General features: G+C 40.0%; 1 protein-coding gene and 1 long non-coding RNA gene across 3 annotated transcripts; one reads left to right on the forward strand and one right to left on the reverse strand.

The window, feature by feature from the left end:
* Positions 1-246: 246 nt before the first annotated feature.
* PRRC1 (proline rich coiled-coil 1) lies at positions 247-23,289 on the forward strand. 2 transcript variants are annotated; one of them, XM_083882928.1, is made up of 9 exons: positions 247-352; positions 6,480-6,598; positions 9,504-9,890; positions 11,049-11,206; positions 13,413-13,515; positions 16,532-16,695; positions 18,128-18,231; positions 19,683-19,785; positions 21,768-23,289. In XM_083882928.1, the coding sequence occupies exons 2-9, from the start codon at positions 6,502-6,504 to the stop codon at positions 21,975-21,977; spliced, it is 1,326 nt and encodes a 441-aa protein (XP_083739054.1). In that variant the 5' UTR covers positions 247-352; positions 6,480-6,501; the 3' UTR covers positions 21,978-23,289. The 2 variants fall into 2 exon arrangements, with proteins under 2 accessions (XP_083739054.1, XP_083739055.1); XM_083882929.1 differs by lacking the exon at positions 247-352 and adding an exon at positions 521-575.
* A 15,834-nt stretch (positions 23,290-39,123) lies between these two features.
* Positions 39,124-59,757, reverse strand: LOC310923209. The gene is made up of 4 exons (XR_014592564.1): positions 59,593-59,757; positions 57,569-57,724; positions 42,609-42,661; positions 39,124-39,337 (listed from the first exon to the last, which is right to left on the reverse strand). It is a non-coding gene; the product is annotated as an uncharacterized lncRNA (long non-coding RNA).
* Between the last annotated feature and the right edge of the window lie 12,332 nt (positions 59,758-72,089).

A 72,089-nucleotide genomic window follows, 5' to 3' on the forward strand; every position in this document is an offset into this window, starting at 1 on the left:
CCGACGGCTTATTAAGGGTGCTGCCTTGAGCCTGAGCTTTAAAAGTACGACGTAGTTCAGCCCCACACCCCCACAGGTTCCAGCTCACGCCGCCAACGTGGCACTGCCGCTTTCCCGCCCCCGCCGCCGTCATTATATGCGTGCGGAGCGAACCAAGCTGAGGACGGGGGCGTCCCCCTTCCCCAGGCGCCGTTGGATCCGGCCGTGAGCAACGTGGCATGGCGCGGCGGCGGCGGCGCGGAGCATGCTGGGAGTTGTAGTCCGAGGCAGCGCTGGCCGCGGCCTCCTTTCCTGCATCTCTCGGACGGGAAAGGCTGGGAAGAGACAGCACGGGACCGGGGGATCGGGCCCGGTGAGGGCGCTTTTGGCGGCGGGAGGAGGCGTCGCGTTGTCACCCGCCGTAGCGAGGAGGAGCGGGCGGAGGGTTGGGCTGGGCCGGGCGGTGGCGGGGCCCGGCGCGGCGGCGGGAGGCGCGGGGCTCGCCCCTCGTGTTCTGACCCGGCGCGTCCTTGCGGGGCCACAGCGGCTCCTGCGCTCACAGCGCCGCCGGCACCGCGGCCCAGGCTCGCTGCGAGGTGAGGGTCGGGGAGCGCGGAATTCCCGATGCGATTTATCCCGGTGTTCGCCGGGTCCGTCCCCGCTGCTGTCCCGCTCCTGCCGGGGCCGGGTTTCCTCCTGCCTCGGGCACCGGATTCCAGCCCTGCTGCCAGCAACGGGAGTGCTGGTCCTGGTAAAATCCCCGCGGTTTTATCCCCATCCTCGGGAATCTCTTAATACCGGATAAATATGGTGCTTCAAGAATTTTATTGCTTTATTGTAGTGTTTCTAGAGGCATAATTTGCTTTTTAAGTGATTTATTTGGTTTTATTATCATCGCGTGAAAAAAAAAAAATCTCATTATTTCTTTTGGAAGAACACCTCTGAAAGTCCTGGAGCTGTTGCATCACATCCTGGGATATCCATTCCCTGGGAAAAGGATGGGTGCAGATTGTTGGAACGGGCTGGGTCTGGCTGTGTCTCTGGTGGTGTTATTTCATGTTATTTCATGGATTGTTTTGCATTTCAAGATCAGTGTTTCTCCCTGTGAGGCCATCACTGGTGTGTGGTGTTAGTGAGGGGTTTTGTGACACTGAAATATTCAATATCAAAGGGAGGAGGGAGGGGGTGTGTGGTCTGCTGCAAGTCCTGAGAGTTGGCAATGGCATGAAAATGTGTGAAATGAAATAATTGGATTTTTATTGATTCTGATAAGGTCAGGCAGCCTTGGAAAAACGGGACTTGCTGGGATCAGGGTGTCTATGGACTCTGCCTGCACTGGTGGCAAGGGAAGGCCACCAGCCCTTCTGTCCTGCCTGCTGTTCCCAGCTCTCCTGCTCTGCCTTAGCTCTACACACCCTGCTGAAAAGGCTGGTTTGGTGTTGCTTTTTGGGGTTTTTCTTAAGATGCAAAGGTTATGCAGGTGTTGCAGTTAGCATAATTTAAGTGATGAATGTAGAGTCACAGAATGCTTTGAGTCAAACCTTCAGGGGGCTTAAAGATCATTTTGTTCCACCCCCTGCCATGTCAGGGACACCTTCCACTGTCCCAGGCTGCTCCAAGCCCCAGTGTCCAGCCTGGCTTTGGGCACTGCCAGGGATCCAGGGGCAGCCACAGCTTCTCTGGGCACCCTGTGCCAGGGCCTGCCCACCCTCCCAGTCAAGGATTTCTTCCTAATATCTGACCTAAACCTACTCTATTTTACTTTGAGTATTTTTCACTACTGATAATTCATTAAATCAGATTGTGCATTAAGCTACACTGCGAAACATGTAAACTACCACACTGTGCATTTATTTCATTTGTGGATTCTCTAGCTCATGTCACATATTTGAAGTGCCCACGTTAACTTGGAGGAAGCACAACTTAAACTGAGCCCCAGCATAAGAAGTGCACAGTACTGTTTACCTGGTGCAATCAGCGTCATTGTGAATGGGAAGAAAGTTGACTTAGCTTCAGTTTCCTACTATAAAGCCTCCATCATGAAAACTTACTGCCACCTCAGTTTCACCTCACACACAGGTGCATTGTTTGAGGTATGACATCAGTTAAGAGCCCAAAAGTCTCAGAAAACAGGTATAGGAGGGTTCAGGGGAGTTTGTTTGTTGGGTTTTTGTGTTGTTTTTTTCTCCTCTCCTGATTACCTCTCTTTAAGACTTTGGACTTTGGAACAAGTTATTCAACACCAGGTGATTAAACTGATGCTCTCTCTGTGCACTTTCTTTGGCTTCATTGAGATTTCGTGTGTCCTTTGGGACCTGCCTGCATTTTCCAGACCAGAGGCTGAAGGAAGTTTTATCCTGTAGTGCTCTGCCTTTCTAAAGTGGAAAAAAACCCCCAAAAAACCCCAAACAAACCCAAACAAAAAAAATGAGAGTCTTTTCAGATGAAAGTTTTAAATACACTCAGGGTCCCCTTCTGGTTTGGTTTCATTTTTTGAAAAGTGTTGCCATTTGTTTGGTGTTAGCTGCACTTTATTCTAATAGACACTTGTCAGCGTGTGCTTGGAAACGAGCAGTGTCTACAGCAAAACTTAATTAAAAGTTATGCCTACTGTGTTTAAAGTAAAAAAGTGTAGTGGCATTTCAATTAAGCGTTCCAGCTTAGTGGTTGTGTTTCATTTTAGGCTCTATTTAGAGAGCAGTTTCCCCTCTTAGTGTGCTTAAATATATTGTAGTTCCTTTTTGTGGGTTCCTGGGTTGGGGTTTTTGTTTGGTTTTTGTTTGTTTGGGGTTTTTGCTTTTTTTATTAGCAGGAGTGCCTGCTGAAATAGAAGAAGGCATCAATTAAAGATGAAAATATACGTCATTATAAAATCTGAAGTATAGCTGATTCTAGATAATGTGTTTTTATCCACATGATGTTTGCTAATCTCCATTTGGAGGTAATCTTACTAGCTGTGAATTTCTTGTCTTTTTGAGTAATGAACTGAAGAATGTTTTTGAAGTGTGGTCAAGTTGTTAAGATTATTGCAAAATATCAGCACAAATGAAATTACTTTCTATTAAACTAAAGTGAAAAGATGAATAATTTGTCAGGTAACCTTTCTAGTCTCTAAATCAAATTATTTACTTCCTGCTTTTAGCACAAGCCCTGTTAAAAATTTCAGTCAGAGTTTTAGCCCGGTTTTCCATTCAATATACACAGCCTAATTCCCTAGTTTGGGAATTACATTAATGGCTGAGATTTGGTGTTATCCATTAGGATGAAGTTCAGCTGGTGACAAACAGCAAAAATAATTCTAGAGACAGAGTTTGTGGGTGTACAGTATTTTCTTTGTGTAATATGAGGGATTTAGTATCATCCCTATGTGTCTTCATTGTACTGAAAAGGAGATTTTTTTTTAACCAAATAATTGATCAAACAAAATTCATGCTTCTACTTCCTAAAGGATTTGATGTAAGGATGACTGATGACTGGAAATACGTTTGCTCTCAATTTCTCTTTTCCATATCCCTTCTTTTTTATTTCCTTATAAAAACAAACCAGGATTTTTTCCTAGCGAGACGTGGCATTATCAAATTTGCAGTTTCTGGTCACGAATCACTAGATGGCAGTACTGGTTTTGTTTTCACCCAATTGCATGTGCTTCACTTTCCCTGTCTCTCGGTTTCTGCTTTGCCTCTTCAGTTTAGTAAATCAAAATGTCCTGGTTTGCAAGAAGGCACAAAAGTCACTTCCTTAAGAAGTTAGGCTGAGTTTCCAGGTGCTCCCTGTTGCAAATTATGTGTTCGTGGCTTGGATTATGAAGAGTTATTACTACAGCTTTTGGGTTTTTTCTCAAATCACTGAAAAGACAGCCCAGTTCTGCACCCAGGAGTCATTAAGGAGTTGTAGGCTGATCCTACTGGGAAACTTTTTCCGGGCATATCCCCTGAGGGAAGCTGGGAGCCCCCACTGGAATCTTTGTTGGGGACAGAACACTGCCAGTGGGTTTCTTGGGTCCTTTATCCAGGTTTTCTCCTTCCACCCATTCCTCACACACAACTGGTTTTGCATAGTCCAGTTATGTTCATAAATATCCTGTAGGCTCATTTTAATAATCTGTGATGCTGGATTATTTTGACACTGTGAGTTATTAGTTCATTTAGTTACCCATTGTACTGTCTGCTTTTCTTTTACCTATTCACATGCTTGGTATTTACCCTTAATTTTTTTTTTTCTTTTAATTATTTACTTTTTTCATAATGCAGTACCTGCAAACCACAACTGGATCATGCTGAAAAATCACTGTACAGAAAGCTGTTTGCAGGCTCCATGTTAGTCAAGACACTGTTTAAGTCAGTTCTGTGTGGGATTTTTATCATATTTCAGCAACTGGCTCGATTTTTTCCACATTTGGGATTACTGTTTCTGTTCTTAATCTTTCTTACTGCAAAGTTAATAGCAAGAAACAGCTTCAGAGTTATTTGTATTTATACTAATTCCTGATTTTCCAGATGTGAGGTGGCTTTCTGGGGGCTTGCCCCTTCTCCTTCCCCTCAGCACCACCACTGTAATAGTTTTGGAAACTTTGAAAAATCCTTGTACAGAGTTTTTGGAAAGCTGCTCTGTGGAACTTTACCAGACGTTCTCCATGGCCACAGAATTTATTTGAAGTAGTAATCACCTCTCACCAGCTTATAATCATGGCATTAGGTGAAATCAAGCAGCAGATTGGAAAGGCCTTGAAAAAAATGTTTCTAGGGTTTTGGTCAGTGAATACTTTAATTGCACAATGGAAAATTCTTCCCTGCTTTGCTGTGTATAATGGAAGAATAACTTAAGAAGTACCTCTGTGCGGAGGAATGTAAACTCCTGCAGATTGATTAAAAGACAAAAATCTGAAATTGCAAATTCTTCCCCTTAGTAAAGTTCAGTGGAAGACTCTGCATTTCTTTTTTATGGGATGATGAGATGTACTTTGGAATGACAGTGTGTTCCCCACCAGACACTTACTGACCCTTTCATCCCATCTGAAGAGAAGCCTTTAAGTGAACTAGAGATGCTCAGGACCCAAAATCCATCTCTTGTAAGAATTTCTTGAAGAGTGCTCAACATAAGCCACATTTACTTGCTTTCCATGGCTGGGCTGAAGCATTTGATCCTGAATCATGTAATGCAAATCATACTGATTTCTCAGAGGCTCTGTGGCTTCTGCTGTGTGATTCTGATGCTTTCATTTGTTTTTTAAACTCTTAGGGCACTTGTCAAGACTGACATCGATGTCCTGCTGTCAGGATTTTTCAGTTTGGTACTACCAGTAATTTTTCCTTCATTTTAAACTAAGAGTTGTGTATACCTTTAAAAACCATGAGAGAATGAGGAATTTTTATTTTTGTTTTTTAAACAGAGGAAAGCCCCTTGCATTTTTGTAAGTGGAGCTCTTTTTTATATACATGTGAGTACTTATATTCGACATATTATCTAAGCCTTTTCCTCTGTGGATTCTGAAAGGGAATAAGCTGGCAGTCCTCAATAGCTACTGATGTAATGGATATGGTGAAAAATGTTTTGATCCTATCTATTTCTTATATGTGTAATTCCTTTTTACAAGAGTTGTATTTTAGTAAAAAATGCTACCTCAGGGAGTGGTACAGGTAGTTTACCAGACTTGTGAGGAAGTGGGACGTTTTTAAGCTGCTGCTGCACTGAAGCATGAAAATCCCCTGGTGTTCATGAAAATCTTAATTTTCCCACTTCACTTCTTCTAAGACCTTTTACATGAATTGAATATTGTTAAATAAGTATATAGGTTAATGTTTTTAGAAATAGTGTATTTTAAAGATTTATTCAAATATGTCAAAAGATTCTTCTGGCCTTCAAAATAAAAAGCAAAGCCTTCAATTACTTCCACTTCTGTTAACATCACCAGAGAAGTGTGGTATATGGATTTTACAGGAATTGGCTATACTGGAAAACTTGGTGTAAATTAATGTCAGTATAATTTTAATCCTGTTGGAAATAACAGGTCCTGGTCTGCATTACTGCAGTTCAACAATGCAGCAGAATTCAACCCTCTGGCTAAAGTTTTCTTGCATTGGGATATGTATGGGCTTTGTGATGTGTAATTACTCCTCTGTTATTACTCTTCTGAGTACCACCACTAGGTATATTTTAGAAGCAATAGCAGGGCAGGCACAGTAAGATTTTTAGAAAGAGTCTTGAAGTTTGAGGTATGACCACAGTGCTAAAAATGAAGGGAAATACAGGTGACGGGGGATATACTGTGTAATTTTGTACTTGAGCTTTTTGGTTGTGTGTTTTTTTTTTTGTTGTTGTTGTTGTTTTTTTTTTTTTTTTTTTTTTTTTTTTTTTTTTTTTTCCCTGGAGTTGGCATTTGAATTACCTGCTCTTTTCAGGAATATAAATAACTGAGTTGTGGCCTTTGCATTCTTATTTAAAATCTTTTCCTTTGTTTCTCAAGATAATATATATATATATTTTATTTTATTTTCCCTCAGAGCTTTTTGTAGCTGAAGGAAGATGATGGAAGAGAGTGGGATAGAGACAACTCCACCTGGCACACCCCCTCCAAGCACAGCAGGGGAGGCTGCTGCTGCTGCTACACCTGTGACATTAGGTACAGAAACCTTTATTCATGTCTTTTGAAGCACTACAAAACCAGTCGCAATCAGCATAATTGCAGTTCTCTTCTCCAGGCTAATTGGAAGGATTTAAATTGTTTCTTAGTCATGGAAGTGGGCTCCTTATCTGTAATGCATCTGATATCACACAGAATATTTTAAACATGTCTTTTATTCTTGAGACTGTTTTAGGAAGTGATGTGGATGCACTTGTGTTTTTGAAGGATGCAGGGCCAGGGAAATAATACCTTCCACTACAGTCTACAGTTAGATGAGCAGCATAGAAGGGAGTTGAAACAGATTTACAGTCCTCTAGGGGATAGTGGTAAAACTGAATAATCACTTGTGCTTTAATACGGATAGAATTCCATAATGGTCTGGGTGGGAAAGGACCTTAAAGATCATTTTGTTCCACCCTGTGCCATGGGCAGGGACACCTTCCACTGTCCCAGGCTGCTCCAAGCCCCAGTGTCCAGCCTGGCCTTGGGCACTGCCAGGGATCCAGGGGCAGCCACAGCTTCTCTGGGCACCCTGTGCCAGGGCCTGCCCACCCTCACAGGGAAGAATTCTTCCTTATATCTGACCTAAATCTGCCCTTATCCAGTTTAAAGCCACTCCCCCTGTCTTGTCACTCCACCTCCTTATAAAAAGTCCCCTCCAGATCTCTTGTAGCCCCTTTAGGTACTGCAGGGTGCTCTGAGGTGTCACTTATGGGTGGTAATCAGAGCACTTTTTCTGATTTTTTCAAGATTCTGAACACCGTATTTGAATACCAGATACTGAATTTTTTGGCCCATTGTGGTATTGTTCAGTCAGACTTGTGCAGTCTCTCTTGTCAAATGCTAAAGGAAGAATCTACTGAGAAGATCTGCCCACAACATAAAATGAGTTCTATAATAAGAGCATTTTTAAAAAATTAAAACTGTGGAAATGTAACCTCTGATGGAGCGGTTGCTTCAATTAGGATAAAAATAGATTCTGGAGTAGGTTTGCAGAAGTGTTACCACACATGAAATGTACTCACTGTCTCATTCATACACAAACAAAGAAACCAGAGCTAGGAGTGCATGAAGTGCTACAGGATGTCATCAATAAAGTTAATTTTATAAAAATGGTTTTTGAATAATACATTTTTTGGCAGAATTTTCTAATATGGCACAGAGGTTTGCTGGCCACCAGTGGCAAGGTCTGTACAAGAGTTGTTGGAATTAATGTGGATGTGATCTTTATTTCCAACAAAAGGTCTCAGATTTGCTGGTATTTTCTGTGGTGACAAGAAGCTGTCAGGAGTGTAGTACCTAGCTGATATTTTCAAAAAATATGCACTCATAATTTGTCCCATCCAGGTAAAGGTGACATTTCAACAAGGAGCGTGATAAGGGAGTACTTTTGTAAGGAAAGTCACGTTTTTGAGAAAACATTTCCAAAACCGATATTTGGAAATAACTTCCACCATCATTCATTCCTGCAGCTAAAACCAATGCAAGTGTTGTGTAAAAACTGTCAGATCTGTAGACATCAACTCAGAAAGAGAATTTCCTGACCTGTATATGCATCTTCCAGACAGTTTCTCTGGGATTTGAACACACTTGTTAAAAGCACAGAAATGCAGGTCGTTCATCTTGCAGGGGCAATTGATAGACAACAGGGAAGATAAAGATTTTCCAGCTGAATTTCAAGGAAAACTTTGGCATGGTTTATGGATGGGAGTGGAAAATGAATAGCATGGTACAGCAAACACAGCTAAGGATCCTCCATGTGGATCTCTGTGAGATGGTCTTTCCAGCCATTAAACCCAAGCATCAGAATAGTCTGAATGTAGAACCAGACCTTTAAATTCCTGCATCATGAGGTGTTAAACCAAGATGCAAAAATTACTGAGGTTTCTTCAGTTGCTCAGCTCACCCTAAAAAGTTATTATCAATGATTGTAATATATAGTTTGTTAACTATTATTAATGAAGTATATTATTATATTGATAGTATATTATGAAAATAATTTCCAGTGGAAAGAGAAAATGTTTTGTACTCTTAAGAATTTTTTTTTTTTTTTAATTAGTCTTTATCTCATAATTTTTATTTTTTTGTAATATATATAACATACTGGTACAGTGGTGCATGTAAACAATATATAGATAAATTTTACATGGGGAAATGGATGCTCAATTTTATTTTTTTACTCCTGGGTGTGTTGTGACCAAGGTTGGAGACCATGGCATTAGTGTGATTTGCATATCATTTGACGATGGTGTTTGGGCTGAGGCCAGTGAGATGCTTAAGCTGGTTTAGCATGTTACTGCCATCAAAAATGGCAATTTCTGTTTTTCTGACTTAATTTCCTGTCTAAATTTGGTTATAGACAGGAAAATTGGCTTATGCAAGGATCAGCTGAGACAGGGAGAGCAGAGGGGTCATGAAGATGAGTGCCAGAGAAGAGAGGGCTGCCTTACGTTCAGTCCATTTTACAAGTGCCACACCTCTGAAACAACTCCCACCCTCCTGGATAGCAGGAGTGTGTGTTTTATTCCTGAAGACAAGCACTTCCTGCATCATCAGTTGATGCAGCAGTCGGGAATAACAGAGCTGGACAGAAATTTCTGAGACAGGTTTTAGCTGCTGTAAACTCAGTAGTCAAATGCTGGCTTGTCTATTTAGGCTAATGACAAGTAGGGTGATGCAGGAAGAGATTGTCTTAGAAGATACTGTCACCAAGGACTAAGTGCCATTGGTGCTGAAAACTCAAGCAGAAGTTTCAAATTCACTTTGAATGAAAAATTACCCTGACTGGTTCAAAAATTATTTGTGAAATGTCTGAACAATTATATAACCAAATCTCTGACATTAAGACTTCTAAAATTCTTTTTTCTCTCCCTTTCCTCCCCCCCCCCCCTTATTTTTGTAGCTTTGTCCAGCCCTCTTGCCACTCCAAGCATGCCATCTTCTCCTGCCTACTCACCGCCCTTGCCAGCTGGAGTGTCCCCAGTTCCTCCTGCCATGACAACCTCGGCCTCTCTTCCACTTGTGCCTTCTGCAACCGTTTCTACAATTGCACCACCCCAAAGCCCTGTCCCACCTCCTGCTGCCCCTGCAGCTTTCAGCACCCCTGTGTCCCAGTTCTCTGCTCCTCCTCCACTGAGCTCTGCTGCTGGCCCTGCTCTTCCTGCACCTCCCACTGGTCCCCCCATTTCAGGGTTTTCCATGTCTTCCACCTACGATATCACCAGAGGTCACGCTGGCCGAGCACCTCAGAGCCCACTGATGCCTTCATTTTCTGCACCTCCCGTCACAGGTAACTCTTTGGTTATTTGCTTTCCTGTTTGTGGGACAGGATGGGGGAATCTCCTGCACAGCTGCTTTCTTCTTCTGGGTATATACTTCATTATCCTTTCAGAAGAAGGGATAACAGCCTTTAAAATACACTCATGGTCCCAGACAGAGTCAACTTTAAGTTCTGCTGGCATTCAGGTTCACAGAAAAATCTTTGTTTCAGAATTTTTATTTTGTTACCAGCAAAGCCCAGCTGAACAGCTTTGCTTCAGCTCAGAGAGCCACCTTCAACCATTGTATTTCCCCAGAATGTCAATCGCAGGCTGCAAACTCATAATTTTCTCTGTTTTATTTGGAAAAATCTGTCTCTTAACAAGCTGTCTGTCACATGACACCAGCTTCTGTTTTCTTGTTTGCAGCCACTAAATTGCACTGGGATAGCTAAAAATACATGCCTTCCATGCAGGCAGTTGCTGTGGTTGCTGAACTGATGTCATTTTCAGCTTGTGGAATGGAAACTTGGTTCTTCAGCTGCAGTTGGGCCAAGCTTTTATTATTACTGATGATATCTCTTTTAAGTAGTCTGTATTAGGAAAGTGTCTGAAGAGAGCTATCAGTTTGCAGTGTAAAATAAAAATAACTCCATTAAGGCTAGAGTTGGAAAATCTATTAAAATAAGCTTGAGTAATGGGGCAAAGGGTCCCACTTTATTTTTCTAGTGTTTTAGTTTCTTTTGTTTTTCTTTAAAGTATGTAATGCTTCCTGCTTTTTCTGCTATTATTGATTTTCAGCACTTGGTGTTATAAAATTTCCTTTTCCTATTGTATGAGAATGTTCCTATATCTTTTTTCAGAGACTAACACCTATCCCTCTCTTTACTGAGAGTTTATTATGAAAATTTGGATACAATAAAAAGAACAGCTTTTAAATTAGCATGATAAGAAAAATAATAATTGTTTAACTTTGTACGTAATATGCAGGCAGTCTCAATTTTGTTAACATGTGGTTGCATTCAATAAATCTACTAGACTTAAACAAGCAGAATTGTTCTTGGGCCTTCAAGAAGTGAGCTGAATTAGTCTGGAATTGTTCTATTCTTCCTGCTGTTTTCCTGTTAAACAATTGCATCTTGCTTCTAGATAACAAATTAAACACTTGTGTTTTATTTTTCCTCTTACAGGTGTTTTGGCAGATCCCATTGTTCAACAGGCAAATTTCTCATCATCTTTGTCACCTGGGACTGGTTCTGCAATCACTTTTCCTGAGGAGCATGAAGATCCCAGAGTATCTACTGCCCAGGGTGGAGCACCTGCTGGAGGACTTTGGGGGTTTATAAAGGTATGGAGTTTGTCTGTTATCTTCATGTTATCTTCTTTATAACATGCCTGTTATCTTCAATTTGTACTGACTATAGGAAGACATTTTACACTCTTTAAGTGCATGCTACTGTAAATCATGTATTTTTTCCAGTCTCATGTGCAAGGTGGCTCTTTTCAATAGTGGTGTTTGCTGAAACTATGCTTTTACTTTTTCTCTGTAGAAGAGAGGGCACTGTACAAATGCAGGTGTTCCAGATTAATTTTTTTTCCTGTAACAGGAACTTGTGATAGAACCTGTTATATATGGATAGATTCTTAAACGAGATGAAATTCTAGAACCCTTTCAGACCTGAAAGGTATTTTTTACTTCACAAAGACTGTATGCAGAAAAAGCTAAGTCTGTTTTACTTTACCTGAATGCTTTGTGTATCCCATTTATAACTTCCTAATTAACTGAATCTGATTCCTGTGGGAATGCTTGTCCTGTAACAATCAAATTATATTTTGTCTTTTTTCAAGGACAGACAAACTACATGTTTTTTTAATCATAAAGAAATGTCTAAGGTACTTTGTAAGATTTAGCAGATTTTAGCAGATGGGTCTGCTGGAAGGCATGGAATGTATAGTGCAGAACACAGAATACTGCTTGTGATGCTATCTAACCAGACAGAGGAAATAAGCAGCAACATCAACTAGAAGAATTTCATTAGCCTGTAATCTTTCTGCAAGAGACGCTACATTTAAGTAGCATCATGAAGATTGTGGCAAGAAGATCTGAGGGCTGTACATCAACACTGAGCTGTCTTCAAGAGCAGCACCTCATTCTGTCCCATCTCACACTGAATGTGAAGGAAGAATAGATTATTGTCCCAGTGCACTGGAAGTATTTTGGTTTTCAATCCCTTTGTAACTTGGTCACAAAGTATGACTTGGCAGACCGAGCCCTCCATTACTCCAGTGATACGATCTTAAAGAGGAGGATTAATTCTCCATCAGTACAGTGGGAGCAGGGTGGTCTTGCTGCCCTTTTCAGGGAGAAATGTCTTCTCATGATTATAAAAACATATTGTCTTTCTTCCTTTAAGCAATAATGTTTTCCTTTTAGTCGTGATATTCCTCCTAATATTTGCAGTAGGTGGCAGTGTTCCAGGAGAGAACATTTTACTTGTAACATGATTCTGTAGGCCTTTTTAGTGTACTAGAGCTCTCAATTGCAAATTAATTGAAAAGCCCAGCTCATCCACATTTTAGTGCTGTCACTAGGATCCAGAAGGTGTCCTGTTTCTTTTCATGGAAGAGGTCTGTATTACTGACTCCAGTAATAAAGACTGTGGTTGAAGTATCAAGCATTCCATGTGCTCTGTGTATTCAGTAACCACTTCTTGAGAATTTCTTAAGTGAAAGATTGAATAATTATAATTATACTGAAATAATAATTATACTGAAACAGTCAAGTCTGTGATGTATGTAAACCCACATCAGTGTCTGTGCTTTTTAAAGATGAGCCAGAATCTGGAGCATAAACTGGTAATTTTTACAGAAATGGATCCTCAAGTTCCTGTTGAAGAGCTCACAGAGTAGTTGCCACAGTTATCTTTATTTCTGTTGTTGACGTAATTTGATACAAGCTCTCTCCTCTCCTATCCCTCTCATAGACCTTCCTTTCAGATTTCCTTCAGGCTCAGTAATACTGGAAACTAAGACAATCTAAAGTTGATAAATTAATGGTATGGAATCAAATAGGACTGCTTCAGTTTCTTCAATCATTCAAAGATGCCTGAGCAGTCCTTCTGCAGTTCCAAGAGTTATTTCCAGATAATTGTTGCAATGGATTATTTCACCCTATTTGTGCTATGCCGATGAACATGTAAAGGCATCTTCCACAGATAGAAGCAGTCTCAGTGTTCAGGAACCACCTGTATAATGACTTCATGTTAGTTAGGCAGCCAGGATGCTAACTGGAGAAGCACTGCCTCGCTTTGCAAGATGATGGCGCTGTTTCTGCATTAATGAGGAAGGTAGTATTTAAACTTGAGGCTGTAACAGAAAAGCCATGGACTGATGGTCACATCCTGCAGTGTTTGTGCTGGGTAATATGCACAGCAGATGTTACAGAGCAGCTTAATTTTGGTTGCTTTTATTTTTAACTGTAACATTTTGAATTTCTTGAGGGAAAAAAATAACATCCCAGAAAATAATATAGAAATTTATTTGCTTAAATTTAGGGTGTAGCTGAGAATCCCATGGTGAAGTCTGTTCTTGATAAAACCAAGCATTCAGTGGAGACCATGATCACAACGCTGGATCCTGGCATGGTTCCATATATCAGTAAGTGTTCATGATAAACCATCCAGTACTGCTTGTAAATGCTAGAGAAGCTACTGCAATAGCACATTTCTTTTACACTTGAAGTGTAAAAGCATTTCAGTTACAGCTTGAAAATTAATAGGAAAGAAAAGCTTTGTGTTACTCAGCATTTATAATTCTACTTAAGGGCACTGCATGTCACATGCAGCTGACCTGAGAGTAAAAGAAGGAAATAAGTAGCACCATTTGTCCAGAGAGTTGGTTTGGTTTTGGTTTGGCATAATTTTTTTTTTTCCCCTAGCAGCCTGATAAGGAGCCTTCCCTCCTAGGCCAGTACCAACTTTGCTCTGCCTATGAAAAGAGCTGATCAGGAAACAGCTAAGACTGAGAAGAAACCATTAAAATGATTTTTTTTATTATTTTGTTTTTGTGAGATTTTGTTTTTTTCCAGTTGAACCTATTAGGTGACCCAGCTAACTACTGCTGCACTTTTGTTCTAGTGCAGAGGACAGGGTAAGATGACCTAATTATTAAGTAGTAGTTCATTTTATTACATTTAAGGGAAAATTTCCCAGCAGCTGTCTAGTGAGGATGAGACCAGCCAGCAGTGCCTTCTAAAGGTCTATGAGAAGAGTCACAGGGTGCGGTGCAAAGCTACGGTAAATGTTGGTTTTGCACAATTTGGCAAAGGGTATTTAAAGTTTCTCTTGCAGTCTTTTTGACTGTCCCTTTTTAGAAACAGGATCTGTTGGTATCCTGGATAGTTTGACTCAATGTTTATAGACAGAGCAACTATATCTGGAGGAGGAAGTAATTCTAATAAAATGCTTTGTTTGTAGGATTTAGGTTAAGTAAACTAAGTCAATGGTTACCTCAAAGCTCTCTAAAGTCCTGTGTAAAAGGGAAGGATCTGTATATATCTTGGCCATTAATTTACTGCATTGGTTTTGTAGTTGCAGATTGTGAAAATGGGGCAAAAGTTTGTAAACTTAGCCTTGCACTTCCTTATTGAAATGTATTCTACACAAATCGTGTCCTCAACAACAGTGCCACTTCTCTCTGCTCTCCCTCCATTACTGCAATGCCAAAGGAATTTCATGTTCCTAATGCCAAAACCTGAAATTACCAAAGCTTCTGGATGAGATGGTTGAAATATTTATTTTTTTCCCCTTATCTGAGCAAATAGTATTTCTGTAATCTCTTTCTTGAAAAGAGCTGAACTGTTTCCATTGGCACATTGTGAAAATGTCATCAGTGCTGCATTCCTGGAACAGACGATTTCTCTTTAGACAGGAAATGGTCACCTCATAAGCATAAACAACAGTACTTTTACAATAGCAGACAACAGGGAATATTAAATTAAATATGGAACTGTCATTTTAGTTTATAATGCACAAGGTAAATGAAATTTCACATTCAGGTGTCAGAGCTTAACTTGATGTAACAATTCTGCCTCTCAGTTTGCCAGAGTGCATTTAGTTCTTTCATTTTAGGTTTCCATTCTACTAGATTTTGTCACAAATTGTTTATTTTAACCCATGTAATATCTTTGTTTTGGTTCTGTAGTATTTCTGATGAAAAAAGATACACTTTTGATATTTGATGATATGTAATATGGAAGAATATATTCTGTATTCTGCAACCAAACATGAGGCACAGTTGCCATTCTTAAAATTGTTAGGCAGTAATTTACTAGATATGTTATGGATTAGCTTTTAGTTTCATTAAAAGCTTTTTAACAGTATTTTTGCTCCTAAGCAGTCAGGCAAGGCTAACCTCAGTAAAAGCCTGGAGTCAATTTTAAGCACTTGTTTAATTATGTTAAATCAGTTTATATCAAGAAGGAATCAGTGAAAACAGATACTCTGAATTGTTTTTAGTCCAGTAGTTGCACAGGGTTTAAAACAACTGCTCCAAGTTCAGTGATCTGTATGCCTAATTCCATTCAGCAAAGCAATTGACAAATAAAAATGATAAAAAATTACCCTAAACCCCCAAATTAGTAGGTTTTACTACTGTTCTAGCCTATCTGGTGATTATTCATAAAAATTAGATGATTCCTGCAACTGAGGTCTGCTGAGTAATACAAGCCAAAACATTAATTGGTTTTTTCATTAACAAAGTTTTGGGTTTACCCTTTTCAGTGGGGGAACTTTTCTTGAATCAGGATAAATACTGCAAACTCTATAAGCTCGTGCGGTTGATGCAGTTTTCTTAGGCAGCCTTCTCTGATGTCATAATCCACATTTGAGACAAGATTCAGCTGTTCTTGAGAACTGGGATGGGTTTTCTGGTGTGTTTATACACAATAAAAGTGATCCAGCTGTGATAGACAGATGTGAGGTGTGATTGAGTTGTCTTTAGTCATTTTGGATTTCTTTTAATTCATGAATTGTTCTATTTCATTCTGAAAAAGTTATGTGAAAGTTCTGCTTCTTTGTAGAGATGGAACCCTATGGAAAATGTTTAGAACAGTGTACAAGTTCCACAGATACTTAATACCTAAAAAGAGTCATACGCTTATATCGAGGTTCACATTCCAAGGACAACTAAAAAGTAATGAGAGCCTTTCTTTTAAATCTGTGTAATTTGGCAACTGTTCACTGGATTTTATGACCTGCATCAGCATTCTTGATGCCATTCATAAGAGTTTGCAATATTCCTTGCTGCTTCACAGAACAACAGAACATCCTTGGAAATGGATATTTTGAGTTATTTTCCTAAATCTCTGTGAATTCTCACGTTAAATGTTGTACGATTTGTATGAGTTGTATGATTTTTTTTGGGTGCTGAACCTGAAAATAGGTGAGTTCCTGCTGCGTCTTTCATCCTTGTATCCCTTAGTTAGTCATCTGAGTTTCAGTTCCTAAGTTAAATGACTTCTGCTTCATGGAAGAGCTATTGTCCAGTGCATAAAAAAGCAAAAAGCAAATGGAGAAGGTGTAGAACTGTATTTGAACTATCCAGCAGTGGGAGGGAGGAATATTCCACACGTGGATGTATTTTTTACAGATCATTTTACAAAATTATTTTGCAGGAACTGGGGGAGAGCTGGACATAGTGGTTACTTCTAATAAAGAGGTGAAAGTTGCAGCAATTCGGGATGCCTTTCAGGAAGTCTTTGGGATGGCTGTTGTCACTGGAGAGGCTGCACAGTCCAACATTGCACCCCAGCCTGTGGGCTATGCTGCTGGCTTAAAAGTAAGTTGATATATAGTAGTAACAAACAGAAATTCATCCAGAAGGATCTCATTTTCTGTAAAGTGAAGGTCAGTTTTTGGGATAGGTAAACATTTTCTTTGGGGTTTTTTTTGCCTTTTTTGTTGTTGTTTGGCTTATTGGGTTTTTTTTGTTTGTTTGTTTGGTTTATTGTTTTGTTTTTGTTTGTTTGTTGTTTGGTTTGTTTGCTTTGCTCTGTTACGTTTTTGGGGAGTTTTGGAGTGGGTTTTTTTTGCTTGGTTTTGTTATTTTGAAGAGTTTAGGGGTTTAGGGTTTTTTGTCTTTTTTTTTTTCCTCAGTTTGAATCATTAGATCAGTCTAAAGCTCTCTGCTTGAAATATTTTTGAGGTTTTCTGCAAAGACATTCACAGGAAATGAAGAGTATTTATGTCAGTGTATTATGCCATTTATGTCAATTTCCTTACACTGTCATTGATTGCCATCACATCTTCCATATATTGTGCTGTTACTGTGGTTTTAAAGTATATTAGGCATTTTTTTGAATAGTATGTTACCATGTTGGAAATCTTAGAAATTAAAAGAGATTCTCTGGCAGTGATTTTTTCTCCCTACTAATTCTGTAGATCAAAGACAGTTTGATCAACACTTGATCTTCTTGAACACATCTGTGTTCTCTCAAAAAATAAGAATTCACTGTGCAACCTTGCAAACTACTGTGCCACCCCAGAGGAAGGCTTAGCAAAGGTTGTTTCACCAGTTTGGCCAATAACTGAAAATCCAGAAAACAGCTGTTGCGTATTCTTTTTGCTAAATACAAAGAAAAATTCATGAAAAGGGAAGCCTTTCCCCCTAACTGTTGTGGCAGTGTTTGAAGAGGAGTAAAGCCTGTCCTCATAGCAGTGTATTTATTATCTGATGCAATTTTATATTGATATAAAGCAGAATAATGTGCATCTTCCTTTACTTATTTAGCTCTTGCACTGTATTGTATATTTCTGTTACAACTTCAGAGGGATAACAGTTTTCAAGGGAATAATTCCTATGTGTTGAATATGAACCACAACGTATGGATTCTTTCCCTTGCTATTAAAGTTGGTCCAAAGCTCTTAATAGACTCTAAACCCAAAAAGCCTTAAGTTGTAAAAATGTCAAAGTAACACAAATATACACTGGTGCTTTAACTGATAGTTAAAACTCTCCCAGGTTAGGAATTCTTTGCATACTACCTTGAATGTTTTTCATGGAACATAAAAAACCTAAAAATATTTAATTAGCTTTATCATAGGTGGTGTTACTGTTTGGGATTCCTGGCCATTCACTAGTTCAGGTTGTTGGTTTTTTTCCCTATTGAGTCTTTTGAAAAGTGTGTTCAGGGTTCCTTTGGGATTGATCTGCAAGCATTGCACTAAGCTGTGGCTCAGAATGTTGTCTAACAGCTTGTGTTGCCCCTCAGGGAGCCCAGGAGAGGATAGACAGCCTGCGCCGCACGGGAGTCATCCACGAGAAGCAGCCTGCTGTGTCAGTGGAAAACTTCATTGAGGAGCTGCTTCCTGACAAGTGAGAACCTTCAGTTCATTCCAGAGGGGTGGGGACACGTTGGGAATATTCCTTGTTGACTCAAAGCCTTTGTAAGGTGCTGGACAGGGGAGGAGAGGGTTAAACAGACGAGAGGATTTGTCTGAAGTATTTTGGCAGGCTTGGTTTTGGTGATGATGTTCAGCTTACAGTCCAGGCATCTTGAGACCTTAATATCAAAAAATCCTTGTCAGGTTTTTGTAGATTCACAATGTGAAAACACAGTGAAGTGATGTGAACTGAAAAAACTAAGGAGCTGTAAAATTTGGAATTTGGCTAACAGTTTGTGGACTGTTATGTGCATCCTGCCTTCTCTCTCTGAAATTGTATCAGAAGAGATATTGGGAGATATTCTGGCCTTTAGAATTATATGGTTTTATCAAATAATGTATTTTCTGCTTTCCTTTCATTGAGAATGTACTTACTGCATCTAACTTGCACTGCCCAGACATATAAATGGTATTTCAAAATAAATTGCAACTTGATTTTGTAACATGTTGTTTGACAGCAGTTCTCAAAGCAGCTTTATAATTAAATTCCAAAACATTAGGGACAATGCTGTGTTTTTCTTAATGCAAACTGAAATAGTTTTCTTCTACTGGTTGCCATGCTTGTGCATGTCCAAAGGAGAGGAGTTTCAAGGACTCATCCACCACTACCCATAACATATGTCATAGTTACTCCTCTGAAAAGTCAGTAAAACATCTAAATCAGACTAGATGGAAGTAAATACTAAACAAAAATTAAAACTCTTCCTATTTCTATTTGCTTTAGAAAATTTCTCATTCATATTGCACTAAAAATACTAAATGTAAAAATAGAGCAAAACAAGAGTACTTGTCAAAATAAATAAATAAAAGCCCATCACATGCATAGAAGACAAGAAAATACCGCTAACTTCACTATTGGTTGGAAGCAAGTTATATTGAACCACCAGGCTTTCTCAGCAGTCTTTAATAGCTGCCAGTCAAAGCATTCCAGTGCTCTATTCTCTGCTGCAAAGATGATGGAAATGCTTCTTCCTGTCTGGCTCCACTAAACTGTTACCATGACGCTTATGTGGCCCAGACAGGCAAAAATATTTCTCTGAATGAATCGTTTAAATGATTGTTAGAGCATTAGATTTTGCAAAAAATCTTCTGAATGTAGAATGGGAACGATAAATAGACAGTTTCCCTAAAAATTGTTAGGGAAGGTTATTTGAATGAAAAATGTTCTTTGAAAGGTTGAATTAAAACTGCAGCAGAATAACTGTGGCCAAGGGATTATGTCTACCTGCACACCTGCCCCTCCAGCTTTCTTTTTTCCTTCGATTTGCAAGTTTCATGTAATTTGTATTTCTGTGTTATTTTATGTATTTTACATGCATACACATGCACTGTTATGAGAGATAGATGGATAGATGAAATAAAAAAACTTGCACCTCACTGCAGGTGGTTTGACATTGGATGTCTGATAATTGAGGATCCAATTCATGGAATTCATCTGGAAGCATTCACTCAAGCAACACCAGTGCCTTTACAATATGTTCAGCAGGTGAGTTTCCAGTTTTCTTACCAATGAATAGCTTAGACATAAAGACTGAAGCTTTAATTTTAGTTATGATATCAGTTCTTACTAGAAGTTACTACACTTAAATATTTTCATTTATGAAATGAAGATACAAAATATTTTTGCATCATGTTTATGAATTAATCTTTAGACATTCATAGTAAAGTTTTTCTTAGTCAGCAATCTCATTCTGCAATATCTGTCACTTTGGAACACAACTTTCACTCTCCTATATAAGAAGAAATACTAACCAAGCAGATAGCATGCTGTACTTTCTGAAAACTCATTCCTGAAAACAAAAGATTCCCATTTTTCAGATTAATACTTGGACTTGAGTCCCCTATAAACACACAGAGTCCCACCTAAAAGATAAGGCTGATTTCAAATGTGCTATTCTGACAAGGATGTAAAATTCTGAAGTCAAAATATTTAAATCTTGGAAATACTGTGGTTCATTTGATGGGAAATAATGGGATGAACTGCACTAGTGTGCAGTTCTGAAATACCACCAGAAGAAGATTTCATGAGCTGGTTTGTTTTCCTTTGGGCACAGACTGGGAATTACTCCAATCACACTGCATGCTGCATGACAGCAGATATCAGTCATGCTTTAGTTAACTCTAGCCTGAAAATTCTTTTAAAATAAATGTTTCTGTGAAGAATTTATAACCAAAATTGTTTGGGGTTTGATCCTCAGATGTTGTTTTGGGTGAGCAAATAGTAACGTTGGGGCTTTTTTCAGTAGCACCAATTCAATAAAGTAAACATTTGTGGTTTTAGTTCTTATTTTCTTGAGTTCTTAAAGCTTTGAAAAGTTGATGAGTAGCAAAAGGAGTAATATGGCTCTATCTCTCTGATTTTACAAAATGCATTCCAAAAACCATGGAGTAAGACAGAAAAAATCCTTGAAGGCCTCTTGCCAACCTAAACTGTTCTGCATATTTTAAAAAACTTATATGCTGTTATTGTTGCAAGACAGTAGTTTTAGGAAGGCTGGAACACACACATGAACTTGATCTGCACTGGACACAGACTAACCCAAACTAAAAGCTGTATGAAGAAGTATACCCAGGATGAGCATCAGACCAGAGAAATGCCATGGTATTTCCACCTGTGTTCCCCTTCTGGTTTCAGTTACAGACCAGGGGAAGGGCTACAGATGTCATTTATTTGGACTTCTATAAAGTCTTGGACATGCTTCCCCGGTGTGAATGGGAGATGGATTTGATGGGTGGACTATTCAGGGGATAAGGAATTGATTGGATGGTCATGGTCAATGGCTCAGTGTCCTGATAGACATCAGTGACCGGTGGGATCCCTCAGGGGAACCATATTTGGACCAGTGTGGTTTAGTATCTTCACTAATGACACAGACAGAGGGATCAAGGCACCCTCAGCAGGTTTGCAGGTGACACCAAACCGAGGGTGCAGTGGCACATCCAAGAGGTGGGGCCATCCACAGGGACATGGACAAGATTGAGAAATTGATCTGTGGGAATCTCGTGAGGTTTAACAAGGCAAGTGCTGGTGCTGCCCCTGAGAGTAGCTGCAGGATCAGTCCAGGTTGGGGATGAATGGATACTGTATAAGTATTTTACATATTTTTACAATATTTTACTTTTTTTTAATATACATTTATATAATATTTTTTTATTGATTCCATCTGTTGGCTGTTTTAGAAAACAAAACTCCTTTGTGTTAATAGCAGTATGTCTTCACTCTCTTAAATATTCTGTTTTACTTTATACTCTTCAGATGTTGCTTGGATCATGATACATAGAAATCCAAAAATTGGCTAGGCAAATTATGGGGCAGGCTGAAATTTGATTCCGACATCCTTTAATTTGCCACATAGGTCTGTTGATACAAGAATGATTCCTTGCAAAAGTTGGTTAAAGCTGAAGCCAGAAGCAAATGTACTAATTCCCAACTGTTTCAGTAATCACTTGTCACACCTTTACACACAGGCCAAGAGTCTCACCCCTCAGGACTACAGCCTGAGGTGGTCAGGGCTGCTGGTGACGGTGGGCGAGGTGCTGGAGAAGAGCGTGCTGAACGTGAACAGGACGGACTGGCACGCCGTGTTCACCGGCATGTCCCGCCGGCAGATGATCTACAGTGCGGCCAAGGCCCTGGCAGGGATGTACAAACAGCACCTGCCACCCAGGACCGTGTGACAGCAGTGACGCCCTCACACCAGGAATGCTGGGTTTGATTCTAGGATTGGAGTAAGCCGTGCGTTCCCATTCTCAGCAACACAAATTTATAATTTTAACTCTAAACTATTTCTACTTCTTGAGAAGTGAAGGTGATTCCCGGGAGTGGAAATGGGCAATTTCAGTTTTTAGCTAATGTGTGATTTCCAGTATGATTAATAAAACAAACATGTATTTATGACTGGTACAGCAGCATTGCAGTTTTATAACTGGAATGTCCTGTGGTGTGACACCTTACCAGGCATTTGCTGAGATCGTTAGTATTCTTTCTAAAGGGGATATTTGTTTAGCTATTTCTATTATATTAGTAATATAAACATGTTGACAGCATAACATGTATGTTATATATGCATTTCAATCCAGAGAGACTACCTTCTGTATTACATGTGGGTTTTGGGGCATGTGTTTAGGGGATACTTAACACCTCATTGTGTTGGTGTCTGTATATAGTTCTCAGGAGAGATGCCAAGTAGTCTCCACAGCATATAACAATGAGCTGCTGAAGAAGAGCACAAATCCATGCCCTGTTAGTTGAAGTCATTGCTAAATAATTCCTAATTCCCATTTTCTACGCTGCATCTTACAGCTTTTTATGTTACAGTAATTAAATTTGTTGCCAGCTGAAGAACCACAGACAAAATTTCAAGTCACTTCAATGGGTTTTAGATCAGGTCCTGTACTCTTCCCACATGGAATCATCTCAGCAGTTTCAATAACGTGATTTACTCCAGTGCTTCCAGACTTCATCTGTTATATGTAATTATGTGATTTTTTCTATGTAGTTACAGTTGTCAGTAATTTGATTATGGAAAATGGTGATGTGTGTATCACTTGCTTTGCTATTTTGCCTGCCCCATAATTTTCTAAACATTTGTAAGTCTAAAAGCTTTCATGATGTCATGAGTTCACTGTTTCTCATGTAAGTTTTCAGTAGTGTCTGATTTTTTTTGTGGCTATAAATATCCTCCATCCATGCTCACACAATCTTAAATCTTTACTTTGAAATATGGAAGTAATTGTGAAGAAAATATTTTGGTAATAATACTTTTTTAAGAAACAAAGAATAAACAAATACTTTTTGTTTGCCTTAAAGAAGCAGTTTTTCAGCTTATATGGCTTTACCTTTCTTAGATGCTTTCCAAGAACATTTTGTATACAATATACTGTTGAACCAGCTCATATTTGTACCCAGTGGAAGCCTATTTCCATGTAATATATTTGGCCTTAATTGGCTTACTCTGTAAAGCAGTTGAATAAATGTTTTCCCTGGAGAATTGCATCTATTTTAAAGGCTTGGTTTTTATTACAGACGGTGAACATCTTTATTGAAATTGTATTTGCATGGTCAGTTTGCAGATTTGTCACATACTAAACAAGCAAACAAAATCCAGCTCTCAATCTTAAGGTCCCTCATTGAGACTGCTTCTTTCTGTGTTAAATCAAAAGAGTCATACAGGGAGTTTTCTTTGTCATTATACAGTAAAGGCATCTGTGATTTACTGTAATTTCAGTTTGCAGTGTATAGTAAGTTGAATGCTGCTGTTCCATCCCCTGCTTGCAACATGAGGACAACAAAGGAGGACAAAATGAAGTCGTCAGTAGGTTTAGGTGCTTGGCATGACTTAAAATTAAAAACAGAAAGGAACAACTCTTTTCCTTCTCCCTTTCCTGGCCCTGGTCTTCACTTTTTAAGAGGTGAGAGGACTAGAGGAAGACAATGTGGTCAAGTGAAATGTTTTTTTTCTGGCCTAGTGAAGATGTCATTTATTTTTGACAGCTCCCAGAAGAATTAAAATGGTGTTGCTTGCAACTACCAATTAATTCTTTCCCTCTGGGGATCATTATTTGCTTGTGTTTTGAAAAATAACATCCTCACATGAACATCACGAGCTCAGCTTCTTCCCTGAGAGGCCAAGGGAAGGAAAAATGTCTGGACTATGATCTGGGAGGCTAAAAAGTTGGAGCAGTCGCAAATTGCTTCCTGAATGGAGGCTCACTTCTTCTCTCCCTGCTTCACTCTCAGAACTAGTCTTAAAGGCACAGAACTCAATGTACAACACACAGAGAACAGACAATTGGGGATACAAGTATCATAAAGTCACCCTAGGACAGAGGCCTTGCTCAGGGTCTGAGTTATGTGGATGAATTTTGAACCATGTTATGGTGACGGTTCAGCTTTTTACCACTCTCAGGCTTGTATTAATAAAAGAGAGGAAGCTCAGCAGGGGCGTTAAATTTATATACAGATCAGTTTAAGAAAGGAGAGACACTTTGGGCATTAACTTTTATTACAGCTCTCAACAGCCATACCACGGAAGGGGGTGACTTGAAGGTACAGCTGCAGAAGCCATTTCTGCTAAGTTTGCTCCAATATGAGTGTCACGAGTCAAGAAAGCTACTATGTGTATTACTACTGTACTACCCTTTTTAAACTGTGTTTCACATAAAAAACAGCCAAGCTCTTTAAGTATGTATTACATTAAGAGGATCTATGAGGTCCTTAAACTGAGATTCTTTAAAATGCTGGAAAAAGCTCTGCACTTGTTGCTGCTTTTGTTGAGAAGTTCCTGCTCTGTTCCTGGCCTCAGTTTTTCATTACAGCAGTACTCAGAACAGCATGGCTCTGTTAGAAAAAAACATGGATATAAAACTTCCCACACATTTCTGTTGAAATTAGTCTGATAGCTTTCACCCAGCTGCCCCAATCAAGATTGGCCCTAAATGTCTGTGAAGGGATGGGACGTGTGGGATCTGATGGAACAGCAATTACAGCTTGGTGGAACATCTTGGTCCAAAATCAGGTGCAAAACAGCCTCAATAACTGCTCATACACTTTCCAGAGTATTCTCCTTTAACAAAAGGTTTTTGGAAACAACACCAGTCACCTTTTTTAGACACCTGCTCAATTTGGGCAAGATAGTGATGAGTGGCAGAAGAGGGCAAAGGAAAGAATAAAGCGTGGAAGGATGTGAAAGCAATCAGGAGAGTGCCAGAGAAACAGGAGTGTCTGGTGAATCCTGAAGGCAGGAGCTGGAAGAGGGTAGTTGAGAAATCAGGAATATGGAATAACTCATGTCTGATACTCATGTAAAACCTGGCCAGCTTTAGAAGAGCACAGACACAAACATGCACATCTTGCAGCAGAGACACTTAGCACAGACATGATTCTGTATCTCTGTCTAATGGAGTTTGCAAGTTGCTTTTGATGTTTACCCCTCTATGCAGCCTAGGGAGGTTTTTCAGGGGCTGTTTTTCAAGTGGGAGATTTCTGAAGGTCTTCTGTAGGTATAAACCTGTGAAAATGAGAATTTTTGTAACCATTCTTAAGGATATTTGTAAAACTATCCCCTTTTTTTCATAACCTTTGCAGAAGAAAGTAAGATATTTTCATAGAATAGTGTTCACTCTGCAACACAGAACTCTCTGTGTTTAGTTTGCAATTACATTTAACAATTTTGACACGGCAATTAAAAAAAAATTGCAGAAACAGGAACAAGTAGTAAATTAAACATTCCCATTCATATCCCATGAAAAGTTGTTAACAGCCTTAAAAGCAAGAGTAAAATAGCTTCAAACTTGATTAATTTTCTGTTGTGGATTTTAACTTCAACACTTCTGTCTGTAACCTATCAAGAACTCATATTTTGACATCCTGAATCTTGGAGCCATTTGGCTTTGACTTTATGGCTTTGTTTCATCCACAGTTACATAATTCAGGAAAAGCTATTGCTATAAAACTAGTGGTGAATGGATCTGGAGTTCCTAAAAGAAAAAGAGGCCAGTTTGTTTGATTTATCATCTCATTGTGCAGAATTTTGTCAAAGCTTTGGATACTCCAGCCAGCTGATTCTGCAAAGTGGCCATACTATGGCCTATCAATTAAATTGGGAATACACAGTGCAGCAGAGGAATAACAGGTCCAAAAACACTCAACAGCTGCTTCTGAGCTAACACAGGAAGATTTCATGTACTGGAATAAAAGGAGATGTAACTTCAAGGTTACAGGAAAAGAAGATATCTCATGTTGAGAAAGTGATTTCCAGCTGTCTGCATTCCACATGTGTGACAAAAGGTATCTGTGGCCTCCTCTGTAAAACAGCAAAGTACCTCACAGAAGTGAGGGAGAAAGGAGATAAGTTGGTTTTCCAAGATTATGTTGGCTATTTTAATACAAAATTGTGTGGAATTCTGTGTTACATCTGGGGGTTTTGGTGTTGACCACAAAAACATGCTTCCTGTTAAAGGATGCTCCATGACATGAGTGAATGTGATTTTTTTAAAATAAAAATTTTGGTATTGGAAATTACATATCAAAACTTTCAAGCTTGTTTTAATCTTGGTTGTCAAGTCAGTGCAAACATCCTGTATTTGGTAAAGATGAAACTAAAAATTAGCTACTGCTGTAGTTTTGTTGTGAATAATGCATTGAACCACTCACTCAAGTACCTCTCTCAGCTTAGTTTTGTTCGGGAGTTCTCTGAGTTTGGAAAGTTTCCTCTTGCCTTAGCTTGAATATTTGTGTATTCAGCCTTGCAGTTGAGTTCACCACTGTGAGAAGGACCCCAATTTATTTTTACCTCAAGTATCATCTGTTTTCTCTGCTTTTACAATAAGACATTGAAAGCACAGTACCCAGGGGATTGTGTAATCTTTACATTTGCAGGAGCAACCATTGCAAAGTAAGTGCTGAATGTTCTGCGAGTTCTTGGAAGAGTGCAGTTCTGCTTAGGTGTTTTGACCAGTAGTGGGATTCTGAATAGCTCTGCCATCCAACAAGAGGTGACAGACAGTCTGTGGCTTAGAAAGAATTCCCAGGCAAACAGCAGCAGAATTCCCTAGAAAACAGCAGCAGGCTTAGAAAGAATTCCCAGGCAGACCAATTATATAATAACATTAATACCATTATATATCGTATATAATTGTTACTAATAGTATTATTACTATCAATGATTATACTAATAATAGTGGTAGACTTGAGATGCTGTTCTTGGACAACAGTTACATACATGAAAGGCAGATACTGAAATTAGTTATTTTGATAAAATACATTAAAGCTAAGAATCAACAAACTTGTGTCTGAAAAGGAAAGGGCAGGAGAATATTTTCAACCTAATGGGAGTTGCTGTAATCAATAATTGCACTATTACCTGGTTCTTTTTGTTTGTGATTCTTAGAGTATTTGCAAAAGCGAATATCACAATATTTAGAAGGTTGTAATTGTGATAAAATAAGCATTGTAAGATTTGTTCCATTATCTGATGCACATGAAGCAGTATTGGCAAAGTCCACATATTAATTGCATAAAGTCATGGGTTTGAATGCATTCTTTTAGACAAAGGAAGGAGGAGTGCTGCCTTTTCTTAGATTCATTTCTAGTAGTGAAGTTTCTTGTGCTATAGAAGAGGAAGTTTTATCAGTTTACCCACAAAAGACCTCTGTTGCATTTTTGAATTACCTGTTTAATTTATTCTGCTAATATCAGTTTCCTTTCACTGTGAGCTGTCTGTATTCTGTATACACAACTTGCTATCTTGTTTTCTTCATAAGGAAGCCCACCTCTCACTTTTTTGTTGAATGAAACATGATGATTTTAGTCAGTCTCAGTCCTCTGCTAGTTTAAATCAGTGTTGTTTTATTAACATAAGTGAAAACAGCAATTCATATGGGATGTTAAGGTAGCTCCACATTTTCATGATTTTATTTCATTTATAGACAGCAGGTCACGAGAGGATTTTTTTTTTTTGTCTGTCTAACAGCAAAGCACTGCTCCTGTACACCTAATTGAACAGAAAAAAACCCTGTTTTCTTCACAGTTTGTTTTGACTTTTGAGTCATGGCAAAACAAACTATCTGGGTTTGAATCCACATCTAAAAAAAGCTTAATAAAGCCTGCTGAAACCTAAGATTGCAGATTTCTCTTAGTTTTGAGAGTTCAGATGCTGCCCAAAATTTCCCCAGAAATTAGTCTGTCCACTCATTGGCTGTGACCAAACCCACCCTTCTTCTTAGTGCTGGATGAGCTCATCCAGAGGTGAAAGAGCTGAATAAACCCTATTCTGTGAGAGCAGATCCTTCCAGTCAGTGTTGACACACGTTTTCAAAATACATGTGAACAGAATGTCCTGCCTCTTCTGCATCCTTCCCACTGTGGAGTAGCCTAATTATCTTTAAATTTGGTTTTTTAATGAAAGGTATGCTGTTGCTGAAGGTTTTTAAAAACCTTTCAAAGTACCTACTGAGAAAAGTCCAGCTTGTATGGGGAAATTCTAGCAAAATTTAATAATCTGGTGTGAATAAAACAGATAAAGTAATGATTTTTAGTGCATGTCTTTTCCTGAAATTTACTATAGTAGGAGGAAAATGTTTCTAGTTAAATGTAACTGTGTCGTCTACACATCTTCCTTCTGTGCTCGCACTTAGCACTATTCATAATCAGCTTTAGTGCTGTAATTCTGTATTAATTTTATGAGTTGCATATGCCATGTTCTGGGCTGAAAGCATTTTGGCATTCTGAATGTGTAATCCTTGAGTGTGTATTCTCTTCTGGGTACTTCTCTGAAAGGAAGATGAGCTACCCTGAAAGCCATCCTGTAATTACCCACTTGAGGGATACTGAGGTCGAAAAACAAGAAAGGGAGATCACAAGAGGTGCCAGACTCTTGTGTAAGCTCTGCAGATAGAACAGCTGGGTCTATCTGGTGTGTCTCTCTGCTGAGCACAAACACCTGCATAAATCTGCTGTGTCCTGCTTCAGCCAAAGCCAAGGGCAGTTCTTTTGCCATTGCACAAGCAGAACTGTCGAAAATTAAAAAAAAAAAAAAAAAAATAAACCACAAGGCATGTGATATATGTAGATATTAGGTGAACATAGTCTTGGTGACTTAAAACTTCCTTGCACTGTGGGTGGTGGATCCAAGACTTCCCTAGGAAGTCTTTTCCAATGCCCAACAACCACTGAAGAAGTTTTCCCTAATATCCAAAACCTCCCAAAGCTCTCCTGGCCCAGCCCAAGACCATTCCCTCTCCTCCTGTCCCTGTTCCCTGGGAGCAGAGCCCAACCCCCCCGGCTGTCCCCTCCTGTCAGGGAGTTGTGCAGAGCCACAAGGTCCCTCCTGAGCCTCCTTTTCTCCAGGCTGAGCCCCTTTCCAGCTCCCTCAGCTGCTCCTGGGACTCCAGACCCTTCCCCAGCTCTGTTCCCTTCTCTGGACACGCTCCAGCCCCTCAGTTCCCTGTTGTGAGGGGCCCAGAGCAGCCCCCAGGATTGGAGGTGGTCCCCCAGCAGTGCCAGCACAGGGACAGTCACTGCCCTGCTCCTGCTGCCACACCATGGCTGGGACAGCCCAGGGGCCATTGGCCTTCTTGGCCACCTGGGCACCCCTGGGCTCGTGTCCAGCTGCTGCCACCAGCACCCCCAGGGCCTCTTCCAGCTTTCCAGCCACTTTTCCCCAGCCTGGAGCTGGAGGGGGCCGTTGTGACCCAAGGGCAGGACCCAACACCTCCTGCTGTTGTACATCACCCCACTGGCCTCTGCTTCCCCAGATCCTTCAGCTGAGGCTCTTGGAGGAGGGTGTCACATTTGCCAACTTCCAGTCACCTGGGGCCTTCCTGGGTTTCCAGGACTACTGGTAAAAGTACAAAAGTGGCTCAGTGAGGCCTTCCACCAGCTCCTTCAGTATCCTGGAGTGGATCCCATCCAGCTCCACATATCTGTGGTGTCACAAGTTAAACACAAGTCACATAGCACCTTACTGACCCCTTCTCCATGGTTATGGAGGTTTCATCCTTTATTCTGTTTCATGAGGGAGGGTACCCCACCTCAGCCTTTTCCTGCTCCTTTGTCACTGTGTTTCCCCCTGCATCTAACAGCAATTCTCCTTGTCCCTCCTTTGGATGCTGATGTATTTGTAAAAATATTTTTGTTTGTTACAGAAGTAGCCATAATAATACCTGATTTTGTTCCTGGCCCCTCTGAATCATGAGGCAGAGCAGCACAGGATGGCATAAACCAGTGACACCTCTCAGTATGCTGTGCTTGCACCTCTTCCTCAGTTCTGCTTGTTCACTGATTTAAGTGCTGCCCAGAGACTAGTTTACTGATGCTTCTTTAACAAAGAATCCCCCTGGTTTATTCATCATGGACACAATCCTGAGCACCTGGTAATAAATGGCCTGGTTTAAACTGGCACTTTTTAAACTGGCCTGCCAAATGAAGAGGTTATAGTTGCCCTCCCTATAGAAGCTTAGGCAAAACAGGGCAGGAATTTTACTCTCATCAAGAATCCTGGCAGTTTCTATTACTTTGATCACACACATATACATATATGACCTTATGTATACATCATTATTAATTTTAATGTATTTTCTATAGTATATTAAAAAGTGTATGTATAAAGAAGGCAAATCATCCTCCTCATTTGAATGCTTTGCCTTTTCTTCCCCTTCTAAAACTATAAGAGCTGTGTAGAAGAGACTGTGTTGCAAGAACAGTTCTAAACTGAGACACACAACCATTCATGTTGCCCTGGGCTTCAAGATGATAAGTTTCTGCAAAAGGGAAGGAAGGCTGGTTTTGCTGTGCTTTTCTTTTGGTAATCCAGATTAGTATAAAGGTTTTTGGCACAGCAAGTCCTTAGAAGTGTCAGAGTGGTTTGTTTAGGACTTTGCTATATGGGGTGATAACCTCTTTGCTCCAGACATGAGAGATGCTGTCAGCGCTTCCATGTCTGAAGCAGAGTAAGACAAATGTAGAATTCTTGCTTCTCTGCTTGTTTCTGTGCCTGTTTTGCATCATGGTTGTATGCATTTGGGGGAGCATTTCAAAATTTCATTTCAGATTTCATTTCTCCCTCCATACAGACCAGATCCTAATTCATTACCTGTTTAATTAATAGAGTGCCTGATGAAGTCACACGGCAAATTGTGGTTCCTTCCTGGGTTCTTAATGCTTGGTGAAACATGACCACTTGTTTCCTTTGGTCTATATCTCCACATTGGATGTTTGGGCTGTGGCAGTGAGACAGACCACAGGGTTTCATTTTGAATAAAGTTAATGTGCTGTTGCTATCCTCAGTAATGGATTCTGATAAGCATCATGGACCTGCTTTAAAGAAACACCGATACTCTGCTTGTTTGAAGGTCATTTTGACCTCCCTAGAAAACTTGATAATATGTTTGTTCTCTGGAAGGAAACACTTAGAGCAAAAGGAGTCAGTGCATTGCCGCACCTTGTATTTGCTAAGAGGACACACACCTGTCACATGTATTTTTTTTTTTTTTTTTGTCCAGATGTAGAGTTTCTGACAATTTGGAAGTGAGCACAAACTGTTCTACTGCTTTATTTCTGCTTCTTCACATGGATTTGCCTTCAGGCCACCACTCAGTGTGAAACCTACCAGGGTGGAGCTCCCATCTCAAGGGGGTCAAAATGTCTGGTCACCACAAGGAGACCATCATCTCCTCCATATTCTATCTCAAGGTTAAATATTTTATGTTTTTTTGTGTATGTGCATGTATGAATATGTGTCTCTGTTATGTGTGTGCATATATTTGTACATGAATGAAAGATAAAACTGATTTCTTTTTTTCCTCTCAAGGAAGGACTCTGCTGCTTTGTCCTTGAGGAAAGACAGTGAAAATTTTAGTATCAAACTACAGTGGATGATGAGTTCACACCATTTTAGAATATTAGAGCAAAAGAGATTCTGTCTGTGTTTTAGAAAACGTTCTTTTATTTTAACACAGGGAGAAGTCACAGCAGCTAGCAGTACAGATCTGAGGTATTAAAGAGGTTCTTAACAGCCAAGGAAATTTTAACTGCCAAACACCTTATTAATGTGATTTTTTTTTCCAAAAATATTGGTTTCATTATTGCAAATACAAGGTTTTTAGTGAATGTAGTTGTTTGTCCCTAGAAAAAGCTCCTTGCAGGAATCCAGAGAGTAACTGTTTGTCTCCACATGATGGCACTGGATGTCAGAGGACTTGAGTCCAGCCCTGTAAGGAAAAAATAACTTTAATGACCCAGCAGTAGGGCGATAATGTGCCTGTCATGTGACACACAAATGTTAGGGATTGTGTGAAAATCTGAGCTCTCCTGGTCAGTCATGAATCTGAATGGAAGAGCTCAGCAATTGTAATAAAAACGTACTTTTAGCTGTTTTCAGCATTACCAGTGCAGTAACTTCTGCTTAAAAGATTTTGGTGTGTCCCAAAAATTGTTTCCCACTGGCAGTGTTGCCCTTAAGACAATACCTCAGACATAACTCAGGTGTCTGCTTCCTGTACCTTGGTCAACTCCTTGTAAAAAGTGCTCTTGGAATTTGATGGGTCCGTAGTTAGATCCTATTTAATGTTTCTCTTAAATTGATAGGAAATGGTCAAAAAGTAAGTTTTGGACAAAAGAGACATGAAAATACTGGAAGTATTTGGACAGATAATTTTAATCTGACTATGGAGGTATAAGTAAAATTGGCTTAGTCAGTTTTGTTTTATAACTAAACAAACGAAAAAAACTCTAATAAAAATCAAAAGAATCATTACTCTGAGATTATGCACCTTCCCATCTGCAAGAAATGTCTCAATCTCTTATCTTTCCTCCTGTTTCTGAAGATATTTCTATAATTGAAACAGTCATTTCTTTTCAAAGCCTCAGAAATATCTTGCTCCTTTTTTCTTTTTTTTTGTCTTGGATTTTTTTCTTCTTGAGTGGATTTTTTAGCACATGTAGTTCCAAAGAAAGGAAAACTCACTACATCAACTGTGGTAGACAGGTATTTTTAAACTGCAGAAATTAATTAAAACCAAAGTCCTCTGTATTTGGCATTTAACTCACTCCTTGGAGATCCTTAGATAGTTTAAACACACATAAAAATTGGGGGAAGCATAATTAATTCCAGCAGTATTTAGCCAATTGCTTCAGTCCGCTGGAGAAAATGCTGGAAATAATGCTTGTTTAATAAAAGGTGTTCAATAGAAGCTGTGACAGATAAAATTCATGCCCATAACTTCCACCAGCCACATTTATCAGTATCATTTCTCTGTTCCAACTAGGACTCCATGTCATTGCTGCATTAAGAGTGCTTCTTCTGTAAGTTAAATAATTTGAAGAACTTTTCTCCCTCTAATACAGCAGAGACCTCCTTTTCTTGCTCTCTCTCTGTTGTGTTAAGCCAGCAAGGAAACAGACAGAACAAGTGTCTCTGTTGTGTTAAGCTCCAGAGTCCATTTATCTCCCCCTCCAGCCGGGGAGGGAGGAGAAGGTGAAGGAGAGGCCCCAGGGGCAGAGTGGTGGAGTTTTATTGGGAACTTCAGGGGAGGAGTCTAGGGTTTGGGTCAAGGGAAGAGATAATACAAGGAGAGTAAGATCAGATTGCAACTCCTCAAAACGGAGGATTCAAAAATACAGTTTTCCAGCATTTTTAAAAAGAAATATACATGAGAGAAGACCAGCCTGTTAAGTATCTCAGTGTTGTGGATCTTTGCAAAGACATTTATATAACAGTGTACATTTGGCCTGAATGTTTCACTTGAGGAGATGTAGGTGGTGATATTTTTCAGAGCTCAGTCATCAGCCCTGGCTAGTTATTTCTCCGCTAATAAAAAAGCAAACATCAGGTTTCTTTCTGTCCCTATTCACCCCACCCCTGTTCCTGTTCAGGAATCCATCTAACAAATCCATCTACAAAACCTCCACTTCCTCCAGAGTGCACTGGAACTCTTGGGAAACAACACACAAAAAACCTCCAAGCAAAAACCAAAACAAAACCTAACCAACTCAAACAGAAAACAACAAGAAAAAGTTTTCAAAGTGCCATTTACTCCCATCCTGTCCCTGCTGTGGAAATACAAGTTGTGGTTCACAATCAGCCACTGTGCAGCCACTGAAACAAGAGGAAGCACCTGGGTCCCAGCACAGATGTCAAGGAAACGAGTGCCTCATGTCCGTCCACTCCAGTGAATGCTGAGAGGCTGCCTGACCTCAGGGTGAGGAAACCTTGCTCCTATTGATGCCTTAAGTTTTAGTTTCACTGTTTCAGGTCAGCCTTCCTGGCAAAATGTGAATGATCACTCATTTGGGAACAAATTTCCCCAGAGGGAGCACCCATGCCCACCAATCCAGCATGTTCACAGTATCAAGTTTTCATCTCTCCTTCACTAACTGCTGTAAGGAGTTATAAAATTAGAGTAATACACTATCCTGCATCCTAAATTTTATGTTGTCTTACTTTTTACATATTACTATCAAACAATATGAATTTCAACCAATTTCGTAGGTAAAAGCTGGGAAAATCAGACTAAGTGATGTATTCAGCAGAGGCACCTAAGATAGACTGTGGGAACTAGAGAGGATGGTTCTCTTCTGCTGCTAAAGTTGTGCTTGCACTTCTTTATTAAATTAAAGGCATGTAGAGCCATGTTTACACTCAGTCATCTTGTGTTTTCCCAAGGCTGCTGTGGAAGTAGCAAATAAGGAAAAATAAGAGCAACATCTGACAAGACTTAGTAGTGCACAGCTTTTTCTGGTTGCTTGTTTAATGTCTTTTTCCCCACAGAAATGAGTAAGGAATTAGTTGGTTAATGTTATTGTTCACATAAATATTTGAACTATCTTTTATTGCTGGGCCCACCCATTACCAACACGGGCTTACAAGACTCAGGGTTTCCTCTGTGAATCCATCTCTAAAGGAATAGTTTCCTCTCTTACTTTAGAGATGGATAGCAATATGAAGGCACATCTAATTAATCTAAGTGCTCCAAGTCATTATCTGGAGTACTTGTACTCATCTCCTGGTCAGATGCATACTTCCATTCACTTTTTAGTGAATTCTCAGCTTGAAACAGAAGTTTTCCATTTAACCCTGTGTGCATAGTGGGTGTCTCTATTCTAAAATTAAATCAAGTTTCAGTTATTTGTGTCCTCAAGTTTACTCACTTCTTATATGACAAGTTGTTCTCTCTTCACAAATATCTTTGTGATTTACCTCTCCTATTTTATTTTGTAAGTGTATTAAGACTTCTGTATCTTCACTGTTTCTCTTCTATATACAGAATGGAGAAAAAAGTATCAGCATGCTCAAGTTATTCCTAGGGCTAATGTTCAGATTTATTCTTTACTAAACACTATGACATCAGGCACTGTACTTGCACTTGTCTTTAGTAAGGGCACAAGCTGAAAACAGAAAACCACTTCAGGTTTTTTCTGGGTTCTTCCTCCAGATCTTTCAGCTAAGTTTAAGAGCCTTAAGGACTCAGGTATTCTCACCCATTGAGAAGATAAAGCTTACCACCAGCTATATCTCATTCTGTTGTGCTACTTCTGCTCTTTTACCTCCAGGGAGAAAATTCCTTCCCTTGGAGATAATCTTCTTTGTCAGTCCTCCACAACACACTTAGGCTTGGCACATTCTTCTGTAGCACGAGGGCTTTCAAGTCCTTTTTTGTTAAGAGGCCATTTAGTGTTGTGGTCTCTCTTAAACCTTTTCCTGCTCAGTTCCTCTTTTCTTGAGTCCTAATCTCCATTTTGTCAAAATCATAGGATTGTAGAGTGGAAGGATCATGGAATGGTTTGGGTTGGGAGGAACCTTAAAGCTCATCTCATTCCACTCCCTGCCATGGGCAGGGACACCTTCCACTATCCCAGGTTGCTCCAAGTCCCATCCATTCTTACCATGGACACTTCCAGGGATCCAGGGGCAGCCACAGCTTCTCTGGGCACCCTGTGCCAGGGCCTGCCCACCCTCCCAGGGAACTGCCCAAGATCCCATCTAACCCTGACCTCTGGCATGGGGATGCACTTCCCCTTTGGGCTGTTACTACCTCTTCTTATAAAAAAATCTCTCTCCAGCTGTCCTGGAGTCCTTTTAGACCCTGGAAGGGGCTCTGAGGTCTCCCTGGAGCCTTCTCATCTCCAGGTGAACACCAACATCTCTGGAGCCTGGCTCCAGCCCTCAGAGCATCTCTGTAGCCTCCTCTGGACCTATTCCAGTAGCTCCACATCTTCCTTGCACTGAGGACCCCAAACCTGGATGCAGTTGAGTTTCATAATTTTCTCCATAACACTTTCAAGCCCATATCTCATTTGCTGCTGTCTCCAGTTCTATTTGTGGTCACACCTGAGCTTGTGATAGTATTTTAGCTTATTCAATATGCTTATGTGGAAAATCAGTTTTATCAGGTACCTGATGAAGTTGACATATATCCTGCTAGATCTGCATCCAATTAACCTCTTTGTCTTGTGCTGCCCAGCCCTTACTGGGTGTTTTTTGCCCAAGTTCCCAAAAACTTATGGCATTTTCTTCAAGGATAATACATTTTCAACATCATAGTTATTTTCTTCTGTAATTGTGTAGTTTTATTCATAAGGACACTAGAAGAACAGATAACATATCCATAAATGTGGATATTTTAGCAGGGAAAACACAGACTTTTTCATCACAGCATTACAATGCACCTTAAAGTCAGGTAGTCACAGATGTAGTGATTTGTGGTCAGTTGTGCACAGTTCTTGTTTAAACATTTCTGTGAAGCTTTTGTTTGTACTATGGGGGACATTTGATGTGGAGTTCAAAGCATTTCCAAACAAACCTGTGTCAGAAGAAGGGGTGTAAGAAAGTTGCTCAACATGGTGCCTGTTTTTCTTGGTGGCTAGGGACAGAAATGACAGTGATTTATGACGCTACTCTTCTGAAAACCAGCTAAGCCCCAGGACTGCCAAATTAGAATAATGTGCACAGAGAAGCTCTCAAAACAATGTCGTGTGTTTTCCTTCTGTGTGAGTCAGAGCTCCACTTGAGAGCCTCCAGCTACTCAAAAACTCGCCTGCTTTTCTCTCTCAGCAAGTTCAGGCAGTGCTGCCAGCTCCAGAAATTCAATTATGGCAGTTTGATGTTTTACTTAAAACCCAGTTCCTACTGGCTTGTGACCACGTGAGAACTTCAGCTTCCATTTAGAGAAAAATGAGGATTCTGGAGATCAAAAGGCAGGATTTAAGGGCAAGTGGGACCTAAGCATACACAACCATCTCACAAAATGAAGGAGGAGGAGAAGGCGAACCATTCTTTTTTGGATGTCAGACAAACATCTACCAGAGTAATTCTGCTGTAATTGGTTTTGCCCTGGGAAAAACTTACGTTGGCTTCAAATAATGCACTGAAAAAACATCGATTTCAAGTTTTGTTTGTAATGACAAGAATAGGCTGTGAATGGGACAATGAGATTTTCGTCCCAATTTTTGATTAAAAGAAGACATCACTTTGGTATTTTTAGTTGTTTAATATGAAACTTTTCAAGAATTCTCAGAGAATTGCCTTTCATTGGAAAATGCAGTATCTGCAGGATCAAAATCCTCTACAGAGGACCAAATTTTTCTGAAGTGAAAGCAAACTCAGAGAATTTTTTACACAATTAGGAGCTTATAAATATCTATCAAAAGAGTGTGTCTTTTCTTGGTGAAGTAGTCCTCTATGCTTAACATTTTGGTAAGATGTTGTGCAGAAAAATGAAACTGACTGAGTCTACCAGCACAGCACGTTCTTCTGAACTGGAACAGGAAAAAAATCAAAGGGAGGGTGATAATATGCCCCTCAGTTGTGATGAAGAACCAGGTGAATGCTGAAAAGTTAATTTAAGCTGAAATATTCATGTGACCATTTAGAATTCTCTGAAATGAAATAGGCAATTGGCATAGCAGGATGAACAGGAGAAATAGCTGATTTTGCAGCTGTCCCTAATATTACTGCAGCAATGACAAAGCAAGGCTGTGTCTTGTGGTGTAAGGGCATTGCCTTGCTGAAAACACCAGCACCTTTGCATTCCAGGCACCCTCAGTGCCTTGCAGATGTGGATGCAGCAGGGACTGATAAATTGTTTATAGGCTGGCTGCTCTGCATTAAGCCAGGGTGACTTGAACAAGTGACTCGAGTGCAGCTCTTTGACACAGGTCCTTATTAGATGCCCAGATAAGAGGATGCTGAGGTGTCTCTGCTGACAGCAGGTGTAATTTCAAGTGGTGAAAGCCTTGCAGAGGGTGACAGCTTCTGACAAGACCTGTGCCAGGTGGGGCCTCTGAGGCTGCAGGGGAGGTGGGACAGCAGGGTGAAACAGGGAGGGCTGTACATCAAGATTTTCAGAATGGCTTGGCATGGAGAGGAAGTAGAGAGCAAGGTCAATATATGTATTGTTTTGAATGAGCAATTGCCAAATCCTTGGAGGGTTGATCACAGAGCAGGTTGACTGAAGAGGGGGGAAGCTCTGCCCGTTCATATGCTGGGAGCACAGGAGATGAGGATGTGACCCTGCTGGCTGTGAGTTTTTATTGCTCACCCCTTCAAAAGGAAGTATTTCAAATAGTGTCTGTCAATAGGAAAAAAGTAAACTGGATTTGTTAAATAAACTCTCTGACCAGTGCTAACAGCAGTATTGGCTTGCTGTGTGTTGCTCTGCAGTATATACCCCAATTAATAAAACATTAATTAAATAAATAAATTAAATAAATTAAAAAACCTGAGGTCTCTATTTGAAGTCAAATGAGGATTTTGAACAATATCTCTTTCGTCTTACAGTTGATTGCCAATAAAGGAGTGAATTAGAGTTAATTATCAATATTAGCTCCCCCAAAACAGAGCAAAGTTACCTAGGCAGGCAAAAGGGAAAAGATCTGTCATACCACTGAAAAGTCTGAAAAACAAAAATGAGGAATCTCTAGTTCTGATAAGCCACCTTCTCTCTTAAATTTCACAAGTGTTCCAATGTTATTTTATATCTTATTTTTATATGAATTTCATGTGAAATGTGGTTTCATAATGTGGAAAGTCGTAAGGGCTACTAAGATCTAACATCATCAGAAAGGTTTATTGATAAATAACCTTATGCTTGTGAAAGCAATGACACCCTAATTTAGTAACATTTTCTGGGTTCATTGCTGCAGCCTTTAGTTAGAAATCACCCCAGTATGTTTCCTGAACCTGTCTTCAACAAGACTGAGTGTCAAGATACTGGAAGGAGGTTTGAAAACCAGTGGTGAGATTAATCAGAACAATTTAAGAGTAATGAAAACATTTTTTCATCTTTATGATGTTTAACAAGATCTCCCAGAACAATGCTCCGTGTTTCTCTTTTTTATTCCTCTTTTTAAATTTTGACAGACCAGATATATCAAATGAGTCATAGAATCACAGGATAGATCAGTCTGGAAGATCCCTTTTGTAGGAAAGCAGCTTCAAGGAGATTATCCAGCACCTTGTCCAATCCCATTTCGAAAAGCTTCAGAGATGGAGACCTCACCACATCTGCAGGGAGTTTGTTCCAGTGTTTGATTGTTCTTTCTGTGAAAAAAATATGTCTTATTTCAAGATTAAATGGTTCCCATTTCTTATTAAAATAATTTAAGAAGGATAGAGAACACAAGGAAGACTTTTAGATATTCCCTTTTATTTTCTTTAAGTGGTTAAACCATCAAAGTGGCTAACCATTTAAAGCTTTAGCTTTATCACATTAAACTTAAAAACACTACAAGCACCCTCTTCAACATGCAAGTATGTGATAGATAAACAACACCCCAAATTTTGGGCCCTGGAGTTTTCTCCTTGTTTTGTCTCATGGTCTCACAGTGAGAACAAAAGAAAGGTGTCTGCTGGTGGTGTCAGGGGGTGTACAAAGAGTGTAGAGAAGTGTGGGTAGGGGTGGCTGAGATTCTTGCATTTTGCCATTAATAATCTGCTCCTTTACCAGATATGGCTTTGGTTTAGGGTGTGATTACAATCTTAGCACCTTAATATGTGTCTCCAAGTATCACACATCCTCTGAGCTGGTATGTTCTTGTGGTTTCTTCCTGGTTGTTTTGATATGCAGAAAACTTCTGCCTCTTCCTTTCAGCATTTACACTTTTCTCTTGCTCTCATGTGCACTTAAATGAAACCATGGTTTTGCAATTCTCTGTCCCCCAAGTCTTCTCTGCCTTCAGACTTTTTCCTACAGCTTCTCCCTCTCCCCACCCACAGCTGCTTTTCCCCTCTCTCCACGCTCACAGACTGCTGAAATCACTGCATCCATCTGCTTCCTTTTACCCTGGGTCTGTGTCCATCCTGCTGCTGGTCTGGTACCCACCATCTGCCACACCCATGTCCCCCCCTCTCTTCTAACCTCTTTGTTTCTAAGAAGAGGTGACTGTACGGTCATTTTCCTCCCCAGCTCTGCACCAAGGCTTAAGATGCACTTTAAATCTGCAGCCTAAAGCCAATTTAATAATCAGCTGCTGCTGGAAGAGAGCCCTGCTCCTCTGTCTTCAGTTTCCTCTTTCTGTGCCCATCTCTTGAGATGCTAACTGGTCTGATGATAATGTCTTTGTTTTGCTTCATTTTTAATTCCTCATGTAAATTTTCCACACCTGATTTATGCTGCAGTTGCACAACAGCTCTGTCTGATGCAAAGGGAGTGGTGGCAGCCTTTGGGGCTGGAAGGTGGAGTGGGGGTGGGACTGCCCCTTTTTGTGACACACACTGACTCTGTTGGACTGTGGAAAGCCTCTCTCAAAGCAAGAAACAGAGAGATGAATGGCTGGGTGCAGATTTTTCTAGCAGAAAACGTCCTCAGTTCCTTGGTGAAGTACCAAAATATGGATAACCTGGAGGAGGTTGGAGGAGGGAGTGGAAACGGAGTGGAATTTCTCACTGCTGCTTGTCCAAAAGCATTCTACAGTAGCTTAGGTTCTATTTATTGGCTTGGTGGTTTTTCATTAATGCTTCAAAGCAAAAGAAAAAAGGCAGAAAAAACAATGTAATTTGAGATCATTGCTGATTTTTGAAATATCAGCCTAAACAAGGTGAGGTCTGTATAATCAATTTCTTTTCAAAATAGGAATGTACATGGGCTTTATTGACCTATTAGCAGTTATAATATTGTTATAGTTATACATTTGTAGTGTATTTCTATTAGTAAATAAAAGATTTTTTAACATGGAAGAATGTAGTAGTATGCAGTGAAGCTTTGCTTCTTTTGAAATATCTTTTTCAGCGTACCATACTTTTCCCTTATTTGTGACAAGAGCATGCTCCCTTTAGTACAGAATCCTTCAGATTTATCTTAATTAATGTGTTATGGGCCTATCAAAGAGAAGCCATTACATTATTACTACCTTTTAAAACAGAATTAAGTCAGTTGTCCCAGTCATGGAAAATGTGAGCTTATCTTGAATGTAAATTAACTGCAGTAGTAAATAGCTCTGTTTCCTTATGTGGGCTCACATGCTTTTAGCTTTAATTCAGGGCACTAATTTTACTTTTGGAGAATTACAAATTCCATGAGTCAGGGCATTAAGTGGTTAGCATTAAGATATGCTAGTTACTATTCTATTTGGAAAAGAGAATTGCGTAACTGATCTTTTGCCATGTGAAATGTTTATACTCCCAGCTGAAATGTTTGCAGCCTTTGTTCAGGTAGTATTCTTGACACTGAATAACTGCTTTTATGACTATTTTCCTAAATTAACTTGTATTATATTCAGTTATTTCCTGCTCTGAATGTAGTGTATGACATTAGATCAGTGACAACAGCTGTGGGGGGAAAAGTCCCAATCTGGCTGTGTCAGTGTGAGCTATTGTGTTGCTGGGTGTGCAAAACATTCATCATGGAATTTCCATGGGTTCCACTGAGAAAGCACTGCCACCTTTGGCATCTCTGGATTAGCCAGCAGGATGACTTTCATTTCCTTAAGGTCCTAATTTAACCAAAACAGTAGATAAGAATCACTTGGGCGTTACCAGCTTCCTCGTCTGAGATTCTGCAGCACATTGTACAGAAAGTTTAGCTGTGTGGGTTTATTTAAGGAGCTACCTCTTCCTTTCATGACACACTCTCAAATGATGACATCATTGTGAGAAGGGGCACTTTTTTTGTAAAGGAAGCAGGATTCTTGAAAGGGAAAAACACACTCATCATTCCAAATTGCTCGGAAGGTCAGCAATTGTGTCGCTGCAACAGCCAACCTTACTGCTGAGAGAATCCTGCCTCACTTCTCAGCAGCAGCTCTCAGCTCTGCAAAGTTATTGAAAATCAGGGCAAAATCAAACTGCAGGAAAGCCAGCAGCCTGCTCATTAAGCTTTCACATGTCTCTTCATCCTCATTATTCCAAAGGCCTTTATGTTATTTTGAGATGACTTTTAAGGCAAGCTAAATAATGTGAGTTAGGTAGTTATTATAGTTTCTTACTAAAATCTGTTCAGTGATGTAATTCTAGGGTTATTTTAATGAGAGTTGGACATAAAATGTGTCCTGGCTGACATTACTGAACTGCATCACACCAAATCACAATTTCTATATAATGCCTTTTGGAAGTCATCCCTCTTCAATCTTTAAAATTATAGCAATAAAATTGCTCATTACTTGTTTGTTACTAGTAAGCCTATGGATTAAAGATATATCTATCTGCACACTCTTATTCTGCTTTGTCCATTCAAAGTGTAAGTTTAAATCAGTGTTTTTCTGGAGCTGCCAGCCACCAGACATCTAGTAATCTCTTGCTTGCACACACCACCCGAATTTTACCCAGCTGCCTGCATAAACCAGCTAAAGGAAGAGAAGCAGAATCTTTTACAAACCTTTATATATTCAGCAGAATTCCTGTCATGTCATGCTGGGTTTCACATCTAGGCTGTGTTGAGGCAAAATTGGGAAGTAGAGAAAAATATGGGAAAAGTAAATTAACTTTGAAATCTTGACCTTTATTATGAGCTATGTAAATGACGTTAAGGATGTTTTTGGTATTGTCTCAGGGCACACTAAGGAGTACAGATGAAGGAAAGATAAAACTGTATGAGTACAAGATAATTTGCAAACACTTGTGCATCCAATGCCACCTCTGGGTTAAGATGATTTAAAGCTGCCTGTATCATACTGATGGTTTAGATCCCTCCAGAGAAGATGTCACCCTACAACTTATCCTTTTTTTTTTTTTTTTTTTTTTTTCTTCTCCCTTCCTTCTGCAGGCAGAGAAAACAGCCTTCTCTGCCCTGGCATTTGCTATTTTCATCTTGTTCTTAGCCAAATTTTAGGAGTCTCCTTAGGTTGGGATCGTATAAACATATGTCAGTGTTGACCATCAGATTATGAATTATATTTACACTGAGTGCAAAACAAAATCTCTCACATCTTTCTCTGGCTGAGCCAGGATTCCAGGCTCTCTGCTTTGTGCACAGGCTGAGGCAAAGTTACAGCAGTGGATGCAAAAGTGAGATGATCACTTATGTTAGGACAGGAGAGAAGGGAAGCCCACGGCCTCCAAAGTAAACCATATTTATGCCATGACTGTTCCTTCAGATTTCTGAACAAGATTTCTTTTCTTAATATTTCTAACCTCCCCAATATTTTATCCTTCTCAATTTGCCCTGGCAGAGGTATATATTTCATGTCCAGGCTGAGCCATCCTTTAGAAAAGCTCCATTATTTTACTGTTCTCAGTTTTACCAAAAAAAAAAAAAAAAAAAAAAAAAAAAAAAAAAAAAAAAAAAAAAAAAAAAAAAATAATCTGCCAAACTGAACATATATGGGAAAGCTGGAAAGGTCAAGCAATTGTTGTGGAAAATGCTGGCTGATATCTGGACCACAAGGATGAAATTCCAGTGTAGAAGTGTGCTGAATAGACAAGGCAGGGAAACAGATCGTGCCATATCAAGGTTGTCTTCTGAGGTTACCACAGGGGAGCCACATGTTCTTCAGATAGTTCTACAAATGAAAATTTAGGAGTCCTACTGCTTATTTACTACCGTCAGATAATGTCTAAATTACATTTTGAATGGTTTATGTTAAAGGAGATATTTCATGCACCTTCACACACCTACCAAAGGAAAAATTCCCCAAACAGGAAAAGTATCAGTGAGAAGAACTTCTGCAGGAAAATTGAGGTTTGCATGGTCCTTTCTCCTCTGAGTGAGGGGGCTGGCAGAGATCCTGCAAGAGGGACACCTGGTACAGAGTGTGTGGCACGCTGTTGCAATGTTCTGCTTGTGGGGAGCAGCAGTTCAGGGCCCCCACCTCCAGTACCCAATGTAAGTAACAGATTCTGTGGGCAGACAAAAATAGAAGAACACTAACAGGCTGGCAGAAGTGTCTCTTGAGTCGCAGTGAATGTCTCAGTATTGCAGGTGTGGCTTTTAATCAAAATTAATTGTTTTATTTTTTTTTCCTAAAAATAAAGGCTGCCTTTATTTACAGTGTTTGAAATCCAGATAGAGTTTGGAACTGAAGCACATCTAAATATTAAACATAATTATCTTCAAGTCTCCATTTTCAAAAAGTATAAGACACAGCTTTATAGCTAAGTACGTCAAGGCTCTGGAAAGTATTTTAATGACATTGGCTCAGAAAAAAAAGCTTTCTTTGAAGGGCACTAAAGGAAATTTTCTGTTAAATACCTGGAGATGCAAATTCACTCCATTACCAGTGCGGTAGGAAATTACCTGGAATACCAATGTTGTATGGTATTTATTGAAGAATTTTTAGATTATTTTTATTCAAAGGCATCTGTAGAGCTTAATATTTTCAAATCAAATAAGTCTTGGAGTTTGCCACCTTGAGGGATGGAAGCCAGGATATGATGCACTCATTGCAAACCCTACTAGAACTGACCATATATCATCTGTGAAACCCAAAAGTCATGTTCAAAAAACTTCAGATGCCCAAAGCAATGTTAAGGGGACTATATGAACATAACTCTGAAATCCTAAACCCTCCCTGATTAATGACTGCTGGAACTCACAAGACTGTTTTCCTGACTCCCCTCTCTGACCAGCTTGGTCAGAGGTACCTCAGGGTTTTTCCTTCTTATTTTCTGGCTCCTGCTTTAACCTTACTGGGACCAGATCCCAGCAGAAGCACTGCCTCCTCTGACATCCAGCTCACGGTGTGGCAGCAGCATCCAGCTTTTACATATTCATAAAATGGACCCTGGGATTATTTCTGGTTGGTGGGATTTTTTTGGTTTTTCTTTTTTTGTTGTTGTTGTTGTTGTTTTTTCTGTTGTTGTTTTGTTTTGTTTTGTTGTTTGTTTTGTTTTTTGTTTTTGTGTTTTTTTGTTTATGTTTTTGTTTTCTTTTTTGTTTTGGTTTTTGGTTGTTTTTGTTTTTGTTTGGGGGGTTTGTTTGTTTGGTGGTTGTTGTTGTTTTTTCTTTAATCCAATAGTTACTTAATAAAAAATGCATGTAAAGTGATAGAAGCAAACCTCCCCTTCCTTGGGAGTTTCTTAATTTGTATGATTTATGGATTTATAGATTCTCGCCTGTTATGTGATAGTTTTTCCTCTAAGAGATTCATCATTCCTTTTCTTTTTGCAGACTTGCTAAGTTTTTTAGAGCAGAGTGGATAACAATTTTTTCACAAGGAGGATTGTTTAAAGGGAAGTGTGTGATGATGAGTTTCTTCCTCACAAAAAGGTACTCCCAGGAAGAACTCCCAGCTTGCCTGGATCACAGAGCAGCAGCTCTGTAGAAATGTGTTACTGAGTCTGTAACACCTTGTGTGATCTGAGAGTACTTAAAGGCAAAATATAAAGCTTCTGTCCAATATTATGAAACACCTATGCCAGAAGTCTTCTGGGAATGCAGTTTAGCATCTTTTATCAAGTCTCGTCATGAATCTTCTAGACACGGATGGGCTTCTAAACCTTGTGAATTATCCTTCCAGAAACTGCTTCCTGTAGCAGAGGGCCCCTGGGACACCCTTCTTGAAGCTCATCTAGAGAAATAGATCCTGAGGAAGGAGAACAAGGAGCTGAAAAATCCTTCCAGAAACATTTTCCTGCAGAGGCAGAGGCATACCATGATGTGAGATTAATGGAATCATAGAGCAGACAGCCTTGTGATTTCACTGAGGTGTGTTCTGTAAATGCTCTGCAAAGAGATGTGCAGGCAGCTGAAATAATTTTCATTCACTGAGAGAGTGTGCCAGGCCTATGTCCCTGGATAGTTCTGGCTACCTGCAAAGGACAAGGTTCTGAGGGAAGTGTGGATGGAGGTTTTTATGGGACAGCAGAGGGAGGTGTTTTCCTCCTTGTTTATATTTGGCTGTGATGCCTTGGAGTGGCTACCTGGAACAGAGGTAGGCAGAGTTGAGAGAATAAAGTGGGTATTTATTAAAGGAGTTCAACAGGTACACCTTAGGCAGTGCAAAAGCCTCACAGAGCCTACACCCAACACAGACGACAGTCATGAGTTTTTCAGACAGACAGAAGTTTGGTCTGTTTGCATATTGTGGTTAATTCTCCAATTACTTCAGGTAATGAAGTCACATTCCCTCTGTGTTCTCCTCTCTGATTCACTTTTATTTATATTTTTCAGGGCCTGAAGCCACAGAGTATCCTTGGTTCTCAGGCCTGGAAGGATTATTTTGTCTGACCAAAATGTGAAGACAGCAACTAACACTATATGGAGTTCAAAGTTATGCACTAATGCTGCACAGGATTTGAAAAATATAAAAGCTAAAAGCTTAAGGCATCATGTAGAGCATGAGAAGCCAGATGGTGAATGGTCATGAGCCAGACCACCCACAGGGTGCACACGGGTGTTCACAGAATGACCATCTCTGCACTGTGGTGACCTGGGTGGCAGTTCTGCATCATCTCTGCAAGTTCAGTTTGTCCTCCTACGTGCACAAAACCGCAGTCCCACGCTCCGCGAGGCTGACCCTGACAACCACAACATAGCTGACAGAGTTAATGTTTAAAAATAAAAGATGCCTCCACGGGAAAAGCCTCATGGGTCAGAAAAAGAAAGATAGTTCTGGTGAGCTTCAAATCTATTGTCCATAGGAGAAATCTGAAAGAAATATGGGAGAAGAATAATATCCCATAGTCTTTCTCTGGTCCGTCAAAATACAGAATATCTGAAAACTGAACTTCCCTGTAAGAGGACAAAACAAATGACCAACTTAAAATGGTTTTGGGTCTCTATGTAAGAATATGGGTATTTGTCTGCTTTTAAATAAAAACTCTCAGGGAAAAACAAAAAAACCCAAAAAACCAAACAAAAACAAACAAACAAAAAACCAAACCAACAAACAAAAACAAAACAAAAAACCACCCCAAAAAAACCCAACAAAAAAACCTTTACATTTTTTAATTGGTCTATCTGACATTCTAAAACTGACTTCATTTTTGTCATAAGAAAGGAAAACTGGGATCTTTTTGCTTTAGTCATGTATTTTCCCGTCAAAATAAAAACAGCTAAATTAAGGGCAGCTTTAGGACAAAGAAACAAGTAAAACTCCCAGGGCAAATCACCTAGAAAGAAGTTCAGAAGTTAAGCAGTCAATGTTACTGACAATACCTCTCCCATTGCAGGTTCAGATTATTTTCTAAATAAAGTACGCCATTGGCATCCATATTATCCACTATATTTTAAGGTAAGGGATTGGGAAATTTGTCTGAAGACGATAAATTGTCATCAGTATTCAGAATGACTGATACAAATTGTGTTAATTGCAGTTAAACAGAGAGATTACTGGTAACAATCAATAGAGAAGAAGAGAGAAGTAGATTTTTTGCTCTGATTTTGCACAAACATGAGAATACCCTGTGGGTTTGGTTTTTTTGTTGTTGTTGGTGGTTTTTCTCTGTTGGTGGGTTTTGGGGTTTTTTTTTGGTACACCTATTGAATGTTAATATTCTGCTGAAGAATATTTCAGACAGTCTGCAGGGTAGCTGCTGTACTCAGCCAGGCAGGATCCACTGAAAAGCTGCAGGGCTGAAATTATAGCCTTGTTTTTAGAAAATGACAGCACTGTAAGCTAATTGCTTCTTACACACAAAATAGGATTTTCATCTGAGTTTTTGGGGCTTTTTTTTGTGGAAAATTCTAAGCCTTAAAAATGCAGCTTTTTAACTTGTGTATTCATCATTCTTCTGACAATTTTTGATCATTTATGTTTAGAAATACAAGTGCAGAAGAATGGAAACTAAAGATTATTGTAACTACCTCTAGCTGCTGTGGGAAGTGGTTCAAGTTCCTCCAAAACTAGATTAAGGTATCTGTTTCACAGAAGTTTTCTAATATTCTTCATTAATTTAATAACATTATTATTATTATATTATGTCCTATATAGCAGGGCAAAATACTGACATCAGGCTTAAAAATAGCAATAATTAAATTAATGTGTACTGATTATCTTGTTGTGTATTCCCTGTTTCTCTCATGGAAAGTATATTACAGTTCATCTTTCACTGATACCAGAAAGCTTAGTATAAAACCCATTTACTGAAATTTTCAGCTGCAAATATTGTTTAGGTCTGTATTTATGGCTGGTAAGATAACAAGTTTTCAACTTGTCAGCCATGTTGGTGCCTCTAAAAGATTTAGCATATTTGGTTATATTATTATGAGTACACATCTAAGGTATTTGCTGTGAAGAAGGATTGAAGTGCTGGTATCTGTTGTATCTGCACACTCTGTTTTGAAGAGTGTACACAGAGGAAGAAAACTAGCCTGTGGGGTGCACATTTCAAACTATTGCACAGATTCCATTGGTGCAAAAATATGGCTTTTCACAGATTCTCAAATCCAGATGTTTGCAGGAGGTAACTCAGAAAGCTGGCAACCTCTTTAGCAAATGTAGTGAGTAATTCAAGCTTTTAGGAGAACTTTGACTCATTTTATATATCCTCACACACCTTATGTAGATGAATTCAAAATATTTTGTGTGTACATTTCCACATTAAAGGGGAGTTTGCATTTTAAACATTCCACAATGCATTAACTAAAACAGTATAGGGGATGGTCTATAGAAAAAAAAAAAAAAAGAACAGATCCATTTCTAGTACTGTTTTATTGTTGAAATGAAACCCATCAACTTCCTTTAACAATGCCAACAGCTGAAGGGTGTACCAGGAGGCTCTTCTTGCACACAGAGATCTGTCTTTAAAAGGGTTCAAAGAAGGGGAATATGTGCCTGCAGGAGGAGGGCAATTCCAGCCTGATACCAGATTTTCAAGAAGAAAAGGATAACGCATAGGTGAAAAGGGCAGTGCTGGTATATCCATTTAGACTATGCAGCACACTACAGTACAAGATACATTATGGAGGGATGTAATTAAATTTGTTAGCCTGGCATTTTCTGTAATCAAGTTTTGTTTGGTGTAAGGTAGGTTTAAAATGTCAGTCACAGCAACTAAGGTGTGAGTGAATGGAAACATCTTTGCTGGAATAGTTTGTGTACAGATGTTTGAGCCAGAAGAAACTTGCCATGTGTTTTTGTAGCTAAGGAAGTGAGTAATCAGTGAAACTAGTATGGGTGGTATAGGAAAATCGTGCACATGGTCTTGGCACAGCTGTGTGCTTGCTACATTCCATGAGATATTTCATAATGGAAAACCAATTGCTCCACTAATATAGGATACCTGCAAATCAGGATTGTGTTGTGGAGCACCCAGCGATATCACGGGACTGGACAGACCCATCCAGTCTATCTCAGGTGACAGAGAAGGGCAAAAGAATCCCCTAGGTGTTAACTCAAAAGGGAGAGAAGAACATCCTCTTGGATGTGTTTATTGCTAAATTGTAATTTTTATCCAAGAAATTCTGAAAGGCCAAAAAGTGTAAGTGGTTGTTAAGTCAGCAGAACTATATAAATACCTGCAGTAGTAGGATATTTGAGTCTACTTGGTAAGACTGCAGGCCCCTGTGCCTCAAATGGTTTTCTGTTGATCATGTTCCTCCTTTGAACTTGCTTGTTTCAGAGGCTTTTCTATTTTTTGCATATAATTTGAACAGAACATTGTGCAGAGAATGCCCCGTCAAGAAATAGCAATAAATAAGTGCTGCCACTCCACTATTAATGTTTCTAGTTAAAATACTTTGAATTCATTCACACATACATTGTGTGTGTCACATTTCAGCCTGGATGCCTTCAATAGTTTCTGGAGTTACCACTATCTCACCACTGCTAATCTGTGTGTACCTCTGATTATATTGGGGCAAATTATGGCAGCTGAAGGTCAGCTCCAGAGCTTCAGTGTCTCAGAGAAATGTGTGGTGTATTGCAGCAATGTGGTTGGAGTGATAAACAAGTATGAATAGGTATTATCAGGTGTTTAACCTGATCCCAAAAAGAAAATAATGGACTGCATGTGTTTATCACCGAGTCATTAAGTACATTTATCTTTTTAAATCAGTTTTCTTCAAAACTGGACAAAACTTTGTCTATCCTAAGTTTTGCCATTTAAAATGAGTGTATCAAAAGCTGATCTTTCCTAGCACTCACAGATTTTCCATGTGCTGCACTTTTCTCCCATGGTTATTAATGGTTATTAACTGCATTCAGGTAACGCCTAGAAAAAATGCCAGGAAAACATTTTCTTAAATAGCTTGGTCCATGAAAGCAAACACAGTTACTGTCTTGAATGATTGCAGCTTTAGGAAAGACTTTTAACTGTGTATGATGTGTGTATAATGCTTAAATAACATTAAAGGCTGTGACATAATGTGTGGGCTGAAAGGCTTCCTGTAGCCAGAATACCAGAGGCCTTTTAGAACTGAGCACCATCACCTTTGGACACAGCGGTACACTGTCTCAGTTTATATCTTTCTTCTTTTTTAATAATTGTTTTGTTTATCATCAGAATTCTGTTTTTCTTTCACCAGGTGAGCAACTCCTCAGGGAAAAAAAGGAAAAAGAAAAAGAAAAAGAGAAAGAGAAAGAGAAAAAGGATCTTAATTACACTGGTTATTCCTAAAGTTTTATCTCCTTCTATTAGTCAGTCCTCTGCAATTTTATCAGTTGGTGGCTGAGACATTATTATTACTGAGGTTTATAAATATTTACTGACCCTAGTTCCATGAAAGAGTGATTGTAATCCTGTGAATGTTTCACCTGTCCATGCTTCATGCTGCTTTTTCTTCTATTTCTTTTCCTTCCTCCTACCACTAAAGTGATGTTCAGCTGACACAGTGCTGTTCTTGACCACTTTTGAGGTATTTCTTTTCCTGGGAATATTTTGCAGGTAATTTCAGAGGTGCCAGTGACCATGCCTAGACTGTCTGTGTCATCCAGCAGTGTCTCCTTCCCACTGGAAGGAAGAATGAATGTGCAAGGAAGGAGAAAGTAAAGGTGGGCACACACCCAGACAGACATTTTTGGGAGCAGACATGCCAGGCAGGCAGTAGCACAGCATATGCTCTGCTGTCTAGAAACAGTCAAGTTGAATCGCAAATCCTGGCAATTCTCTTGATGTGGCAGATCTGGTGATATAAAAAATATTTTCTTGCTAACTGTGTCTGTAAGCCTGGCTCTGGTTTTAAATAAGAAGAAGAAACGTTTGACCTTGAACTAAACTACTACTTGACTTACTTTAGGCTTCCTTCCAAAATCTTTTTCCCATTTCAAACACAAGTTATTTATGCCTCTGGATAAATGCTGCAGTGCTACAGGCACTGAGTGGCTGCTGCCTTCCATCGTGGGGGGCATATGATTTTTGTCAACCTGCAGCAGATCCTGGTCCATCCCACATCCAAACATTTTTGGTTATTGTGTAGGACACTACAGATACATTTGCTTTTCAAGCCTCTCCCCTCCAGCTTAGAGGAGGATCAGCTGTAGCTCATCCATCCTGCAGCAATGCTCTTGCTTAAAGACTAAGATTATGGAGGTTTATTTAGCACTCTGATAAAGAAATATCCCACGATGTTATTTTGTTTCTGTTTCACATTTTTCCAAATATTGCAGGAGTTGCAATGTACAAATACACATAAAATTATTTTAATTAAATGCAAAAGCAAATTAATTTCTTGAAAGTAGATTAATGAATATTCTCACTGTGAAAAACATAAAAATTTGTGTTAGCAGAACTCTTCAGAATGCATTGGAACAATATGTACTGTATGAGATCTCTTACAAAAAGCTGAGACACTAGAGCACACAATCTCTTACACAGCCTTTTTTCACTAACAAGAGTCTGTAGAGAAAGGTATAATTTAGCTTTTCAAGTTGTACAAGGCTCTTTATATGTTATAACCAAATACAAAAGAGGAAGCGTCCCATTCCATAACATAAAAAGATCTAGAACACTTCCAGAAAAATATCCTCCATTTTCCCACCTATTCAACAAGATGCTCTTTCTTAGCATTAAACAGTGATTAATATTAGCAGATCACTGCAATCTTTGTTGCAAATAAGATATGTAATTATTTTGGGCTATCTCTGTCACTTTCTTCCCAAACTATTTCTACTAAGATAGATTATTTTGCTTTGTCCTTGCAACAGCATATTCAAATAAATTTCAGTCTTCCATGTGTTTCAAACCCTGTGTTTTGTGTATTCATTCAGTCTGTTTATTTGGTTTATATGACTGAAACATTGGTGCTAAGAATCCACAAATAACCACCACACACCTTTATCTATAAATATCTTTGAAAGCATTTGTACAAGGAAGATCCATTCCTGGAAGTCAATGTAAACAAAAACCTGTCTGCAGGACCAATCAAGGAAAGAGAGGTTTTAAAGATTACTTAAAATTTAGTGGATCTACTTGTAGTCCAAGTGGATATTTGCAAGCATTGTTGAGCAGCACTGGAACACTATAGCAATAACAACATCTGTTGTCCTGCCAGGAGGGAAAAGAACAGACTCCTGCACACAGATAAGTCTTGAAAAAGTTCCCAGTGATGCCAGGCTTCTTGAACATGGTGGAGTGGGGAGGGAAGGCACATGCTGGCTGTTTTCAGGCAAGGTTTTGGATGTACCCATTTCGCTCGTGCTCTAATAATGCCAAGCAGATGGGAGGCTTTCCTTTGTGCTTTGGCAAGCAGTCTGCAAGGGAAGAAACAAAGCCAGCCCTGTAGCTGGTACAGCTGGGGCTATGCTGACTCATCTGAGCTGAGGCTCTGGCTCTAGCTGTGACACTTGGGAGTTATTTATTTCCTTTGCTGCATGTCCCGTCCATCGGGTAAAGGTTGCCGCTATTTGTAGCAGAGGCAGTGAAAGGAGGGGTGGCTCTGAACGATGGCTATCACAGTTCACAGCAGGGCAACACAGCCCCAAACACGGCTCCCTGATGAGCTCACATAAAGGAGCTGGGCTGTGACTTGTCATCACTGAAATTGGAGCACAGCTCACTGCGGGGGTGTGGTAGGATAACCTTTGGCAGAAGGTAACCTGGGCAGGAGGGGACGAGAACACAGCCGCCTTCTCCAGGAGCCATGAGGTACTGGCACTAGCTGCATATCCATTGGTGCCAGGGCACCTAGATCATAGCAAACTAAACCTTTCAGATAATTTCCCAAAGGTAGTGTCATTGTAGTGTACAAGAAATGTTCCTGTTGGCACACTAAATGCTGCCTAAAACCGTGTGTTGACAGTATTTATGAAAGAGCAGTAATAGCGTTTCTCCCACTCACCTGGGATTTCTCTCCTCTGTCAGGTTCTGTTTATTTGAGGGCTCCATAAATCTTATTCTCTTTTGAAAGAGAAATACATTTCCTTATAATTGTACCCCAAAGGGGGAGGCAATCACTCTGATCAAGGAGGTGTGGAACAGTATGCAAGTGAAGCAATTTGATTCTTGTGTGGAGTTTGGAAGTTGCTAACTGAGGACTATTTTGGAGAACTTGGCTGGCCGGCATTTCTGGTATGTTTGGAAGCATCCTAAGGAGATATTTTTGTAAACCATGGGATAAGGCAGTCTGTTAAGGGTAATTTAATACTGCTGGGCAGTCACTTCAAATCGGCCTATCTGTGGATATTGCTAAATTGACTGTAGCAAAGATAGGAAATTCACACCAGCTCCCCCACTGCAGCAGAAAATTTTTCCATCACAGTCCCAAAGTCTAGTAGAAGCTTTTGAAAACATGATGGTGATTCAGTCTTGTGACACCTCACTTTCTCTTTTCTCCTCTTGAGAAACCAGACCAGACTTTGAATGGAGAGATTATTATTCCAGCCCTTAGAGGAGTCTCTGGCACCTCACTGTGTCTCATGAGGATATGTATTTGCTCTGGAAAGACTGAAATATTAATGAGGTTGGAAAGGGAGGGCTTAGGTGCTAATGCAGCTGTGCTCAGACAGCTCTGCATCACTCTGCTTTGGGCATTTGTTTATTCTATCAGTTTCTGTAGAAAATCCTGTGCAACTTTAAAAATTCTTTTTGGAATTAGAATTAAAATTCTTTGATGTAATTAAAGCAAATATACATGCTGTAGAATTGGAGGGAATATGTGTAATTTTTTCAATGTTAGGGGTTTTTTTTAATACCACATTTATGTTAGTTTCTTCTGTGTCAGTGCAAGGAGTTTAAGTGAAGGGGTTACTCTCACACTGGAGAGCTAAGGCCAAATAAGGACAGGCTAGGACTTCCTTATTGGACAACACCAGAGAGCAAAGCTCTTTTACTCCAGTGAGGATTTCAAGAGTTTTATATCTCAGCCATGACCTTTAAATGAAAGTGCTGGACTAACAGCAGGGAACTGAGACAGGATTCTGTTCTCAGTGACGTCTGGGGGGTGTGTGAGAGAACAGCCCTGATGCTGCTTCTGTACTGCAGTCAGTATTGTCCCAAATATGGGTTATAAGCAGAGTGCAAGGAGATAAGTAAGATAGATAGACAGGCAGACAGACAGATAATACATAGATGAAGAAGAAACATTTTTTTACTGCCTGCACAGAGATGGGTGTTTGGGTAAATCCACCCTCTCTGCATGCCAGCTCACCACTTTTACATCCTCCAAACAGTGACAGATCAACATCTTCCCTGTAGAAAACAATATCAAACTACATTCCTTGGGTAAATATTTTCTCACATTCATTTAAATACCACTGATTTTACCCATTATGCTCTGTGGGAAAGGGGATTATGTGACTAAAGAGCATCTACAGCCAATGGGTGTGAACTTTGCAGTGCCAATGGCTACAGGTTAGCACAAAAATTCAATCCAAATTCTTGCTTTCCTTATCAACTGCTTGTTCCTGCTTTATCACCTTGTTTGGTGGATTTATGGTGCCATTCTCCTCTGCTTCTCGCTTTTTTGGCAGATTCACAGCATTGTCTTGTTCTCAGGTCTCCTCACCAGGACCTTGACCCATGGTTCCGTATTTCTTTCCTTCAGAGAGAGCAATTTGATTCTTCTCTGTCTTACACATAAAATGAGAGGTTTGGGTGCAACTTGTGTGGGCATGAGCTGACTCTAAAGCAGCTCACGTGTCAGGAATGACACACAGAAATACACAACTCTCTGCCAGAGCCATACAGGGATTACTGATGGGTATGTGTTGAACCTTCAGGGAAATGCACCCACCCTTGCCACACAACTGGCAGGATGTGAGCTTTCTCTCAAAGGAAGGATCCATCATTAACAGCTGACTGGGAGAGAAAAATTAACCCATCCGTTGACTGATGCAGCTGTCAGGGCAAACTTCTTCTCCAGAAACCAGAGATAGGGTTTGTGAGGTATCAAATGGACTTTAAAGAATGTTCCCAAAAAGAGGATTTTGTGTGAATTAAAGGAAGCATGAATAATAAAACTTGTCTTTTTTGTATTTTTTTGTTCAATCCACTGTGAATTCTGAGACAATGTGTAATGCTTAATTTTGACAAAGTGATCCATGAAGCATAAATTAATGAACTTTTACCACATACAGTCCCCCAAAGGAGGTGTGGTGCATGGCTGATGGGTGGCTGCCTGGCCTGTGAGCCTCTTGGGACAGGTACACAAGGATTTTGCTGATTTAGAGCCCTACACAGAAATATTACATCTACCCACATAAGTTGTGATTTCATGGGATAATTTCAAGGAGTCTAAATGAGGAATTGTAATTTCTTCTCTGATCTGGAGACTGTTTGGTAGGAATTTATATTAAAATTGGATCAAAAATCAACAAACTGCCCATGTCAATGGCCACATAGAAGCAGGCCACAGACCCTCACAAACTGCATGGAAGAAAATGGAAACCTTTGATCTACAGCAGGACTGGGATTGTGGCAGTGACCTGAATTCTCTTCAACACAGAATCTAACTTTTTTTCCCCAGCCTTGTTTACCTAAATATGCTTAGTCATATGTCTGTGCTTATGGCAAATGTTCTATTCACACTGATGTTGTCTACATTAAAATAAAGCTATTAGTTTCCTACCTTGCACATACTGTTTTCAGTGCTTCTGGAGTTCTTCTGCTGAGTTTTAGATTCTTTTAATAGATTTTGTGAAATTTCTACAGCACTACAATGTGAAACTGCCATGGCTCCTGTTCTTTTGTTGCCATCACTCTAAAAGCAGCTGACACACAAATGAACAGTCCCCATCATCCTCTTAAACATCTGCATCATCATCTTTATGGTCTAGAAGGAGCAGCAAGGTGTGAAAGGTCTTTCTCAAGGCAGCAGAGATAAAGAGGGCTTGCTTATAATCAGTTCTAAAGCAGAATGTGTGAAATGTTGTCCATATTGAAGTGACCTCGTGCTAGTTTACCATAGAAAATGCATCCTCCACTTCTAATAAAATTGTGAAACCCAGTGAGTCCTATCCCACTCCCTTCTGTCTTCTGTGAGTTTTGGTTTTACTGCAGGAGAACCAGTGGTGTGGCCACCTGCATGTCTAGGCTCTCATCCACCAGCACCCACAAGCCCTTCTCCTCAGCACTGCTCTCCATCCTTCTTTCTTCCCCCAGCCTGTGTTTGTTGCCCCAACCCACGTGCAGGATCCAGCACTTGGCCCTTGTGGAACTTCATGAGGTTTGAATGGTCCCACTGATGCTTAATACATGTATGGTGTTTTTTTTTTTTTTTTTTTTTTTTTTTTTTTTTTTTTTTTTTTTTTTTGTTTTGTTTTGTTTTGTTTTGTTTTGTTTTTTTGTTTGTTTTGTTTTTTTTTTTTGTTTTTTTGTTTTTTTTTTTTTAATTAATTTATTTATTTATATTTTTAAAATTTTTTTTTTTTTTTGAGAAATATCACTGGTTGTTAAGCTCTAACAGTTCCTATAAATGCCACAGTGTTGCCATGGTGACAGTATGCTTTCACAAGCTTTCAGATATAACAGAACATATCTTTATTCATGATGTTTGGCTGCTACTTTAGTCTCATAAACCAGGCATTAAATTTACCATTGATAGCACCACTTCTGTATTCTATCCCTATTTTTGGTTAGGCTTTGCATCAGAATGAGATGTTTCAGGTTTTTGCCTTGCTTCATTATCTATTCTTGCTTGGGATAGGTTTTTTTTTAAACAGCTTGTAAATTGTCCTTTTTTTCTAAAGAATCTCGATTTGAGGTTTTCAGAATATTTTTGTTGATGCCTTCTAATTGACTTGGACAGGTTAAAACAAAATTTTACTTGTGCAAAGTCTAACCACCTGTTAAAAAAAAATCTTGCCAATATTTTCTGCATTTTGTCTTTTACAGTGAACAGCAAAGTTGGATAATCAGAAAAGAGTGACCACAAAACATTACTGTGCATGGGTCAGTGGTGTAAAAATGGGATACCTCTTCTGTTTACCATCTGGATTTCCTGGTGCCTGAAGCCTGCACTGCACATTGCTGCTTTTCTTCCTTTAACTTGATTGGCACAAGGCAATTTTTTTCTCCTCCTACCTTGTTGTTTCAGAGTGTTATGCTTTAGGTTGTGCTTCTTTTTTTCCCTGTGGTTTTTTCATTCTCTTTAGGATTCCAAGTTCTATCTTCCTGTTGCCAAAACCTTTCTTCTCCCAGGAAGGGTCATCGTCAGACATAATCAAGCAAGAAAGCATGCTGCAGTGGCCCAGGTAACAAAATACAAAATCAGAGCTTTAAATCTATTAAGAAGTTGTGATTTGCATTTCATCTTTCCTTTTCTCAAGATTAGTTTACAGGGTATCTGCTCAAGATTATTATTTTTAATCATTGTAGTTCTTACTGTAAACATGAACCAATCACTTCCTTTAATGTGAAATCACATCCATTAACCCACCCTGAGTGGGTTGTGCACAAAAATGCAGCTTATTTCCCTGAGGTATTCTGGTATGTTGGCCCTACATATCTCACTAGGAATTATTTTAATGCAATGTGAATTTACCATATGATGCAATAATCTCAGCCTTCCTGAGCTTCTCTCTGGACCATATAGAAAATGGGTGTTATTAAAGTAGCATAATGCTTGTGTACAGTTTAATTAAAATGAAAGTTTTCAGTTGAACACTATATATTCCACTATATTCTGTGGAATTTCCTTGAGCAGTGTGGGTGTTGCTGGTTACACAGCAGCAGGTACACAAATAATAAACAAAACCATAATTTGATAAATATATCCTCAAGATCAACACAGACAGAGAAGCTTCTTGCCTGAAAGAAATGGGTAAAGGAGGAAATGCCATATACAGCAGTATATCAAGACTAGGAAGTCTCCAATGTGTTTTAAAAATAATTATTTACAACTAAAATGTGGAGTAACAAGATTTCTAGTACCCCAAAGTACAGCATGGTTTTTCTTAGCACTGAACACTGATTCAGCAGTCCTTGCTAGGCTCCTCATCAGGCACTTGGTACTGATATCCAAGATACAGAGTTCACAGTTAAATGGCATAAACTGCACAAAAATCCCCACATAGCACTCATCAGGGCCCACATAACTCTCAGAGTAAAAAAGTCCTTGTTCTTAATTCTCTTGGGAGGTGTCAGGGAAGTGTGGGTTATGCCAACATTAAAATGGTGCATCAACATTAGAGGTGAAGAAAGGATTTGTTTTTTTTTTTTCATCTGCATATTAGTATCAGCATTAGGAGAGGTTGTTGATAAACACACTGAGTCACAAACTCAGCTCACCAGACTCTCTCTTACCAGTGCTGAGCAGAGAATTACCAGTGCCCTGGACCTGCCAGAGAGCCCAGGATGTGCTTGGCTGCCTTCACCACAAGGGCACACTGCTGGCTTTATGTTGTTTTATTCACAGCAACAATGTTCAGTCATTCCAAGTGCATTTTCTAGCAATCACACTGCAAGAAGATGAGCTGCCTGAAGTCTGCTCTCAGAGATTAATTTCTGGGGGGGAATTTCTTTCATACAGGCCGATTTAAATAATATGGTGATTTTCTCTTTGAAATTTTCATCTTCCAAGTTTTTCAAATCAAAAATCCAGAGAGCTGATTGCAGGTATCTAATTTTTGTCTTTTTCTCCTTCTGGAGAAGTATAGAAGAATAATTTGATGATTGAGTAAGGGAAGGTAGGAAAATAGGAAAATATATTCCCTTTTATTTAAAGCCCCTTTCAAATCCTTCTTGCAGTTTTTATCTGTTCCAAGCGCCATCTCAAAAAAAAAAAAAAAAAAAAAAAAAAAATCAGAGAGAAATACAAGAACAGAATAAAAAGCCATTTTCTGCAATCAGTTTCAGTGGCTTCTTGGGCATGCAAAAACAGTTCTTTTCTTAATACTGGAAGGAGTACTGATCTGCAGTTCACGTACCCTTCATAAAGCCATTTGGTAAATCCTTTTTAGCCTGAATACTTAACTATATTCCTCATTCTAGCATAGATCATTACTTCTCCCTATACTCTGCCAGATGTTTTTAGACCATTTTGTCACCAGTAACATTAAAGCTATGTAATGCCAAGGTATTATGTAGAAACTCATGGCAGAACTGACCTTTTCCACAGCAGAACAGGACAGTCTCCCATGTCATGGTTTGATGAGTGTTGCCGACACACCTTTTCATTTCAGGAGCTAGCTTTTGAGAGCAAGGATTAATGATAAATCATTATAGCTGCTGAAATGCAAACCCATCCAGAAGTAATCATGAAGCTGTTCTCCTCACCCTGTCCAACACCTTTTTCAAGTACTGAGTATATGTGAGACTTTTGGACAGGTTTCCTGGTTTTATTTATCTAGGTATAGGGTTTCAGCACCTCCACTCTGGTTAGATTGTATGGATGCAGGGAAAGTACCATTCTGTTTTATGTGAGGAATTACAGCTACCATCTATAATTTGAATATCAGCTTTTCTAAAAAGAAAGATCTGTATTGGTTAAGGCTAGGTCCATATACCTCACTTTTAAAAGAACTAATTATTTTCTTTTTCTTCTACAGATCCCTAGTATTCTTTTCCTCTTTTTTTTTCTTTTCACAGAGCAAACAAAAATATACAGATTTTTTTTTAAACAGCTGTCATTTTCAGCTATTCTTCTTTCATAAATTTGAAATAGGATGGGAAGAGAAAGAGGTGCCTATTTTTCAAATCCTTCCCAAATTCAAGAATAGGGCCAATGGAAGTTGTCTCAGTTAGGACTCACCTTCTGCCTCAACACTTGTGAAAATTAATTATTTCTCTGGGAAAGTTATTTTGAGATATATAAGCCCTCCACAGCAAAGAAAATCTCATCTCAGTAGAATCATGATACGGGAAGATCAATAGCCAAACAAAACCACTGAGAAGCAGAAGTTGCTAAGAGAGGGTGGTCTGTTCATGACCTGTAGGCTGTTGATGTAATTCAATTAAGTTAATTTTGTTAATTGCATTTTATTGATCCAGAACATTTTCATAGCTTTCAAGTTCCAAAATCAAGACAAGCATGTAGGATCTGTATTTTGACTTTGCTTCTTCCAGGCCCACATCAGATTTTCACCAATATATTATGGGTAGAGGAAGTTCACCTAAGGTCAGTTCTGTGCAGCTGAGTCTGAGTGTCCTCAGCTTCAGGCTCTATCACACTGAATGCAAAATATATTTTTAGAGATTGCAATCTCGTTGGAGGTGGGGAATGTGGAGGTGAGAGCACATAAGGGACTTTCCACAGGGTGGTTAGCAGACAAAGTGCACCTCCTGCCAGATGAAATCCTGCTTGTGGTAGATCCAGGAGCAAGCTGGACATGTTGGGTATTACAAACCTGAAAGTCGTAGCATGTACAAAGCCTAAGAGGGAAACTATGAAAGCATCACTTATCCTTCAGATAGCATTGCCTGCCTTCTCAAAAATGGTCAAGAGTTGTTCTTTGTAGTTGAAAAATGTTTATCAAGGAAGGCTTTTCTATGGTGGGGCTACCAGTGTGTTTTCTGTTGGGGTTATTGTAGAGGTGCGATCACTGACACTCTGTTCTTCTTGTCCACACATCTGTTCCTTTGAATTGTGCACAATAAAACAAAATTGGACTCTGTGCCTGATCATAGAATCTGAGGACACTACAAACTGATGATTTACAACGATGGGTACGTGATAATTAAAGCTATGGTTTTGTGTAACTTGGAAGCAGTTGAGCACTGTTCTTAGGACAAAAAAATCCTTTCTTCCAGCTTTCAATACCAGATCAAGCAAGCTTCTTTGCACCTTCATAAATGTAAAGAATCAATTACTTGATCATTTGTTTTTACTAGCTGTATATAAATAAACTCCAGACATATTCATAGACCTACCAGAGAGTGACACACAGTACAAACTGCAATCTTAAGGGAGAATGTATCAGAAGCGTCATGAATCAAAAAGAAAAATACTTTGGGAAAGAAACAAAAAGCCTCATCTGACATATGCGTGCACAAACAATAAAAACAGAGGCTGAGGCAAATACTGACTCTTGTGCTCTGCACACAGTGGACATTACAGAGGTGTGAAGGGGCAGGGAGCAACTGCAGACATTCGATGTGGGATCCTAACCTGGAAAGAGTAAACCGTTTTGCTTTTAGCTGACCTAAGCCTCCAGGAACATAGAGCTGCCTTTGATGTTTCATTGCAATGCTAAATTTGCTAATGGAATATAAAAAAATATAATTTTAGAAAGCAGCTATTTTTATTTTATCTTTAATTAGTGGACTTATTATACATGCAGAGTCCATTTCAGGCTATTCATCTGCATCTTTCAGTATGCCAGTAAAAATCATACAGAGAAAAAAGCTCATTATTTATGGAAATTGTTCCTGTTCTTGTCTAACATACCAAGAGCTATTCAGTTCAGAGTACTGCTTGTTTTTCCTCTGACCCTCTTATGAAGCATCACCATTATTTATCATATCTGGTTCAGCTGTGCTGAAGCACAGTATAAAATTAACTCCAAGCTGAACAATTTCTACTGTAATGGTTCTGCCTGGAAAGTGTGTGGGGCAGATGGAAAGGGTTCTATGGGATCAACCATAATGAGGCACTTCAGGTGGCTCAGATGGGATGGTCATGTCTTGAACATGAACTGTTCATTTATTCCTGAGGTTTGTGCTGATGGACTGAGCCGGCAGCAGGAGAGTCTCAGCTCCTTCACCATTAGATGACTCTGTTTGATGATACAGTTTTCAGAAGACTCTATAGAAGATCTGTCATAAAAATAGAGCCAAAGTGGTAAAAGCCATTTTGAGAGAGAAGGATGCCGTGGAGGGATGATGGAAAAAATGGACTTTTTTTCACATTGTATCGATAACCTTTAATAATGTTCCAAAAGCTGGTACCTCCATTATGTAAGCAAGAGAATAACTATGACATTTTGTGAGTACTCGTATAAACATGGATTTGATTTCTGCATGTGAGGTTTTGAAAACTGAAATAAAGTGCTTTGTTAGTGCTTTTTCTCCTCCCCTTCACCTAAAAATAGAATTAAATTTGTATATTACAAGTAATCTGCAGACATACTGCATACTATAATTTCCCTTTGAGTATTAAACTTTTGATAACCTCATTATTAGTAATATTCAGGCAGCTACTTTGAGTTATTTTGTATACACAGTAATTTGGTTTTCCCGCTTTTAAAAAGTTATAAATAAAACAGATATTTTCACATTCAAGATAACTTGGAAAACAAGATGCAAAAATTTCCAGTGTTTCTGATCCATTTATCTACTTCATCTGCTGTCATTTAATTCATATGTTTAATTAATATGTTTCTCCTCCACATTATAATGATAATAATTCACATCTGCAACATATGAATGTGCTAGATATACTGATAATAATCAGATAATGTAAAATTGAAACTGAAATTAACAAATTTTCCCAGTGAGGGTGGTTTTGTGTAATCAATGCCTATCTTTGGAATATTGTGTAAGGATTGAAAAATGTAAGTACAAGCCTATACATTTGGAAATTTGCCCAACTTTGAGTTGTCACAGTGCTGGATTTAAAAACTGGGTGTTGCTTGCAAATTATTCTGACTTTAGGGCTATAATTGGGATTGGGGCAGGCTTTGATAAAACTAAACACACAGTCCTAACATATGTGAGGCTGCTTCAACTGTTTCCCAGCTGATTCCTGTGGAAGTGCTCACCTCACTTGGTGTAAATATCAAAGGCTGCTCTGTGACCTTGTTATGACACAGCTGACTGCCATTCTTCTTTACCACAATATTTTACCAACTCGAGATTTATCCTCTAGAACCAGAAGTATTTTAAGGCATATAATTGGATCAGTGCTGGCTTCTCTTAGCTTTTTCTGGCACAATGTCTGACTAAGGAGTTCCTGAGCCTGCCTCGCGGTGCTCACCACAGTTTGAGCTGAACCTGAGGTGGATAACATCAGTTATTTGAGTCTTGTTTTGAATCTCCATAACAGTGTGACCACTGGTGTCTCCTTTGGTGCTCAGCAGTGCAGCCAGACTGGCTCAAGTCCTCCACAGCTCTCTACAGCCCCAAGGAACAATTTTGTCTGTCAGTAGCTGAGACAGCCTGTGCAATACTGCGTCAGCCATGCCTCACTGCCAGGCACACACCTTCCTCTCCAGGCTATGAGGAAAGTGCTCAGAGCTTGTACGCCTGATTTAATCCTCCCGAGCCCAGGAAGTGCCATGAATCAAACATGTCAGGCCTGGATCAGGCCCAGGAGGCTCACAGTTGTTATTAGAGTCATGCTCCTCGGTGCCCATTGATGGTGAAAGGATGAGCTTGAGAACACGGCCCAGAGAGTGGGAGGGAGGACCTGCAGGGACAGGTCAGGATGACTCAGGGGGGGACTGAGCAAAGGCCGACCAAGTGAAGTTCAACAAGGGAAGGTGCTGGATTGTGCCCCTGGGATGGTGCAACCCTGCATGTATGGACAGACTGGGGAATGAAAAACTGGAAAGCAGTGCCAGGGAAAAGGACTGAGTGTCCTGGTCAATGTCAGTGCCCTGGAGCCAGGAGGGACATCCCTGTCCTGGGGGCACCAGGCCCAGCATGGCCGGGCCAGGGAGGGATTGTCCTGCTCCGCTCTGGGCCAGGGCAGCCTCACCTGGAATATTGTGTGCAGTTCTTTTTTACATCACAGTGTAAAACAGACATTAAACTATCAGAGAGTGTGCAGAGGAGAGCCATGGGATGGTGAAGGGTCTGGAGGGGCCGTGTGAGGAGCAGCTGAGGACACTTGGTGTGTTCAGCTGGAGAAGAGCAGAGTGAGGGGACACCTCACTGCAGCTCTGCAGCTCCTGGGGAGGGGAAGAGGAGGGGCAGGCTCTGAGCTCTGCCCTGTGGGGACCAGGGACAGGGACCAGGGAACAGTCTGAAGTTCTGTCAGGGGAGGTTTAGGTTGGATATTAGGAAAAGGCTCTTCCCCCACAGGGTGGTTGGACACTGGAAAAATCTCCCAGGGAAGTGGTCCCAGCAGCAGACTGACAGAGTTCAAGAAGAATTGGGACAATGCTGTTTGGGCACACGGTGTGATTCTTGAGGATACAGGGTCAGGAGTTAGGCTCAAGGATCCTTGTGAGTCTCCTCCAATACAGCATATTCTGTCATTCTGTGGCAGGAGACCAGAGCAGCCAGGAGGACAAAGCAGGTGTGTCACTCCTGCCACTGACCTCCAGAAGAAGGAGAACTGTCCCATGGAAAAAAAAAAAATTCATCACTTTCTCTGAACATTCATTTCCGGTAACCTGAATTCATGCTAGGGTTTCTATTGCCTTTTAAGCTTTATTGAGGATGAGATAAAATTCTTGAAGAGGAACTTTGGCCTTGATGCCTTAAGTTTTAGCTTTCATGTTTTTCAGATTCTGTGCTGCCCAGGTGTGCAGTTCTGAGCCTCATATTGAGTGTTAGGCAGCTCTCTTCACAGAGTGGGTGGACGAAACAAATCCTTTTCCAGCCTGAGACCAAGGACAACCATTACAAGTTTCAGGTCCAAAAGCACAAACAACACTGGACTGAAGAGAGAAAACAAGGAGGATGGGACTTCATAATCTGAAGCTGTAATTGGACAATTAAACCCAATATGCAAAGAGACCAAAATTATAAAAGTGTAAGAGCTCATGACTGGTTGTCCATTTTGTGACCATTTTGGGTCCACCTTGGGTATAGCCCTGGCCAGGTTGTTGTCCTGCCCAAAGTGTACCCTTAAAGGCCTTTTAATAAATATTTACTTTATTCTCTTAGCTCCATCCAGTCTCTGTTCCAGGCCAGCCTTCTCAAGGCATCAGCTTCTGGGACAAAGTCAGCAGGCATCTGCTGCCCCAGGTGACTACATTGTCTAGGGTAGTAGCATTGTATATGTGCTATTTCTGGGAGATTTCTCCTCATGATTTCCTTGGTTTTCAGCCTCTTCTTACACAATATAAAACAAATCATGGCACATCTGGACTGCAAGCATGGGCTATTTAATGCTCCCATTTATACAGAATTTCTTTGCCAGCTTTTGACATTTACGAGAGTAATTAAATTTCAATCTTTCCTGAGCAGAAAATTCCACATTCAAACCCAAATGATTACATCAGAAGTGCAGCGATTTCAGTAAACCCAATAAATCCAGCTTTATTTGCCATTCAGTTAAAGGTTTCAATAATGAATTAGACCAGGAAAAAAAGAAAAAATATATGCCAGTGTAAACTCGTGCTGTTGCTTACTAGTGTAACTAAGACCTAAATTACCCTTGACAGTAGGCTAAACATGGCAGCAATATAGAAAAAGTCTTTGGCTGATGCAGATTGGTTTGATCACCCTTCCTGGCAGTTCTACTCATGTATTGATGATAAAAATGGCTTCATTCATCATTAATGAATGAATTAAAATATGATGATAAACATGTCTGTTACACTTCAGAAACATACATTTCTGCTAAAGAATGAAAAGCTGACCACTTGGGCTATGGAAAAATTCATGGCAGTGTGCAAAGCAAATTTGTATTTGGTGGCAGCAGGCTGCTTGATTTGAAACCATACATTTTACTGGATGCAAAATTTAAGGAGCATTACATGATTGCCACAGGTCTCTTCCTGACTGGGTGGACTGTGCTGGATCTCTCTGGAGAGGCTTTCTGACCAAAGATGCTTTTAGGAAAATTCTCTGTCATGGGAAAAAAGTGCAACAGAAAGACAGGGAAGCATAGCCAGAATGAAAGAAAAGAGAAACAATCAATTTCACACATACTGAGAGAAGTATGCAGCAGGACCAAACCTGACACACACACACAAAACCCAAGAGTGTTGAGTAACAGAATGACCTTAACACAAAGAAACCACATGAAACATACGGTCACACTGAGAGACTCCCTCCCTCACTGCAAACAATTTACTGTTCATTACCAGAGACCTGCCAGTGCCTAAGCACAATTTTAAGCTCCACCTGCTCTTGTAAAATGGAAGCTCAGCATCAGTAGAAGCACTGGTTATTTATGACTTTTTTGCTAAAAAATTGCAGGGTGCTGAAGTGGCAGAAGTCCTGCACTGTCTTATGTAGAACTTATGTTCTAGAAAGAATAAAGGTTGCTTCCTGTTTCTTTGGGTGTATCCTTTCAGTGGGGGAGAGATTATTTCCTGTTCTTTTTGTTACAGAAGAGTTTAAGCTAACCAAGCACTCTTTAGAGCCTATACCAGCTTTAAAAATGCAAGCCTGTGGGGCTATTAGATGTTTCTCAAACCACAGATGGATTTTTGAATTGGTTGTTGAGAGGGTTTTCTCAGGCAGCTTCTGGCATGGCCTGTTGGCAGTGGTGATGGTTGAGAATGCACAAGGTGCACAACACTGCCTGTGCTCTGATATCTGCTAAGAGGTTTAGTAAGAAAGGATGTTAAGCCTCTTACATTAAAGGTTTATCTTAAGGAAATGTTCCTGCCTGGAATTCTCACAAATGCCACCCAACAACTTTATGATATTAGTAAGGGTGTTTTCTTCCCTGCAAACCTTTTGTCTGAAGTGGCACATCTTGGAATTACAGATTCATGGAATTGTCAAGATTGAAACAGATCATTAAATTAGCACTACCACTTTTACCACTAAACTATATCCCCAAGTGCCCCATCCCCAAGTGTTTTGAACATTTCCTGTGTAAGAATAGGCTTTCACCACTTCCCCAGGCAGCCTGTTCCAATGCCTCACCACACTATCAGCAAATAAATTTTTCCTAATATCCAACCTAAACCCCCCCTGATCCAGCCTAAGGCCATTTCCTCTCCTCCTGTCCCTGTTCCCTGGGAGCAGAGGCTGACCCGCCCCCCCCCCCCCCCCCCGCAGCTGTCCCCTCCTGTCAGGGAGTTGTGCAGAGCCACAAGGTCCCTCCTGAGCCTCCTTTTCTCCAGGCTGAGCCCCTTTCCAGCTCCCTCAGCCCCTCCTGAGACTCCAGACCCTTCCCCAGCTCCGTTCCCTTCTCTGGACACACTCCAGCCCCTCAATTCCCTGTTGTGAGGGGCCCAGAGCAGCCCCCAGGATTGGAGGTGGTCCCTCAGCAGTGCCAGCACAGGGACAGTCACTGCCCTGCTCCTGCTGCCTCACCATGGCTGGGACAGCCCAGGGGCCATTGGCCTTCATGGCCACCTGGGCACCCCTGGGCTGGTGTCCAGCTGCTGCCACCAGCACCCCCAGGGCCTTTTCCAGCTCTCCAGCCACTTTTCCCCAGCCTGGAGCTGCAGGGGGCTGTTGTGACCCAAGGGCAGGACCCAACACCTCCTGCTGTTGTACCTCACCCCACTGGCCTCGTGCCATGGATCCAGCCTGTCCAAACCCCTCTGCAGAGCCCTCCCGCCCTCCAGCAGATCCACACTCCCACCAGCCTGGTGCTGTCAGGAACTGACTGAGGGAGCCCTTAATCCCCTCATCCTTGTCCTCAGTGAAGAAATTAAACACCCCTGAGGAGCCCCAACAGTGCCCAGTCCCAGCTGGATGTCACTCCATTCCCCACCACTCTCCAGCCCATCCATCCAGCTAGCTCTTTATTCAGAGAACATTTGACCATTCCAGGTCATGAGTAGCCAATATCTCCATAAGAATCCTGTGGGAAAGAGTGTCAAAGACTTTAATAAGGCTCCAGAGCCTTTCCCTCATCCTTTAGGTGGATCACCTTGTCATAGGAGATCAGGCCAGTTGAGCAGGACCCACCTTACGTAAATCCAAGCTGTCTGGGCCTCATTCTCTGGTGGTCCTGCACATCAAGCTCAATTGTTTGCACTCAAGCTGATTTTAGCAGCTGCTAGCCAGAAAAGTGTTACAAGACATGCCCAGCTGAAAAAACCCCATGTTCAAATAAAGGATAAGATACACCATTATCCAAGTGGGAGGAAGGGAGTGAAGGGATATGTGCAGGTGGCAGGGAAACACTGACTTACTGAGCCCACACGAGGTTCCCTAGAGCTGGTAGAGTTTCTATGCAATGGTGAGGGCACACTAGGAAATCTGAGAGAAGGATGTAAAAAGGAAGTATCCTCTTGTAAACTAGAGGATATGAGAGCTCATCACTGCTACAACAGGCTCTGACTGACCGAAGTCTCTGACTCATAGCCTTGTTGTTTTTGAGCTGGGACAATGTCATATGTGTCTGATTCTTAGCAGAACATCTTTAGTCCTGGAAGGACAGAGGGAAACATGGGTGGCATGGACTGCATGTACATTTTGCCTGCATGTAAACTCAGATTTCTGGTGTTCTGGTTCTTTGTTCATGGGACTGCCCACTCAAAGTAGGCAGTTGAGGAGAAAAATAGTTGTTTTGGGATGATCACTGCTTCTGAGAAGGAATCTTCTTAAGAAATGCAGGAGTGGTTTACAGTTGCTTGTTGGTTATTTTTCTCATAACCATCAGAAGAGGCAGGTGTGGTGGTGCTTAAATTCAATTCCAATTGGGTTTTCACTGCTCCAGTTTGGTTTTATAATTTGTGTTTTATAATTTTGTAATTATTACTATTGTTTAAGATGGCCTCTCCTTCCCTCTCCTTCTCCCCTTCTCTCCTTCCCCCAGACTTTCCTGCCAAAACCTTGGTTGTCCTGGTAACCCTATCCCATAATAGTTGTTTACCACTTTTCTGTTAAGTGTCAATCTTTAAGTTATATAACTTCCCCACCCCCTCATCATGTATTCCTCTTCCCCAAGTTACTTATTATTGGTTCAAAAGTTGTGCATTCCCTCATTATACGTTGGCAAAAGGTTGTAATTGGTCCCACGCAATCCCACCCCTGTAACCCACTCAATAAAGAGCCGTGGCATCCCGAGGCCAGTGTCTCTCTCGGAGCGCTGCCTTGGGGAACACGCATCCCCTTGGTTGCACACCCTGAGAGTCCTGCCTTTCTATTCTGCGCACTATCCGCACCGTGGTCGGGTTTGCTCACGCCTCTGGCAAAGTGGCCCCCGGGTTGTAGTGGCGGCAGGGCTGGCCGGATCTGCACCCTTGGTAAAGCCGAACCACTGCAGGCAGGCTCTAGGAGAAATTGCAGTTCCAAATTTGCTGCAGCTTAAGGGTGATGAAGGTCACAGAAAGTGGTGCCTTGTCGTAGAGACTGGTCAAGGTCCAGTTCTTGGAAGAAAAAGGCTGTGGGGTCTTGAAATCTGGTGGGGTTTGCATGATGTTAGGACACTGAGTGTATGAAGGAAGACACCAAACTGAATATAGAGATCCTGTGGGATATGTTCCACTAAACAGAACCAGGCTTTGCCCAGCTGGAGATGAAATGTGGTGTCCTATACCTCACAAAAGATCTGCTGTGCTCTACCTACAGCCAGAGCTGATAGAGCTGATCTACTGACTGCCTCATGAGACCTGAGTTTGGCCGTTCTTTTGCCTGATCATTTCAGGTTTGTTTGCATCCTACTTTTGTGTGCTTCACACTTAATTTACAAGTGGCTAAAAGCCAGTTCCTGTGAGAACTTAGTCCCTTTGCAGACGTTCTCAATTATTTATGCCTTTCTTCAACAGTGAGTCTATTGTTCTTCTGCCCTGTCTGCAATGAATCCTTGTCTCCTCTGTGTGAGGAGTATTCTCTGTTATACAAGGGTACTCCTTTTTTTTTTTTTTTTTTTTTTTTTTTTTTTTTTTTTTGCAATAGCTGGTCTCAAGTTACCAAAAAGCTTGACAGTTTTTGTAGGTGATGATTTAAAGAGATCTTATTTGGAGCACATAACTATGACACAGTGGGCAGAGTAATAACCTTTACAGGAAAGAACGCACATGGGGGAAAGGATTGACTGATGCTCCACTAAGCTGCAAACATTTGTTAACCAGATTATTCATAGAAAACGAATATACTGGTGCAAATCCCTGTTGTTTTAGGAATAGAAATGATGATTCTATTTTCTACTGCTTTCACCTATATGCAGTATCTGTTTTCACTTATCCTTATAAGTGACTAGGTCTCTACCTTTTCTAATTCTTTTCATTAATATTTTTTCCTTCCCTTGTCTTGAAAATGTTGAGTTTTGTTCAGCACCAGGCCATTCTGCCCACGCCTACTAGCAAGCAAGTTTGTTATTGGTCACACATGGTACTTCTGCTGTGACTTTTTCTCAGAATTGTCTGTTGGGTTTTTTCTTGATTGTGTTCAGTGTTGATTTCCGCACTGTGCTCCAGTTAAATGTAAAACATACCTCTTAGCTGTTGTATTACAACTTCTCCCATTTCATTCTTCTCTTTAAATAGTTCCTTTAGTCTTACCAATCCCATTCAATCTGGTCTCATTGCTTGTCTTCAGATAACTTCCTTCAGCTGCTTTTTAGCTTTTATTACAATTCCTATAAAATGTCTTCTTTGTAATTAAAATATTTATGGAAATTTTCTCCTTTTCTACTCTGTTGACATTGAGTCCTTATCTAACCAAACCATCCTTCCTTCTGTCTTTCTCAAATTGAAAACTGAGGGAGAAAAAACTTAACAGGACATTTGTTTTTTCACAAAGGATTAAAAAAAAACAAACTACTGGACAATGTTGAAAGTCATCCTAAGAGACCTTTAGGCAAGGCATAGTGATACAGATGGCAGGAGGTACAACAAGGATGATGAATGAGCACGAAAATAGTATTTTAGGTCAAAGGTTATCTTTCCCTCTACATTCTTAATTTTATTTAGTGAGCTATTAGTAGTTGTCAACCCATTTTTAGCAGGGAACCTCCTATTTGTTGAATTCTGCATGTTGTTCAAGGGAATATAGAGACACTCTATATGTGTTTCTTGCTGGGTAGGCCTTCTGTCTGTAAATCTCTAAAAATAGTTATAAGACCATCCTTTTTCTGCAGCTATTACTAAGTTAAGTGAGTCTTACATAGATAAAGCAGAAGGGGAAAATTATTATTTTGTCCACAGTCATCAAAAGGAAGAATTCGTGGATTCATATGTATACACATATGCTTAATAATAGGGTTGAGGGGGGGAGGTGTGAGATGGTTGTTGCGGCTTTTGAAACCAGTGAAGTTATCCAAGAAGTAAACTTGGTTCAGTCTTAGTGTGGCTAAGATTGAAATTCTCCATCATAGCATTCCCAGTTTGCTTATTTTGCCATGTAGAGAGATGAAACCAGTAAATTTGAGTGGGGGTGTATGTGTGTTTAATAATCCTTGGCCTTCCTCTGTGCCAAAGCACAAAATTAAAATGAAGAGTCAAAGCACCATGGAGTAAGGAACCAATCATAAATCATGTTAGGATGCTTCTTAAAGAGTTTGACTATTTCTTTCTCGAGGTTGGGATAAGGATGGACAAACTCTTAAAAATCTCTGGTCTGTTTGCAAACAACAGATGACAATTTTTAATTACAGTGGTCCTACATGTACAAGCTGGTGTAACAGAGCACATAATTTTCTAAACATTTCAATTTTTTTTTTTTAACTTTCTAAAAGCAGCCATGCCTGACTGCAATATAATTCTTTCTGGGATCTCTGCCTGTTGAAATTAGCAACAATTTTTGGTGACTTCTTTTAACCTTCATGTAGGGTGGTTCTTTCACTGCCCATCTATGGGTATATAATGTATTGGTGCTTTGCAAAGGTGTGTTTACAATTTTCATAAATACAGTTGTTAGT

The sequence above is a fragment of the Zosterops lateralis genome (genome assembly GCF_965231275.1).
Source record: "Zosterops lateralis genome assembly, chromosome: Z".
NCBI classification, from domain to species: Eukaryota; Metazoa; Chordata; class Aves; order Passeriformes; family Zosteropidae; genus Zosterops; species Zosterops lateralis.

What these genes read in the sequence shown, in the direction of transcription:
- PRRC1 (XM_083882928.1), top strand. Translation starts at nt 6,502, where the DNA reads ATGATGGAAGAGAGTGGGATAGAGACAACTCCACCTGGCACACCCCCT. An exon ending in TTCTGCACCTCCCGTCACAG is followed by an intron (nt 9,891 to 11,048) that starts GTAACTCTTTGG and finishes TTCCTCTTACAG; the next exon opens with GTGTTTTGGCAGATCCCATT. An exon ending in GACTTTGGGGGTTTATAAAG is followed by an intron (nt 11,207 to 13,412) that starts GTATGGAGTTTG and finishes GCTTAAATTTAG; the next exon opens with GGTGTAGCTGAGAATCCCAT.